This window comes from Littorina saxatilis, linkage group LG3, assembly GCF_037325665.1.
Source record: "Littorina saxatilis isolate snail1 linkage group LG3, US_GU_Lsax_2.0, whole genome shotgun sequence".
NCBI lineage: Eukaryota > Metazoa > Mollusca > Gastropoda > Littorinimorpha > Littorinidae > Littorina > Littorina saxatilis.
Window position 1 is genome coordinate 54,531,593 of NC_090247.1, and position 56,307 is coordinate 54,587,899.

At 41.9% G+C, this 56,307-nt stretch overlaps 1 protein-coding gene across 4 annotated transcripts; it reads left to right on the top strand.

The window, feature by feature from the left end:
• Positions 1-8,413: 8,413 nt before the first annotated feature.
• Positions 8,414-35,937, top strand: LOC138962690 (ciliary microtubule associated protein 1A-like). 4 transcript variants are annotated; one of them, XM_070334612.1, is made up of 5 exons: positions 8,414-8,645; positions 14,587-15,776; positions 26,051-26,155; positions 29,014-29,130; positions 34,088-35,937. In XM_070334612.1, the coding sequence occupies exons 2-5, from the start codon at positions 15,752-15,754 to the stop codon at positions 34,591-34,593; spliced, it is 753 nt and encodes a 250-aa protein (XP_070190713.1). In that variant the 5' UTR covers positions 8,414-8,645; positions 14,587-15,751; the 3' UTR covers positions 34,594-35,937. The 4 variants fall into 4 exon arrangements, with proteins under 4 accessions (XP_070190713.1, XP_070190716.1, XP_070190714.1 ...); XM_070334613.1 differs by lacking the exon at positions 8,414-8,645 and adding an exon at positions 8,737-8,811; XM_070334614.1 differs by lacking the exon at positions 8,414-8,645 and adding an exon at positions 10,386-10,505.
• Positions 35,938-56,307: the final 20,370 nt, after the last annotated feature.

Consider the following 56,307-nt stretch of genomic DNA (forward strand, 5'->3'; position numbering starts at 1 on the left):
TCTCCGTTCTGTTCTTCACAGTTATGATAAAGACATCGTTCTTAGGTCAAAACAAGTCGACATTTTGGGACTGCTGCCGGAAGGAGACCGTAATATATGGTTGCATCACTGTCACTGGTTACAGAAAAAATCGTCTGCTCCCGCGAGCGCCGAAACCAAACGGTTGATTATCACGTGACACTTTTGCCATATTTAGAGTTGTTTGCACAGTAAATACAGCCGCGAAAAATAGCTCGCTTGAAACTGTCTTACATATCAATTCCTTTGTAATTTAAAAATTACACAACACCATGAAAAATCATTATCGACGATCGCGAATCTGCTTATATCCATAACACATTACGAAAAGATCTAAATATGTAAACAATCGATTTCCTCGCCAGACAAGGAAAACCAAGGCATCCTGTCAGGGATAGAATGAGCCGAACTCATTTTGACCTGAGGTCAGGATGAGTCAATCCCTGAATCCAAAAATGTTGTGTTCGGATTGAAATCAAGCTCAAAAATTTAAAAAAAACTCCGCTACAAAATAAGGTTGGGCCGAGACAACTGACACGTCGCAGTGCTTTCTCGGCCGCGGGGTTTGGGCTGGCCAACCTATTGTTTACTAGTCTTGGGGGGAAAAAAAGCTCACCTCCCGTCCCCAACATTTAGTACTGGACAATATTATGCGTTGCTAGACCGGGTAACTACCTCATCTGAAGTAACTAGGAGCAACATAACTGTATCGTCAATTCAGTACCGTAATCATACAACAACAGTCCGAGTCACGCGCGTTTCAATACAGTGGGCTGACCACCATTGGAGGTTTCAGGGCAGCAATAAGCGACCACGCGGTGTTGAAAATGGACAAACCGTGTGCCACTTGATCGCCTTGATGACACCTTGCGATAAAACCATATCGTCATGGAACCACGGTGTGGGAGACGTTCCATGCGTAAAAAGCTCTGAGGGGTGACTGTTCAAGCGGGGCCCCGGTAGCTCAGTTGATAGAGCTCTGGACTTTTCAGTGATTGGAATGTCGCAGGTTCGAATTCGGGCCGGGACGGACACGAGTTCGGCCCGGGACGGACACGGGTCAACTTTATGTGAAGACCCAGAGACGGAAGCCATATCCCACCCCTGTGTCACCACAATGGCACGTAAAAGACCTCGGTCATTCTGCCATAAGTGCAGATGGCTGATACCACCTAAACACGCATAAACTTGTGTATCAGTCTCATCGAAACCCGTGAGGGCGTTTAAACTCAAACTATCATATAATGTCCTTAAGAGGCGAAATATTTAGCCTGTAGGACCGTGAGCGTTCTCTCTTTCCTGTTCAAGCTCAGAGGAAGCAAGTTTACACGGTTGTCTAAGATTAGTCACAACGCTAGCCGGAACCACACGAAACAGGAACAGCAAAATAGTATGGCCGAATGAATTAAAGGCACCCCGTGCTCATGTGAACTGTTTGACTCACCATCTGGCAATGTTGAACTTTTGCGTCGTAAATTCACAGCTCAGAATTTTGATACCAGTCCCTTTAATCAATCCAAAGAAATTGATTGACGGATTGAGCTCCTAACTTAAGCATAATTAAATGATTTGATCGACGAAAATAACGAATAAATGCATACGTAATATCGACCGAGTAGGCTCTTGTCCTTCGAAAACATGGCTGTGCCCATGTATTTCTTCTAAGTCCCATGTAAATAAAAGGCATCTGTACAGGTTTTGTGTGTGTGTGTGTGTGCATCTGTACAGTTCATTCCGTGACTTTAAAGATATCTAAAATAAGTTGTTATGCTTACAAGTGCTGGTTCTGCAAAATTTGAGGCTAACATTTGCAGTGAATTCTGAGTTATGAATTTACGAAGCTAAAGTTCAACATTACCTACTCTTAGATCACATGCCGAACCATCCTGAACTCAGGTCAAAATGAGTTCGGCTCATTCTCTCCCTGACAGGATGCCTTGAGTTTCCTTGTCTGGCAAGGAAACCGATTTTAATTATTTTTTTTTTAACATATCTAGAGCTTTTTGTAATGCATTATTGATATAAGCAGATTCGCGGTCGTCGATAATGATTTTTCACGGTGTTTTGTAATTTTTAAATTACAAAGGAATTGATATGTAAGACAGTTTCAAGTGAGCTATTTTTCGCGGCTGTATTTACTGTGCAAATAACTCTAAATATGGCATAAGTGTCACGTGATAATCAAACGTTTGGTTTCGGCGCTCACTGGAGCAGACGATTTTTTCTGTAACCAGTTGACAGTGATGAAACCATATAGGCTATTACGGTCTCCTTCCGGCAGCAGTCCCAAAATGTCGACTTGTTTTGACCTAAGAACGATGTCTTTATCATAACTGTGAAGAACAGAACGGAGATCACTGTCGAAGTCGGCCAATCTGCAATCATTTTCGTCTCGCGAACACTGATCTCAAATTTAGATCATGCTCGCGAAAAACATGTGGGAGATAACTCTGTATTTTTGTATTGATAGATTCGCGTAGGACTGTAGCGTCCTGTCAGAGAGACAACTGGCAATAGCCGTGCAGCGATGCTTATCAGAATGATGCTGAACATGAACAGCCGGGGATGACTCTGTGTACAATGGAACTATTTTGTAATGAATTCATTTCGTGAAAACCACCAGCGCCTTTTAAAGAAAATATTTCACAAAAATACCCCTAGTGTGACACTAATCATTGTTCTAACAGGCTACTAATCTTTATTATGTGCACTTAACCCATCTAAAACCAGTCAAAGTAAAAACCCCTTCCCTTGAATATAGTTCCCATCACGATTTCAGATCTGGCCAGGCTTTTACTTTTGACAAGAACCTCCCTCCACTTGGTGACATACCTAAACTGAACAGCCTGGGTTATGTCTGCGCACCATGTGCATTTTTGATGAATTAATTGCGTAAAAGCCAATGGCGGCATTTTAAGAAATGATTATATGCACACACAAAATCAAATACCCGCAGCAAGCATTTAGGTTTTTTTATATTTTTTTTTATAGTTTTTTGTTTAAATCTGCGCAAATGGAGCGATCACATCTGAGAACTAAGGTGAGCTGAACTGTTTTCACGATGTCAATGACCAGAGGCTTGGAGATACTGTGAAAAGATTAACTGCAACTTTCTTCTTTTTTGTGTGTGGACGAGTTTCACAAAATACAGGAAACAATATGATAAAAGTGAAAATTGTAGTCAAACAATTTTTTTGTAAAAAGACAATAAATATTACAAGAGTTAAAATGAATTGAATGTTAAAAAAAAGAAAAGAACAAAAACGAACTGCGCCGTGTATTTTTCTTTTGGCACGAGCAACATCATACCACACTTGCTTTTCTTCTTCTTCCAAGTTCCCGACAACAAATCTCAGTGCGTTTGGGTTTTCTTTGCCGTCTAATAGCTGATTATTTGCATTACACGGATGCTGCGAATATTTTGTTTTCACGAACCTGCATGAGAATGGATGCGAGCAAAGTTTAGCGCCTAACTCTCTTCTGGTTACGCATCAATGTTCAATATCCCGTCTCGGTAAACACAGACCCTGGCGCGAGAATATCAGCGAGGGTTAAAATAGACAGGGGAGAGAATCGCGAGTCGCGTGTTGTTTTGCTGTGTTTGCTGGGAAGTTCGAGTGTAAAAGGTGTATAGGCTGGTGTAGGTGGGCCAGTTGGGTTGCACTCACAGAAATATTTAAAGTAGAACGAAAAAACCCAACTCGAAAGAAAACTAAATACACACCACAAAATAAAACCACCAATAAAAAAATAAAAAAATAAAAATACCCAGACAAACAAACAAACTACGAAAAGAGCGAAGAACGAAAAGCACAATCAATCTCCCCCCCCCCCCCCAAAAAAAAAAAAAAATCAAGAAGAAGAATTAAAATCGACAGCGACGACTAAAACTAGACGAAGAAAGCCGGGATTCCATAGACGCGAATTTCGCATGCAAACTTCGCAACGCTAGTAAAAAATTCGTGCGCCATACACAAGACAGAAGTCGCAGCACAGGCTTCATGTCTCACCCAGTCACATTATTCTGACACCGGACCAACCAGTCCTAGTACTAACCCCATAATGCCAGACGCCAGGCCGCGGAGCAGCCACTAGATTGCCAATTTTAAAGTCTTAGGTATGACCCGGCTGGGGTTCGAACCCACGACCTCCCGATCACGGGACGGACGCCTTACCACTAGGCCAACCGTGCCGGTGACCGTCTATTGGTCTGCATCATTTTTAGTAAAATAGGAAAACATCGTATCTATAGACGTATGCTCTTTTTCTACGCATGCGAAATTTGCGTACCGAAATTCGGTATGCGAAATTCGCATGTGAAATTCGCGTCTATGGAATCCCGGCTGAAGCCTTGGAACAAAAAAACAAAGAACGACAACAGACTTAAGGCCTTTGAAAAGAGAAAATATTACCCAATATTGACGGACTGTGTGATGATATTTTCTGCTATGGTCTGTTGAGACAGTGATATCAAAATCGAGACCGGAGGTCGAGATTTTGATATCACTGTCGAAACAGACCAATAACAGAAGATATCATCACACAGTCAGTCAATGTTAGATATATTGCTAATTCTCTGGACATTTTGTATTTACTGTAAAGAAATTACAAAAGTATTTGTCTCAGTTTTGGCTGTTCCATATCCCTCCCTCTGATTATTATTTCTTTTTGTTCACTCTTTTCTTGTACTTTTCAGTATTTCAAAATGTCTTTTCTTTCAAAAAGTCTTTAGTCACTTGCTCAACTAAATTCTGGGATCATTACATTTTCATATATATTTGTTTGCTTTTAAATTTAGGTGTTTTTGTTTTTGAAGTGGGGAAGCTTCTTCTTCTTCTTCTGCGTTCGGTGTTGGTGGCCGTGCTAGATCCTCAGACCAGTGGCTGCCAGGAAGTCCGCAGTCTTGCGCAGTTCGTCGGCAGGACCCCAGAGTTTGGCTCCAACACTGGTCTCTTCTTGCCAGAACTTCTGGCGTATTGTCTCTAGATGGGGGCAGTTCTGGAGAATGTGCTCCGGAGTTTGCTCTTCCGAGCCACATTCACAGTGTGCGTCATCCGCAAGGCCCAGTCTCTTGAGGTGTTTCTTCAGCCCATAGTAAAGAGGTCGTCGATATCAAAACTGATATCGACGGAAATGTCGTCGATATCACTTTTGCACTGAGCTCAGTTTTGCCCAATTGACCAATGGAAATCCACGTAACATATGAAATAGCAATATTAACAGCTATTGTGTTTTCAGCGTAGCAATAGGGTCCGATATTTAGACGAGACAAGTATAATGCCGACGAGTCGAAGACGAGTCGCATTATACTTGTTCGAGTCTAAATATCGGACCCTATTGCTACGCTGAAAATACAATAGCGATTATATAGCTGTTCTGACCTTTATTTGTTGTTCCAAACTTACAAAATGACAGTTTTTGCGTCGATGCGTTGATCTCAGGTTTTGATAGCAGACGCCGTTTCTTATGCGCATTAGTTTTGCGCAGGCGCCACACTGACTTTGGAAAAAAACTCGATTTGACAACACAGCTGTTAAACAGCTTTTTATTAGTTCATTCGTATACAACAAAAAGAAGTTTGAGTTTTTTTAATTTTGAACAAGACTACTTATGAAGAAGACCAAAACACAACATCAACGGAAAACTAGAAACAACTGAAGAACTAGGATGCAACAAGGGGAGGAAAAGAGAACAGCTAATCGGCAAAGCGAGCAGACGGCAGCGACGTTTCCAGTTTGGGTGAATGGCATTTATACTTGTCTCGTCATGAAGCGAATTTTTCAACCTCAGTTATAAACGACTACATGAATGTTAGTGCCATGGGTTGTACATCAATACTTCAGAGGGGAAGTGGGGTATTAATTTTAGTGTGGAGTTACGAGATAAGAAAAGCCGAATGCGAAAATTTGTGTCAGTCGGCAACTGTGAACTAAGCTCACAGGCACACAAAAACAGCTCTTCCGTTGTACTCACCTGTTTGTACAACATCTTTCGACTTTGGGCATTTTGTGGTGTTTAGGGACAGAAAATAATAGGTTTAGTCCTGTTTCATCGGGAAGTTAGCAGAAAAGGGTATGCTATCGACATTTGTAAAGCTGAAAAACATTCCCGAGAAGAATTTCAAGTTGTCAGTGTATGCTGTTGTCGATCAGTGAAACATCGTGTGGTACAGGTGGGTAAACCGGAACCATGCGTCTTTGTTATTGACAATATGCTTTTGGATATTGAGAAAAATGGCCGACTTCCGTAGCATTATGCGTTGATGATCGGAAGAGACCATCCAATCACAGCCCCCGAATTCCCCCACGTGTTCATCAGAATAGCTATATATAGAAATGTTTGTGTGTTGACACCAGTGTGTGTACGTGTGCGTGTGTGTGTGTGTGTGTGCGTGTGTGCGTGCGTGCGTGCGTACGTGAGTGTGTAAGTGTGTGTATGTGTGTGTGTGTGTGTGTGTGTGTGTGTGTGTGTGTGTGTACGTGAGTGTGTATGTGTGCTTAAGTATTTGTGTGAGTGTATGCGTGTATGTGTGTGAGTGTGTGTGTGTGCGTACGCGCGTGCGTGCGTGCGTGCGTGCGTACGTACGTGAGTGTGTATTTGTTTGTTTGTGCGTGCGTGCGTGCGCGCATATGTCTGTGTGTCTGCGTGTTTGTGTTAGCCAAGAAAGCAAAAGCTCTGCCCCGTGACGGAAAGTAGGGCAGGGTCGCGTCCTTACCTGCCGTGCCAGGTAATGTCCCCTGAATAATTAAATGGCCAGGTGCCAAGGCCGCTAATTAATTAGATGCTGTCTTAATTGGAATCGTCAGACAGCAGACACCTGTAGAACCCCAGGAAGCTGTCGTAGATAAAACATGTACGATCTTATTTTGGAAAAAAACCAGTAAACAAACCCCAGCGTTATCAGATCAGTGACAGATCAAGTTGTAAATTCTTGTTATCGTAAACATCTAAAATTGATTGTGCCTCATGGCTTTTTCTTGTCTTGCGTTCTAGTATGCCAAGATCTGTGTAATTGTGTGTGTTGTTCGATGATTTTGACGGTTTCCTAAAGAAATGCCAGCAAAAAAAATGAACAGTTCTCACGACAGACATTATCGACAAAACCTTATGACAAAATAAAAAACAAATAATGCCATAGTGTAAGTAGCTAATGCTATGACTTATTCCCCTCAGCAAGCAGCAGACCAAGTGCGCACGGAAAAGATCCTGTAACTCATGTCAGAGTTCGGTGGGTTATAGACACATGAAAATACCAAGCATGCAACCCCCGAAAGTGGCGTGTGACTGCCTAAATGGCAGGGTAAAAACGGTATGTTTATGCACGTACAAACTCACCCGTGCAAAAAACACGAGTGTACGTGGGAGTTTCAGCCCATGAACGCAGAAGAAGAAGAAGAAGAAGAAGAAGAAGAAGAAGAAGAAGAAGAAGAAGAAGAAGAAGAAGAAGAAGTAAGTAGCTGACTTGCACCAAGTTTTGAATTGATCAATCCGCATGTTTGCACCAAAGTTGAAAAAAAATCGACACATAAAACTACTATCATAGCTATTCACAGGTGATTACAAGTTCCAAAACTCAATTCAGTCCCGCAAATGACCCTGGCAGGTCTTCAAGTACCCAAGTATTAAACCCATGATGAAAACTCACACCCGCAAATTTGAAGTAAACCCGTCAAATTTTCACAGGTAATAACTAAAGCCAGGACTAAAAATCAATACAAAACAGCCCCCGCTAAATTTAAACTCTCCTGAAAACTGACGACAGGCAATTACTGTGAGACTACCCCCCCCCCCTCCCCCCTCCCAATTCCCCCAAAGTCAGAGCAAAACCCCTATTACATCCCCGAGTCACACCCCTTTTTGAATTCACATTTTCTTCTAAATAGACCACAGGTAATTACTAAAAGCCCCCCCCCCCCCACCTCCCCCCACCCCTGTCCCAAAATGATTAGAGCACGACCCCCTATTAAATCTGCCGAAACACACCCTTTCCTGTATCGATCCGAATTCAAGCGGGCAGTTGCCCAAATGTTCCTTTGTTCACTCGGTCTTAAAGTTATGCTGAGCCCTGAAATAGTTCCAGCCCTATCACCAGACGAGTTTTCAATGAACAAGAGGGAATCACACTCCAGTGAGAGTCAATTGATCGTGGTAGAGGTTAAAATCGAACATACTGCCAAACAGTGTACCATTTTTTCTCTCTCCTACGAGTCACAGTTTACGAGCCACTAGCTCGTGCTTGCTTATAATAGGGTCGATAATTTGGAAAAGAGATTTTCTATTAGGGAGGGGTGGAGTTGGGCTGGGCTTGGGTGGGGAGGGAAGGGGAGGGACGGGGTGGGGGAGGGGGGGTGGAGGGTTGGGAGAAGTGGTTGGTATATCGGGGGCAAACCTGCCATTGAAAGTCTGAGAGTGTAGGAGCAGTGTTTATAAGGTATCGAAGGGTAGTTCAAGTGGTCGTGTGCGGTTTCTATACCTGTGTTTTTGTGTGTCTACCCGTGTTTCCTTGTACTTACCTGGTACCTTGTAGACCTTGGTAGACCTATACATACCCCGGGTTTTAACACACCTGAGGAGGAACAAAAGCCTTACGTATTTCAGTCAGTTGCAGGGGGACGTCAAACCGTAAGGTAAGGAGTGCACTCGCTGTTACATATATGCAGGCATTCAAGTTTCTGTCTTGCAATGTAAACATTTGTAGTTAACAGTGCGCGTTTTGTGTTGGTTCTCTTTGACAAGTTGTGACCGAGTGTGTAGCTTCGCAAAGGGGTCTTTCTTGAGAATGCCAGTATCACTGTAAGCTAACCCACTATTTTCTTTTAAATTTCTCTTCTTATGTTCTGCTAACTTTGTGTTTCTGTGTGTTGAAATATAATAATGTACTTCCTAATCATTCAACGTTGAACAGCGATTTGATTTAGGCTAACTAAGACAGAGAGAGAGAGTCATCAGTCGGGAGATTTGGTTCGCCTACCTTTGTTTGGGTAGCCGGTTGCTATATCAGTGGTGTCAGTTGCAGTAGTTACAGCTTCTTGTTTCACAGACCCAACAGATTAATTGATTCATCAATAGCTTCATCGATAACACATTAGGATTTCCCGCAGAAGAGCGTATCCATGATGCACAAAAATGTAGAGAAACGATCATCTGAGAAGACGAATAACGCAGTAAGCTGGGCTATCTGACGTTAGGTTTCCATAAAAAAGATCACTAACAGTATGCATATGAGTTACAACAGACAGACAAACAAACAGAGAGAGAGAGAGAGAGAGAGAGAGAGAGAGAGAGAGAGAGAGACAGACAGACAGACAGACAGACAGACAGACAGAGACAGAGACAGAGAGAGACAGAGACAGAGACAGAGAGACGGGAGAGACAGAGAGACAGAGCGAGACAGACAGAGAGAGACAGAGAGAGAGACAGACAGAGAGAGAGACAGAGAGAGAGACAGAGACAGAGAGAGGCAGAGACAGAGACAGAGAGAGTGACAGAGACAGAGAGAGTGACAGACAGACAGACAGAGAGACAGACAGAGAGACAGACAGACAGACAGACAGACAGACAGACAGACAGACAGACAGACAGACAGACAGACAAGAAAACAGACAGACAGGAAACTAAGTCGTACTGAGTAGATAGTACCATATGTAACGCTGGCGTGTGCACTATGTTTTGCAGTATCAATTAAAAACAGGCATTCTGACAGACAGACAGATTGAGAAATGTCCAACACTGGCGTTGGACATCTCAACAGTATCCAGTTAACCCCACAAAGTGCTAAGCACGTAATCTTGTTTGCTCGTAGATAATTATGTTCTCACTTCAACCATTTAGTGATGTCGTCGACCTGCAAAAGCGTATTCTTGTGTGACCATAACACGGGTACCTTAGTGCAGAATATTCAAATGATCAAATACTGATTGCTGATAGTTTTACAGTTTTTTGGTGCATGAATTATATCCCTTTTCATTCTTCCTCAAGATTGAAAGCACGTTTCCAAAACTCATATTTAAATTATAAGTAAGCGGTTAAAAGGTATAATGCGTAGGTTAGTTTTAAATTCAAACAAATTGTTTTTATTTCACGTTAAGACTCCGCACCGGATTATACCGCTTTAAAGTTAAAGTGTTTCCCGTATTTGCAAACCAGATAACATTTCCACACTACCATCAATCAAACTGATAATACACGCTGAGCCGACTGCGCTGTATTTCATTCTTCAAACGTAAGTCTAACAGTTTTGAAAGCTGAGAAAAAGACACTGGAGACTCCTAAACGTGTGTACTGTAATCGACCATACTTCACAGTCTGACTTTATTTGACAGGGTGAAGTGGGTCTGATAACACTTTAAAGGTCAACGGTAACATTTGCGACAACCGTTTGAGAGCTATCACAGAGGGAGTTGCAATTTGCAAAGCAATAAAAGAAACTCAGTCGAAGAATCGTGTTGGTGACTCATAGAATCTTCCAACAGTTTTGCAGTTTGCAGGTACGTAAAAGTCTTCTCAGATGATCGTTTTTATACGCTTTTGTGCATCATAGATACGCTATTCTGTGGGGTCACGGTGAAAACCAATGCGCTATTGATGAAGCTATGGATGAATCAATAAAAGCAACTCACCACCAAATATCAGTTGAAGTATCGTTTTGGTGACCCAATAACATCTTCCAACAAGCTTGCAGTTTGCAGGTACGTAAAAGTCTTCTCAGATGATCGTTTTATACGTTTTTGTGCATCACAGACACGCTCTTCTGTGGGGAGAAAACCAATGCGCTATCGATGAAGCTATTGATGAATCAATAAAAGCTACTGAGAGCGAAATCTCTGTCGAAGAATCATTTTGGTGACCCATAAAATCTGCCTACAAGCTTGCAATGAGCAGGTACCTCAAAGTCTACGCATGACCGTCTTTATACGTTTATGTGCTTAATAGATAAGCTATTCTGTGTGTGTGTGTGTGTGTGTGTGTGGGGGGGGGGGGGGGGGTGAGGAGGACCAATGCGCTATCGATGAAGCAATTGATGAATCAATAAAACAAACTCAGGTCGAAAATTAATCTCAGTTAAATAACCGTTTCAGTGACCCATAAAGTAGGATCTTGAACAAATGAGGCAGCGCGCTGTTTAGAGATCTGATCTTCTTCTTCTGCTTCTTCGTTCGTGGGCTGAAACTCCCACGTGCACTCGTGTTTTTTGCACGAGTGGAATTTTACGTGTATGACCGTTTTTTACCCCGCCATTTAGGCAGCCATACGCCGTTTTCGGAGGAAGCATGCTGGGTATTTTCGTGTTTCTATAACCCACCGAACTCTGACATGGATTACAGGATCTTTTTCGTGCGCACTTGGTCTTGTGCTTGCGTGTACACACGGGGGTGTTCGGACACCGAGGAGAGTCTGCACACAAAGTTGACTCTGAGAAATAAATCTCTCGCCGAACGTGGGGACGAACTCACGCTGACAGCGGCCAACTGGATACAAATCCAGCGCGCTACCGACTGAGCTACATCCCCGCCCAAGAGATCTGATAAACAAAGGGAAGTAGTTAAGTTTGAGTATGAAAGTCGCTTGTTCATCAGTTTCAATGCTTATTATTCTCTCAGGTGCCAGGAGAATGGTTCCGGATAACTCTCACTACCTCTATTACACATGTCGAATGCATTTAGAGCCGCTTACTTCCCTTTGTTTATCAGACCCATAACATATTCACACAAGCTTCAGCAGCGCCGTGCAGGTATGTGAAAGTCACGACTGACAATTGTCTGAAAGTCTTGCGAGTTTTCAAACAATTTATACAGGGCGGGGATGTAGCTCAGTCGGTATCGCGCTGGATTTGTATCCAGTTGGCCGCTGTCAGCGTGAGTTCGTCCCCACGTTCGGCGAGAGATTTATTTCTCAGAGTCAACTTTGTGTGCAGACTCTCCTCGGTGTCCGAACACCCCCGTGTGTACACGCAAGCACAAGACCAAGTGCGCACGAAAAAGATCCTGTAATCCATGTCAGAGTTCGATGGGTTATAGAAACACGAAAATACCCAGCATGCTTCCTCCGAAAGCGGCGTATGGCTGCCTAAATGGCGGGGTAAAAACGGTCATACACGTAAAAGCCGTGGGAGTTTCAGCCCATGAACGAACGAACAAACAAACAAACAATTTATATTGTTTTAAACGGAATGGTACCTACGTTTATTCAGTTGTCCAGATATGATTTCATGCGTGCGATCATGAGTAGTTGATGAAAGTTAAATTGTGTGTGGTTTTGTAGTTTCGATGTTAACTTTTATTTCTTTGTTGACTTTGTAGAGCATTGCACGGTCATAGAGAAGAAGGCAGTAAGAGTTCTTATTAGGCTACCTACACCTTTCTAGACATCGCACTACATATATTTGACGGTTGTACTTCTAACCTTCTTACTTTGTGTAAAATGAAATACTTCTGCGATGTTTGGCTCTGTTTATTCATTCACGGTAACAATTACTTTTTCTATTAAAGCGGCATTATTGCTAAAACTAAAAACAAATTAAAACAAGTCGCGTAAGGCGAAATTACTGCATTTAGTCAAGCTGTGGAACTCACAGAATGAAACTGAACGCATTGCATTTTTTCACAATGACCGTAGTCCGCCGCTTGTGCAAAACGGAGTGAAACTGACGAGCCTGTTCAGCGCGGTAGTGGTTTCGCTGTGCTGCATAGCACGCTTTTCTGTACCTCTCTTCGTTTTAACTTTCTGAGCGTGTTTTTAATCCAAACATATCATATCTATATGTTTTTTTGAATCAGGAACCGACAAGAAATAAGATGAAATTGTTTTTAAATCGATTTCGAAAATTTAATTTTGATCATAATTTTTATATTTTTAATTTTCAGAGCTAGTTTTTAATCCAAATATAACATATTTATATGTTTTTGGAATCAGGAAATGATGTAGAATAAGATGAACGTAAATTCGGATCGTTTTATATAAAACAAAAATTATTACAATTTTCAGATATTTAATGACCAAAGTCATTAATTAATTTTTAAGCCACCAAGCTGAAATGCAATACCGAAGTCCGGCCTTCGTCGAAGATTGCTTTACAAAAATTTCAATCAATTTGATTGAAAAATGAGGGTGTGACAGTGCCGCTTCAACTTTTACAAAAAGCCGGATATGACGTCATTAAAAGTATTTATCGAAAAAAAAATGTCCGGGGATATCATTCCCAGGAACTCTCATGTCAAATTTAATAAAGATCGGTCCAGTAGTTTGGTCTGAATCGCACTACACACACACACACGCACAGACAGACACTGAGACAGACACACACACATACACCACGACCCTCGTCTCGATTCCCCCTCTATGTTAAAACATTTAGTCAAAACTTGACTAAATGTAAAAACCAAAAACAAAAATCCACACGAACAGAGGCACATTGTTCAAACTGGGTTTTTTAGTTTTTAGTTATCTGCATGAAAAATTATGCAAGTGCAAATTCATGGGTCATTCGTTTGTTCTGTCAGGTGCGGAGCATAATCTAATAGCCACCGAACTGTTCAACTAAAAACAGATTTTCACAGGTATATCTGATAATAACAGTCGCAAGAAAACCAAAGTCTCAGACCACTGCAGCTCAAAAACAAAATTGCATGTCTGTAAAAAAAAGATATGTATTCATAACAACCCGGGTCATTATGCTGTTATGCTCTGCAGAATTGATAATGTAGGCAATATCGAGCCAGACAAGCGCATTAAGCTTTTGTTACAGCTCTGCTTTTTTCCAGTTCGAGTTTCAAGCCTCGCTTTGTGGGTGAAGGATTAGTGAAATGTTTTTCCCGTTAGAGCATGAAGATTGATACTCTGTAGCGTAGATAATGTCTGTCATTTGCAATTCCGAACGAGCTCAGTTTCTTTACAAGAATGAACGTCTGATAAATAAAGACATACGAACACAGATTGGCGGCTATATTTTATGCACACAGACATCCAGACACACGCACAGAGAAACACGCACAGACATAGACAGACAGCCATACAATAAGAACACATAGGTATACATAAGACGCAGAAGCACTCAAGACAGAGAGGCAGATAAGCAGACAGACAGACAGACAGACAGACAGACAGACAGACATACAGACAGACAGACAGGTAGACAATCAGACAGACAGACAGACAGACAGACTTACGGACAGACAGAACGGACAAGATGAGAAATTATACACAGACTTGAATCCCTTTCTGTACTTTTTATTAAATTTTCCTTTTCTATCGTTTTGTGATACAGTATTGTCCTTACGGTTGCATTTGGAATAGGGCCGGGGTGGGATGGATGTGGTGGTGGGGTGGATGTGGTGGTGGGGATGGGGGGTATCGAAGAAAAGAAAAGAAGAAAGAAAAGAGAGTAGAAAAGAACTTGATACGAATACGGCGCAGTCACCAGCTCCTTGCTCCCATCTAACACCACCCCACCCCCTCCCCCACCGTCACCCATACTCCTCCCCCCCCCTCCGGCTGGCGGCCTCCCACCACATCCCAGAGCAATTTGCAGGAAGCGAGTACCTGATACTATATTTTGTTCCTTCCTTTCAGGTTGGCTGACCGGGCAGATCATACACGGGGGCTTACGTTGGTTGCCACTCGCAACCAGGTGGATGAGAGGACATTAAAAATGATGACCGCAGTCGTCCGGCAGCGAGCGGACCACAATATCAACACGAATACCTTGGCAGCAGAGTGCTAGAGATTTCCAGCCAGTGATATATATCGCTCGGTGCCTCCAGAGTGCTAAGCTGTCGATGGGATTTCTCTAAAACAATGGACTTAGCTTTTCAGTGGAATTTTGTTCAACAAACTACTCTTTCAACAAGGGAACTTCTCCCTTCTTAGCAGCAGCAGGGTGCTGAAGCTTTGGAGTATATCCTTCCGTGCTACCAGAGAGTACTAGCATTTCAGTGGAATTACTTTAAACAAACCCCACTATCAACAAGAGAACTTCTCACCTCTTAGCAGCAGAGTGCCAAAGCTTTCCAGCCAGTGAGATACACAAGTATATCCCTTGGTGCTACCAGAGAGTACTATACTAGCTTTTCAGTGGAATTACTTTAAACAAACCACTCTATCAACAAGGAAACTTCTCCCCTCTTAGAAGCTGAGGTCCAAAGTTTTCCGGCGACCAGTGAGATATATGTCGGTGCCACCCGAGTGCAAAGTTTTAAGTGGAATTTCTCTTAGAGGCCCCGGACAATGGACTTCGCTGGTACGGAGGGCAGTCTCAAGTGCTTCAAAGAACTTTGCCTGATTTTGAGGTCATGATTGTGCGAACTTCGTCACAATATAAGTTGCGAAAGGGCTCATTGATATGATCAGAACAACAGCTCAATTACAGAAGTAAATCGACTCGCTTATAAAAACGCTATGGCATATAAGTAAAAAGGTTCAAACACACACACACACACACACACACACACACACAATAAGGAAAGCGACTCAATTACAGTCCAATTAAGTGGGCTCACAAAGCTTTCCTATACCTGGACAATGACAACGCTTCTTGGAGAGTAAATCTGTCAGCTCATTTACCTGAGCCAACTTGGGAGTTCTAAGTTCTGGAGACATCACTGGGAACGCCGGTTAAACGTCATTTTTTTTTCCCTCTCCTGAATATGTGTTCCAGTCACTGAAAGGGAAACGGTTTTTTCCTCTTTGAATTGTGACCGACAGGAAATTGGTTTCTGCAGTCCCCTGAACTTAAAAAATGACGAAGACATCGAGCTGGAAAAGTGAGTGGTTTTTTTGGCGCCTTTTTAGCTTAATCATTCTTGATTTGTTTGCTAGGAAAGTTTATGTTTCTCACTTACTGCAGTTTATTGGTCTAGATTGTGTTTATACAAATAAACGTAGAAGTAAGTAACCTTTCAGTGCGCTCGACTGGTAAGCCATGGCATTTTTCGAAGCTTAATTGTTCATGATTTGTTTGACCAGAAAGTTTGCTTTCCATGAATCATGCATTGTGTTAGTGTAAGTATGTTTAACAAAACGTCGTTACGTAAATAACCTTTGAATGCGCTCGACTGGTAAGCCATGGTATTTTTCGAAGCTTAATTTTTCATGATTTGTTTGACCAGACCATAAAGTTTGTTTTCCATCAATTATGCATTGTGTTAGTGTTAGCATGTTTAAAAAAAACCCTGTCGTTACGTTAATATATAGCTTTCAGTGTACTCGGGAAGTCAGACAGTTTTTTGTTTTTTTCTCTGAAAGTAGGTATTATATAAGTGCGGATATGCGTGATTAAACAAAAAGTAGTGTCAGCTTTCTGTGTACTTCGCTGGGCAGCATGTAATGTCGTTTTTCGAAACTTCATTTTTCTTTATTTGCATGTGATCAGTAAGTGTGTATTTCTCACTTAGGAGCAGCTAGTGTTTTACTGAGGATAATTATATTTAATCATAAAGTAGTCGCTCCAAGTAAGCTATCAATGTGCTTTGCTGGTCAGCAGGGAGGTGGGGTTTTTTTCGAAATAAATTTTGTTGTTGTTGATAATTTGTATTACAAGAAAGTTTGTTTTTCGCTTAGCAAGCATCGTGGAGGGTCACCATGGGGGGGGTGTCTGTGCACGTGCACGTTGAGACCAACAGTGCCATGCACGGTGATCCACGGTGCACGTTACGAAAAAGCTCCATGCACGGTGCACGCCGGACCTCTGTGCACGGTGCACGCTACGAGAATTTCCCCATTCCCATGCACGTTAGGCCTACGTCCAAAAAGCCCATTCCCGGTGCACGTGGTAAAGCATCGCCCCCCTCATCGTGTTCGTAAATTCATGATTAAAGGCACACTCTTTCCCTTGAAACAGCATCTAAATTCTGGCCAGCCTTTTATAGGAGATAAGACCATCCCTCAACTTGGACACGTACCCAAAATGACCACCCTGACTGCTTCCTGTGATGAGTTGACATTTTTTGTTGAATTAATGTCTTGAATAATTAATACAAAATTAACTCACGATAAAAAAAAAGTGTGCATGTGCACATGGAGCCCACAGGCTGTTAATTTTTGGTATGTGTTCAAGTAAAGGCATGGTCTTATCTCGTGTAAATGTATGACCAGATCAGAGATGGTGAGTTGAGCTGTGTACACGGAAAGGAGTGTGCCTTTAAACAAAAAGTAGCGGCTGTTATAGTGAGCTTTCAGTGTGCTGACTTGTTTCGCATAGTCTGTTTGAAAACTGAAATGTTCTTGATTTGTTGTAAACTTATTAAATAGTGTAAAGTAGTGGCTGTTATAGTGAGCATTCAGTGTGCTTGCTTGGTTAGCATAGTCTGTTTGAAAACATAAATCTTCTTGAATTGTTGTTAACTTATTAGGTATCGTAAAGTATAGTGGCAGTGTGTGAGTTAACTGTTGCTATATATAGTCAGAACCGCGTTTTCCAAGCATGATTTGTGCAAGTGTAAAAAAAAAAAAAAAAAAAAAAAAAAAAAAAATTAGTTTGAACATTATTATTTTCTTTGATCAATCTCTGTCTTCGTAAATCAAGTTTATGTTGCTTCTCCACTTCTTTAGCACAGTGGTACCTCTCCTTTAGACCCTATTAATAAAAAACCCACAAATAAACAAACAAACAAACAATCAATCAATCAATCAATCAAACAAACAAATTCAATTCTTGATTGTTATAACGAAAAAAAATAAAAAAATTACTGACGCTTTAAAAGAGTCTAATTTAGGTCTAGAAGTAGACGGAGAATTCAAATGGAGGGGCCTATAAGAGAGGTCTTACTCTTTCTGTGCACGTGCAAAAAAAAGAAGTTTTGTTCTTACACCTCTTTCCTTGGTCAATCACGGTTTTAACCTGATGAGCTTTAATTGGTTGTCACGTTAAGATTTGGGTTACTCTCCAGAGCTGCGTACCATTTTGTGACATGGGTTTTCAGTCCTTTAAATGATTATATCGTATATTAAAGCCATATGTACTCGATGACTATACACGCTAATTGCTTTACCAACAGCTGGAGACAGACTAAATTAAGTTCCCTGCAAAATATTGTGGTCTAGGACCCCTTAAATGTTGAGATATTTGAATTTTCATTTTGATCTGGATCGTCCTATTTATAGATTTGGCAACACATGTAACGTTGATGCAAGGGAGAGAACACCGCGGCTTTGTTGACATCCTCACTTTTTCAGAGGCTAGAACAAGCTGTAATGCATGTATTATGGTCCGCGCATGGTGACGTATCGTCATTATATGGTCTTATGGTGCGTTTGACATCGATTGTGGGCAAACTACACTTTGTAAACACGGGAGTGCGTTAGTATGCCTTTAAGTGGGTGTAAGTGAGTGTGTGTATGCAGCCGCGGTTCTGTTAGCACTCTGTTTGGTTGTTGTGTTTGAATGTACTATGTATTGAATGAACTCAAACCAAGATATATTCCTGTGTAATGCACGTGGTTGAAATAAAATCTTATGTTATCTAATCTTATCTTAAATGGAAACAAGAATGTATTCTCTGTACATTTTGTCAGTAATACTCCAGTCAGATAATGATATAGACATGCAACAAAAAACATAGTATATATATATATTTGTCTTTAAAAAAAATGTGGTAGTATTCAAATCCATTTTACAACCTTTGGTATCAATGTTACGAAGGTGATGTACTTTGAAACCCTTGTCATTTACTGAACGTAGACAAACACAATGTGCAAGTATTTTTTTAATTCTTTCTCTACAGGCGAAGGATCTTTCTTTCTTTATTTGGTGTTTAACGTCGTTTTCAACCACGAAGGTTATATCGCGACGGGGAAAGGGGGGAGATGGGATAGAGCCACTTGTCAATTGTTTCTTGTTCACAAAAGCACTAATCAAAAAATTGCTCCAGGGGCTTGCAACGTACAGCAGTCCCTCTCATGAACGGACACCCTTGGGCCATAGCAAAACTGTCCGTACATTGCAGGTGTCCGGTCACGGGAGGGGTGACCACACCACCCCCTCCCCCATACACTGACTCACACAAACAACAGGATTGAGTCTATGCTAATCACTTCTTGTGGCTACTAAACAATAAACTCCTAATACTTCTTTAAACGTTCTGTAAAAATGATTTGTATGAAAAGTGTTGAAAAGAAGAGATAAAATAAATCCTCAAGGCAGTGAACACACTCACCATGCACTGACATACGAAAGCAGCCACACAAACACAGCACAGAGGAGCGTGTGCAGATGCTTTGCAAGAATAAGCTTGAAACCCAGTTTGAATAAATAGCAGCAGATAGAGCTGCATGTCATAATCATGTAATTTATTTTCATCTTGTCTGGCTTTATTGACTGCATGCCGATCATGTGGCATGGCAGTGACTTTTCACTCTTCAGTCGGAAATACACTGTACATAACACAGCTCCCACTCTCCCTCACTGATGCCTACCCCAAGCCGTGACAACTGATGCTTGGAAATTGTGTGGAAGAGTACACCTCTCTATTTCTCTCCAATGCTCTTCCTGCTGACATGCAGTGACACCGGACACCCCACAGAGTTTAGCCAGCTACTCCTCCACCCCCCCCCACCCCCCCCCCCACCCCCGCCTCCCTCTCTCTCTCACTCCCTCCAGCCATGTACTGTTGGGCTGTGGCCAGAGAGGTCAGCTCCAACTGTTCACTCAGAGCAAAACCAGTTGACTGTGTCGTAACTTTTGACACAGCAAGACAACTGAAGGGTTCACAGATTAGGCAACCGACTCACTGGTCAAGGCTGAGAGGAAACAAGAGTATCTTGTCAATGAAAGAGGTTACACACAGACACACGATGCTGACAACTGTGGCCGATTTTTCACTCTCTTTCGCTCAGGACCTTCATCGACTGTGGTTTCTGTTGTTTACGTCCAACAGACAAGAATAAAGAGCACAGTGCTGTTTCATGTTGGCATCTTCGCATGTACTCCACTCCTGACCAAAACTACCCCCCCCCTCCTGATGGGTACAGGTGCACTCAAGTTACCAGTGACTGTCGTCACGCCATTGCGGCTGTGATCTTTGCACCAAGAGCCGGACTGCTCTGTTATCGATTTTGTTGTGGTGAAAATTTGACGATGGTCTGTCCGTACATTGGAGGTATGACCTGCTGTTGGGACCGAAAATGAGTGTCCGTGTCCACGTTTTGCAGGTGTCCGTTTAAGGGGGGGCAAATATAGAAGGAAAACACTCCGTGCCGAGCAAATGTGTCCGTACATGTCAGGTGTCCGCTCACGCCGGGGGCCGTACATTGCAGGGACTGCTGTAGTACAATATATGACCTTACTGGGAGAATGCAAGTTTCCAGTACAAAGGACTTAACATTTCTTACATACTGCTTGACTAAAATCTTTACAAACATTGACCATATTCTATACAAGAAACACTTAACAAGGGTACAAGGGTAAAAGGAGAAACAGAATCCGTTAGTCGCCTCTTACGACATGCTGGGGAGCATCGGGTAAATTCTTTCCCCTAACCCGCGGGGGGGGAGGCGAAGGATACATACAGACATACGCCACAAACTCACACACGCGCACAGACAGACAGACAGACAGACACACACACACAGACAGACAGACAGACAGACAGGCAGACAGACAGACAGACACACACACACAAACACACACACACACAAGCACACACACACACACACACACACACAAACACACACACACACACACACACACACACACACACACACAAGCACACACACACACAAACACACACACGCACACCAAGCAACAGTAAAATGTTAGAACAAAAACAACTGTCGGCGCACTGAAGCAAAACGGAGTGTATATAACAAATGCTGCATGATTCGATGCAGGGTGATGATAAAGAGCACTCAACTTTCCTCCTACCTAATATTTCCTGGTTGCATTGACACCGGAGACGTAGAACTGTACACCACCCACATTGCCCACATGAATCTTTATCTCATTCATCACAAAACTTTTCCTCGCAATTCAGTGACGACATGTTTTTACCAGGAAAGGAAAATTGATAAAAAGAAAAAGAAGACAGAGCTAGTTACTTTAAAGCCTGACCACAGGCACCGGAAAAAAGAGAAAAGAAAGAAATTAGATTATTGTTCGATTTGTAAAACTCAGTAATATCAGTGCTAATAAGCAGTACCATGAACAAGCACATTACGACACGTGCTGGCATGCAATCGCGTTGCTTCCACATCTACGAGCAGAATAGATCTATACTTTGATCATGTAGATCTTCAACCTCACTTTGCATGTTCCCTTAAAGGCCCGGGGCTCACCTATGTAACTTCAGCAGGACAGACGACGCACTGCAGATTATCCCAGCCCGCTACACGTTTGTGTGAAAGGAAAACAGGCCAAGTACTCGTCATAATCCCTATCAGCAGCATCAATAATATGCAGTGCGTCGTCTGTGCCGCTGAAACTGCGCAGGCATATTCTGCCCTTAAAGGTACATTCTCTCTCCACACGTGTAAACGATCATGTTGATCACTTCACATCAGTCCGTCTCCCTCAGTGTACAGTAGCCGATTTCCGAAAATAACTCTTGTCGGGTTTGGATGGGTTGTGCAAGAGTGAATGCCCTTGCTTTTACTCGGAAAAACATTGGCGGGGTCAATCACTAGGGAAGGGTGTGTTTCTGGGAAACACGTGGGAAAATTAGGAAAGAGAGATCGAATGCCTTATGTCCTACAGGCTAACTTTTCGAGTTTTTACGCCCTCACGGCTTTTGCTGAGATACACAAGTGTATACGTGTTTAGGTGGTATAGACCATCTGCACTTATGGCAGAATGACCGAGGTCTTTTACACTTCCACAATGACACGGGAATGGGATATGGCTTCCGTCTTTAGGTCAGTCTTCACATAAAGTTGACCTGTGTCCGTCCCGGCCCGAATTCCAACCTGCGACCTTCCGATCACAAGTACAGTGCTCTACCAACTGAGCAACCGGTGTAAGACGAAATTTTTACTCCACGAAAAATTTACTCCGGAGTAAATATTTCGTACGAAATTCTTACTCCGAGTACACTTTTCGTACGAGAAAAGAACTCCCCAAGGCACGAAAAAATTACTCCCTCCACGGAATTTTTACTCCCCATTTTTTTTTACTTCCAGTAAAAATCTCGTACGCAAAAATGTGATGCGGGCGAAGGGATAATGCCAATAAGTGATCTCGCGCACACGAATGTCGCGCTACCCTCCTTAATTCCACCCCTTCCATCACCAAGACTAACAGGGGACAAGGGAGTAAAAATTTCGTACACCTGGCATGGGAAGTTAAATTGCTTGTGTTTGGGTGAAGTAATTTATTCGTTATTTGTTCGCCAGAGGAGTAACATTTTTGTACGAAATGTTTACTCGGAACTCACCTGTCTTGGGGAGTAATTTTCTCGTGAAATGGGGGAGTGCTTTTTTCGTAAAGGGAGTAACTTTTTTGTACGAAATGTTTACTCCGGAGTAAAAATCTCGTGGGAGTAATTTTCTCGTGTTACACCGGGCCCCCAGAAACACGGGGACAGGAGCACGCGTGAATTTATTTGTCAGAGAAAAAGCAAGGGTATTCACTCGTTCACAACCCATACAAATCCGACAGAGTTATTTCCCCGTATCGTCCATTCTTTCCTTGGCCCCCATGTGTTCTCTCTCTCGCCTTCACTCTCTTTGATGGTCTTTATTCTTTCAGTATTGTAACGGCTTTTGACGTAATGAGTTCGATCATTAGTTATATTTAGAGTATTCCCTCATAAGCGAGGGCTGGTTTCAAAAAGCAACAATTACTCACATAGATAACTCTCGATCTAAAATTATCTTATCTTATCTTATCTTATCTTATCTTATTACCTTATCTTACCTTATTGTATCACTGATCTGATCTGGTCTGATCTGATCTTATCTTATCTGATCTTATTTTATCTTAGCCTATTTATCGTATCATATATTATTTAATCTTATTTGTCTTATATTATCTTATATTATCTTTATTTCATTGTATCTGTCTTTCTCTCTCTGTTCTCTTTGTCTCTGTCTGTTTGTCTGTCTGTCTATATCTCTGTGTCTCTCTCCCTCTTTGTCTGTCGGTCTGTCTGTCTCTCCCCCCTCCCCCGGCACACACACACACACACACACACACACACACACACACACCACACACGCACACACACACACACAAACGCACACACACATTCGAACTCACACACACACACACACAAACACACACACATTCACACACGCACACGCACACACACACACACACACACACACACACACACACACACACACACACAATCACACACACACTATCACTAACCCTTTCTCCACCGTTTGGTACGACCAATTTATGTACGTCCGCAGCGATCAAAGCAGTCACGAACATACTGGCCAGCCGTTGCAAGCAGTCAACTGACAGTTATGGAATAACCAATAACTACTTATGATCACAATCTTCAAAGGGTTAGTTTCACAAGGACCCAACCCGACCCGTTAGACTGCCGGAGGGAAAAATGGGTAGGGAGATAATATAATTGATACAGTCAACCGTGTGGGTAATATCAAAGGTCACATCAAGGTCAGGGGAGAGTTAAGGGAAAGCTGACCTTGGATCAAAAGGTCAAACGTGTTTGTGTGTGTGTGTGTGTGTGTGTGTGTGTGTGTGTGTGTTTGTGTGTCACTGTGTGTGTATTTCACTACCTTGAAGTTCTTCAACCGCTTCCTTTTCTCCCCACTCTTTCGCTAATCTGAAGCGTATCGATTTTGTCAAATTGTTAGTGAGTGAGTGCGAATTACAATTCCTGATTTTGGGATATCTCAATGTGATTGTACTTCTTTTATTGTAACACAGGTATATAAAATAAAAATTATATTGTAATGTTCTGATCGGTGTGTGTGTGTGTGTGGGGGGGGGGGGGGCACGGGGGCGGGTAAGGGGTTGAGGTGTGTTAGTTGGGACACACATCTGGACATCAGGGGGCACAATCCAGGCTAGTCAAAGATAGATTCGGGTTCTATGGTGTGCACTTCTTCGTTCAAACGTCAGTTCAGTACTCTTCAGCTTTAAGCAGCATACAGATCAAAAGTTGCGACTTGCTTAATTTGAAGCATATAATCACACAATACATGTGTTTGAAGTGTTCCCAGCTGCCACCGAGGATGTTTTATTAAGATTAATTAACAGGCACAGTTCTTCCCGTCTAAACAATGCGAATGCCCATTTCAACTGGTCACTTGTGTCAATCAGCAAAATTAATTTAAAAGAAAATCCCACTGTTCACTTGATGCAGCCAGGCGGTTGATTTTCGTATGTGTTTAAGTGGAGGGATAGTCTTCTCCCATGTAGAAACTTCCACAGATGTGAGTTTTAGCAGAACGAATACACACAACCACGCACTCACACAAACATACAAACAAACAAACAGACATGCAGACAGACAGACAGACAGACTCACACATACTCTCCCACAGTCCACACACACACACACACACACACACACACACACACACACACACACACACACACACACACACTACACACACACACACACGCACACATACACACACACACATACATATTATTATTATTATGAAGAGCTTATATAGCGCGAACCACAATTAACTGTGCTCTCCGCGCTTTACATATTAATTTCTGCCGTTTGAAATGGAATTTTTTACAGACAGACAGACAAACAGACATTTTCTACACACAATATATAACGCATTCACATCGACCAGCAAACCTCAAGCCTGTTAGGCGAGCCTTCACCTTTCACGGCCTATTATTCCAAGTCAAACGGGTATTTGGTGGACATTTTTATCTATGCCTATACAATTTTGCCAGGAAAGACCCTTTTGTCAATCGTGGGATCTTTAACGTGCACACCCCAATGTAGTGTACACGAAGGGACCTCGGTTTTTCGTCTCATCCGAAAGACTAGCACTTGAACCCACCACCTAGGTTAGGAAAGGGGGGAGAAAATTGCGGCCTGACCCAGGGTCGAACACGCAACCTCTCGCTTCCGAGCGCAAGTGCGTTACCACTCGTTACCACATACACACACACACACACACACACACACACACACACACACACACACACACACACACACACATACACACACACACACACACACACACACACACACACACACACACACACACACACACACACACATCCCACGTGCCCCTGGATTACCTTGTCCTGGCGTCAGAAGCGCAGATGATGAATGTTTAATACAGTGTAGGTGTGGGTAGGCGCAGGGCAGTGATTAACAGAGTGTGTACGGTATACAACATGCGCTGAGGGATTTTGATACTATTGTGCAAGTGAAGGTGACTTTAAAAAATGTGTATGTCTACAAAAGTTTTCCGATTAAATCGCACACACACACACACACTCACACACTCACACACACACACACACACACACAAACACACACACACAACCACATATACACACACACACACCCACACACACACATACACACACAAACACATACACACCCACCCACACACACACACACACACACACACACACACACGCACACACATATCCCACGTGCCCCTGGATTACCTTGTCCTTGTGCCAAAACTGAACGCAGATGATGAATGTTTAATACAGTGTAGGTGTGGGAAGGTAATTCACAGAGTGTGACAGGTATACACTATGCGCTGAGGGATTTTCCTGGCTTTACTCTTGCTCTCCAATGCAAACTTTAGTTTAGTTGATGAATTGCAGTTTTCTGAATTGTTCTCATTCGTAGTTGGCTTCATTCTGCTTCTTTCCTTTTCGCTTTATATGTTGCGTCATACTGATTTAACGGTGGGCTTTGTATGTTGTGTTTGAGCTTAACACGACATGTTCAATGGTGGTTAAAAGCTAAGTCTAACACGCAGGCTGTATGTGTTTCTGTAGATATTTAACTCAGCCTTTTTAATTGATGTTACTCAGTACTACTACTCATTGTAGGGTTGACGGAATATCATTTGTAATCTAAAGACAAGAACATTTTGATACTATTGTGCTAGTTAAGATGAATCTAATTTTTGTCAGTCGGGTCAACTTACGGATACGCTATACCGACTACTGTGGGTATTGTCAACCACGACCCTACCCGTCAGCGGGCACCCGGCTACTCGTTTGGGGCACGCTTCAAAGGTAAGCAGTGCATATAGTCTGCACCAAGTAAATATACAGTTTAGAAAAAGAGAAGTACCAAACGAATAGTATGCACAACATGTATATAAAATAATTGGAAGCACTAGCTGCATGAATAGTATAGAAATCCCCGTGCAGCTTACAATCACAAAATAATCATCATAATCCAACTCAAACAAAGCGAAACTTGCTTATTCGGAGCAATGGCCGTCATGTTTCTCCACAGCCACGTGTTCCGCCATTGACAAAAACAATCGAACGGATTCGGACGAAGGGTATCGGCATGTACAGTTGACGGGCGCAGTGGCCAAGTGGATAAGACATGGGCCTCCTATATGGAAGGTCGCGGGTTCGAATCCCGGCCGCGCCTGGTGGGTTACGGATGGAGATTTTTCTGGTCTCCCTGGTCAACTTATGGGCCGACCTGCTAGTGCCTTATCTCCCTTCGTGTGTACACGCAAGTACAACTTGAGACCAACTGAGCACGGAAAAGATCCTGTAATCTATGTCAGAGTTCGGTGGGTTATAGATACACTAAAATACCCAGCATGCTTCCCCCGAAAGCGGCGTATGGCTGCCTGAATGGCGGGGTAAAAACGGCCATACACGTAAACTCACTCGTGGAAACTACATGAGTGAACGAGGGAGAAGAAGAAGAAGAAGAAGAAGAAGATATTTACAGCTTTACTCAATGCGTATACGTTTTCCACGAAGTGTATCATGTACCGAGCTAAATTCGGTGGTGAGCGGTCAATTTCGGGCATTACGTTCTCTCTTTCTGTCCGTCTCTGTCTCTCTGTCTGTCTTTCTGTCAAAGAAGAAGAAGAAGAAGAACATTATCAAGAAGAACAAGAACAACGAGAACAAGAACAGGAAGAAGAAACAAACGATAAGAAAAATAGACAGCGGTCTGGAAATGATAATCTGTCAGTTTATATGTCATCGAGAGACCTACAAATTGAAAAAAACATAACATAAAATAAAATAAAATAAAATAAAGTGGACACATTTAAAACCGTTGTAGTTGTGTGTAGAAGGGCAGGAAAGACTGGCCGATTTCAAAATGTGTTGCGTCTCAATAACGGTACCGTGACATTGACTCGCACTCACTTGCTTGCACTCCTTGTCTAACGCTAACCATTGCCCTAATACTAATCTATATCGTCTGTCTTAATCAACCCCATCTTAATTAAAAGGCACATTCCTTTCCCGTGTTCGGCCAACCGTCTCAGATCACACACACACACACACACACACACACACACACACACACACACACACACACACACACACACATACACACACACACCACCCCTCCACTTGGTCACATACCTATAGTGAACAGCCTTGGTGCTATCAGTGCACAGCCTTGTGAATTTGCTCATGAATTAATTTTGTGAAAGCCACAAGTGGCATTTTAAGAAAGTATTTCATTAAAAAAAATGTCAAGCTCACCCGAGTGAGTAGACAGGGTGTTGATTTCTGGTATGAGTCCAAGTGGATGGATGTTCATATCCATTGTAAACGCCTGGCGGGATCTGAGACGGCGGGCCGAACTGTTGACACGAGACAGTCTGTGCTTTTAAAGAAGGAATATTGTATTGGCTATTGGACACTTGATAACATCTTTTAACTAATTTTTCGGTAACGATGTGGTTAATCTAACAAAGAAAAGGAGGCGTTTTCCTTTGGATCATGTCATATGTTCTGGCTACGTACTCTTTGGACACTTTTTTTCATTTCCTTGTTATACTTTTGCTAAGAAATTCGGGTCGCTTCCTTCCAGTCGAAAACTAGCAGTACATAACAATCCGGGTGTGTACGTTCTGAGGTGTTATCACCTGCGTTTGTGGCAGAATGACCGAGGTCTTTTACGTGTTACAGCGGTTACACCAGACACTAACATTACTTTAACTTGTACTTTGCCCGCTACAGCAGAACCTGCCCTGGCGGCCGGCCACCTCTTGATAACGACCCCCTGCCCGGTTTTACGACCATCCCAAAGCAACCTCGACGAGGTTCTTTCCTACAGTCATAATTCACCTTTCCGTGACGAACACTTGTCTGTAAGGACCCATTTAAATCGTCGTTATAGACATGTACAGGTTCGATGAACCAACTGCACACTGACCATGTACTACAGAGGGCCCCAAAGGGCGGGTATCATCACGATCACGGGAAGGGAAATTTTAGCTTTCACGATCACAGTTACCTTGATTTTGTTTTCACGATCACAAACACCTTGACGAATAGAGGATCATAGAGTGATACAGCTGTGAAAAATGTACGTTGAAAATAAAATGCTTTGCAATAATGCCCATCACGATCACGAAAACAAATGACGATCACGATCACGAGACTTGATTTTTTTGTCATCACAGATCACGGGCAAAGTCCCATCACGATCACAGAAATGGAAATTTCGGCAATCACGGTCACAGAAAGGTCAAAAAACGCCAATCACGATCACGATTTTAAACCCTTTGGGGCCCTCTACTACAATCGAACCTGTCTGTAATGGCTCGATCCCTAGGGACCAACTAGAACTGGTCCGTCAAGAGAGGGGGTCGTTATGGAAAGGAGAATTATATCTATATGAAAGAAGCTCGTCGGGTTTTCTTTGCGACGGTCGTAATGAGGAGGGGGTCGTTATCAAGAGGTGGCCGCCGGGTGGGTCGTTATCAAGAGGTGGCCGTCGGGGTCGTTATCAAGAGGTGACCGCCGGGTGGGTCGTTATCAAGAGGTGCCCGCCGGGGTCGTTATCAAGAGGTGGCCGCCGGGTGGGCCGTTATCAAGAGGTGGCTCTACTTCAAATGTCATTGCAAAGTGACTGTGTTCGTGTTGTGTGTGTTTTGCAGAAAAGTCCCAGTCGTTCCCCGGCCCCCAGTACAGCGTGAATGGGGGTCAAACCCCCCGGGGGACTGGCTACAGCCCGAGCTACTCCATCACCGGAAGACCTCGTCGCTCTGTATGGGGTAGGTATTGATGAGTGTTTTCCTTCTCATTTGAGACACATTGCATGAGTTGTATATATCGTGTTGTGTTTTCAATTGAACTTGTAATAAGCGCTTCGAGCTGTGAAGAAGCGCTATATAAATGTTCCATTATCCCAGCGAAGCTGGTGGTATCACACGAACGCATTTTCATACCGATAATACATGATAAATAGAGAATACTACATGGCTTGCTGTGTCGTACCAGATTTACACGAGTTGTTTTTTTAAATATTGAACTGCGAGCGAAAGCGAGCTGTTCACTATTTGAAAAAGCAACGAGTGTAAATCTGGTACGACACAGCAAGCCATGTAGTATTCTGTTTATCCTACACACTGTACTTACGTGTATTTTACTGAAAATGTCCTGCAGTCGAGGCAGCTAAATTGAAGACGCTTGTTTTGGAACCTCGATCTCTTCTAAAGCCTCATGCAATCTATTACGTCAAAGCAAAGAAACGTCACTCTGAAAGTGTGGCGTGACGTGTTAGTTCTAAAAATTCATCGAGGGTAATTAGCGAGCGCAATTTTTTTTTCTATAATGACGTTTGTCTCGGTGACTTTGGCATCATAAGCAGTGGAAAAACAGGTCCCTGCCAGACTTGCTTGACATGACCTCATTTACATGATATACACACGTGTGATTTGAACGATTATTATCTCACGGGTGTCTCTCTCACGTATGTAGGATAAAGAAGGATTCTTTGTGCCCGGCTACGTGCTATAGTTGGAGATGGAAGTTCACCAAAAGTTGGGACCATACTAACAAAAATACGGTGGGTGCAATAGTCGCCCCCATTTTTTCAGCAAACGCCACCCAAGGCCGCTTTGGACGGGTAGAAATTCTGTACTTTCCAAGTCTATTTGTGTGTGGTTGTTCAAGACTATGGATAAAGCTCGCGTGAGAAGATTGGCGTCACGGTCAAAAGTCTTTGACGTCAATTAATGCATCATGACGTCATGCCTCCCTGTAGTCTTTTTCTCTCGCGCGGTGTGTGTGTGTGTGTGTGTGTGTGTTCATTTTGTGCACGTGTTAGTGTTAGTGTGTGTGTGTGCGCGCGTGCATGAGTCTGTACTCGTGTGTGTGTGTGTGTGTGTGTGTGTGTGTGTGTGTGTGTGTGTGTGTGTGTGTGTGTGTGTAAGAAAGACTGAGAGAGACTGAGGGAGAAAGAGTGTGTGTGTGTGTGAATGTGTGTGTGCATGAGTTTGTGTGTATGTTTGTGTGTGTATGAGTGTGTATATGTGTCTGTTTGTAAAGGTGTGTGTGTCCGTCTGTCTATGTGCGTATTTGTTTGTTTGTTTGCTTAACGCCCAGCCGACCACGAAGGGCCATAATTATCAGGTCGGTGCTGCTTTGAGACTATAACGTGCGCCACACACAAGGCAGAAGTCACAGCACAGGTTTCATGTCTCACCCAGTCACATTATTCTGACACCGGACCAACCAGTCCTAGCATGCACTAACCCCATAATGCCAGACGCCAGGCGGAGCAGCCACTAGATTGCCAATTTTAAAGTCTTAGGTATGACCCGGCCTGGGTTCTTACGGGGCGGACGCCTTACCACAAGGCCAACCGTGTATGTGCGTATAAGTGTGTGTTTTGTGTGTATGAGATTTGTGTGAGTCAATGTGTGTGTGTATGTGTGTGTGTGTGTGTGTGTGTGAGTGTCTGTTTGTATAAGAGAGAGAGAGAGAAAGAGAGAGAGTGGGTGGGTGGGAGTGTGTTTGTGCGTGTGCGTAAGTGTATGTGTGTGTGTATGTGTGTTTGTTTGTAAAGGTGTGTATGTCCGTCTGTCTATATGTGCGTATGGGTGTGTGTGTGAGAGAGTGAGTGAGTGAGTGAGTGTGCATTTTTGTACGTGTGTAACTTGAGGTATGTGTGTGTGTGTGTGTGTGTGTGTGTGTGTTCGTGTGTGTGTTTGAGAGAGAGAGAGAGAGAGAGAGGTTTGTCTTTCGTTGGGGTATGCAGTGCCTTGGCGTTGCACATCTACTTAATTATTATTAACATTATTATTTAAGTTATTGAGACATCCCAGTGCACTAAGGGATTTATAGACTGAGCAAATCGAGAAAATTCATTATTGAACGAAGCGCATAGCGCTGAGTTCAATAATTATTTTCGAGATTTGCTCTATAAATCCCTTAGTGCACTGGGATTGTTTCAATAACGATATTGTCAGTACCGCCAGAGAAAAAAGAAGATTCAAAACGCACATTTTGCAACGCGCATTTGGATAGGCGTAACTGTGTGGTCAGGTTTGTGTCACTGGATCTACTTTTGTGTGGGCTGTCTCAAGTGTGTCGTGCTTTCGTCACACGCAAACTCTTGTTTTAATTTCTGTTGGTAAATTCCAGTGTAGCGTTAAGCTAAAAAGTGATGATCTTTCATAGAGACCTCATTTAAACTCGGAGAAAGGACTGTGCTCATAGTTATTTGCGATTCGAAACCTTCATCGAGCTTCGACAGATTGACTGTGCAGAGTTTTGCCCCTTGCCACGGTCGACGGAAAGTACATTTTCAAAATAAATGTGGCATGTTTCTCGTGTGGTATCTTCACTCATCGGGGAGTCTGGTACTAAATATGAACGGTAAGAATGCTCTGAACCCTACACGTATTATATCCCCATCGTTTTTTCGTTCACATTTGCCCAACAAGTTAATTTGCTGAGCGGGGTTAATGTCGTCTGCTACTGCTAGGCTACCTGGGCAATCGAACTACTGCAGTCTGCACTGACTGACTGAGTCTGCACGCATGACGCAGGCTGGTAATAAGTCTTATTTATGGTAAGAACGTTCTGAACCTTACACGTTTTCGATTACGATTGTTCTTGCCTTGAAATAATAATTCGGAAACCATTCATTTACTGAACTGATGTAGTCGTATTTCTGTGTAGTCTGCTACAGAGTCGATCGAGTCAGTCTTCCAAACTCAAACTGGTCTAGCTGGTACGTTATCGGAATAACACTTGTGTTTTCTGTTAGCCGCTGGGAATTGTATACTAACTCATCATTTGGTAATGTGGATGATAAGCTACATGCCACTAACACGGCATATGAGAAGAATCTATGCAAGTCGGCGAAAATTAGATGAAACACAGCGGCTTCTATTTTTAGATCACTGGCACTGGCACAGGCACATGCAATCTGTCAGAAAAAACCCACTTCTGCTTTAATTGAGAAGCAGGGAATTTATGGTCATTTGGTATTGTGGAGAATATAAGCAACATGTCATTAATTAATTCTGAGGGTGAGAGCACAGTCTCGCTTAGGCAAAGGGCGGAAGAATATGCTCTGTGGAAAAGTTAGCGCACTCCAAGAGTGCGCTAAAACTCGCCATTAGCCAATCAACTGGTTCACATCAGTCATGTGACACCAGTACTTACTGACAATTATTATTATTATTATTATTATTGCCTGGCGAAATATGTGAATTCTTACAATACGTTGCATGGCTGGACCTATCAGTAGTGTATGCGCGGGAGGGACTTCCAAAATGAAGAAGGGGCACGGGGACAGGCCAAGTTCCCCCAGTGGCTGTTCAAATTTAGCATTTGGAAGAGGTAATTTTGTGTCTCCCCTTGAGAAAAAAGTCACATTTGCCGGGATATAAGAGGGGGGGTGGGAGGGGGGGAGGGGGGGGTGTGGGTGTGGGCTTCCAGGACCCAGGACCCCCCCTGCCCCCGTGCATCCAACACTACGCTGCTTTTAAGTCACGTTAGAAAATATATACTCAGCGGCAACAGAATTCGCTCAATTTGAAATTGTGTGTCACAGACCAAAGGCAATGGATTTTAACTTAGAATGCAGTTTAAAAAAAAGCCATTTTGCTGCGGACTGCACGTGAGTTTGTAGTAATCTGAGCATTGGAGTGTGCCTCAGACGGACAGAGGCCTTTTTAATAAAAAAAAGATGATTAGACGAGGACTGACGGAAGGAAAAACTCACAAGGAAAAACACAAGCTTTGTCCGCTTCGTGTTTCTGGATGACTTTGTAGGAAAATACATTTAAACTAAATTTGTAATTCGCACAAAGTCATGTTCCTTTCAATGAAAAGCTAGAGTTTCCTCACTTGCTGTTTGTGTAACTATTCAGTCAGCAGGAAATACAGAGTAGAAAAACAAATTGTTTTGAGGAAAATAACTCAACCCTAAACTTTGCAAAACAAATGTATAGTTGTGACGGAACTACACAAATCTATGCCGGATGTTCAACTCAAAGGCCAACTACACACATCGGTATTTTCGAAAATATATTTTTTAGCTGACGAAAAATACTTGAAGTCACTTACCTATAGTGAATCCATTATTGTGATATCAGCGATGCCACTTGGTACAAGGGAGGCTACTGCTTTATAAAAGATAATTCGGTTGTAGTTGAATTATTTCCCTTAGACAATATAACGCTTTTGCTGCTGCTACGCACTTACAATTAAGACTTTTTCATATTATTGACCCCCCCCCTACACACACACACACACACACACACACACAGGCACGCACGCTAGAGCACGAACACGCGCGCACACACAACACACACACACACACACACACACACACACACACACACACACACTGCACTCTCACACACACACTCACATACACACACACACACACACACACACAAATAGGCAGTCACCTCAATACAAGAGATGGGAGAGGGAGCGCAACTCTATTGCTGACCCCTGCTAGGCCTTGCCCAAACGCAAATGCCTGGTATAATAATAATAATAATAATAATAATAATAATAATAAATGAGCATTTATATAGCTCAACATCATAACTTTACAATTATGCTCTTTGCGCTTGACACATTTAAAATCAAAACATGTAAGGACAGACAATAACATATGTATTCTTGTTGTTCTTGTTCTTGTGCACAACGGTGTAATATCACCCCTATTTCATTGACCTTCCTCTCCTCTGTTCTAAACAACAGACAGCATGATGTCGGGCGGGAGGTCGGCCCCAGCGCCCAACTGCTATCACATCTCGGACAACAGCTCGGCCTGGGAGCACAAGGCGCCTGTCTACAGCATCGGGGCTCCCTTCCACTCAGACAAGCGGCGCTCGGGACCCGCCCCCAACTCATACCAGCTCCCCCCGACCATGGGCTCTCGCCTGCCCAACATCAGGGCTGCCCCAGCTTCGACCCTTCGTGGCAAGGGTTCCAGCAACAAGGGGTTCGCCTACGACAACGCCCGCACGCCTGGGCCTGCAGCCTACAGCGCCGTGGATCAAGCTTTCACCATGAAGCGGTCGCCTGGCTTCAGCATGAAGGGCAGGACCAAGCTGCCTGCCATCAAGGACGCCAGTCCCGGGCCCGGCTACTACGACCCTGGCAGCATGGAGAACGTCACCAAGACCAGCCCACGGTTCTCCATCGGCGTGCGTCATCATGACAGCATCAGACCGCTCTTCACCCTGGCTGACGTCAGTGATTGAGTTGTTTTCGAGCGGGACTTGTATGGGGTAAAAACGGTCATACACGTAAAAAACCCACTTGTACAAAAACATAAGTGGACGTGGGAGTTTCAGCCCATGAACGAAGAAGAAGAAAAGAACAGTGACTGAGGACCGACGTCATTGAGGGAGTTGGATTTTGGGTTGACGTCATTACTTTTCGGGCTGGTTTCATGAAGTTTTTAGATGACGTCAGACAATGTGTAAGGATGTGCCCTGACGTAAGTCCCTTATTAGTAGGTGACTAACTTAGGGTTAGGGCTGACTTAATTACGGTTATGAAGACTAACGCCATTGGTTGTTATGTTTAGGTAACTTAGTTTGGTTTTGAGATGACAAAGTTTAGGTTTAAGCACACGTCATGCAGTTTTAGATTGACGTCAGACAGTGGCCGGCCAGCTTTTGCTGTGCCGTCAGCAGGTTTCAGATAGGTGTCTTACTTGGGTTTAGGCTGACTTAGTTAAGGTGTAGACTAACGTCATAAGTGATTTTTTTTTCGATCGGGACTGACAACAGCGGCTGAGTTATAGTTTTGTTTGACGTCAGCTAATGTTTCGGTCTTACGTCAGTGTATAACTGAGGTTTTGAGCTGACGTTAGTGGCTGAACTAGATTCAATGATAACGTGAGTGTGTTCGCTCGAGGTTTCTATCAGTGACTGAGTTAGTTATTTTTCATTTTTACGTCATCAATTGAAACAGACGTCAAGGAACGAATTAGATTTTGCTTTTGCCTCAGCGATCTTGCTGAGTTTTGTGCTGACGTCAGTAAGCCTCTTGCTGACATCAGTGATTGAATAAGATTGCAAAGTCTGTGATCTGACTTCAACTCTTGTGTTTAAGAAAGCTCACAACAAATGAACGAGAAAATTGAGGATTTGATAACAGCAGTGTATATCTACTGTCCAGTTTCACGGGACTTTGTCGGTATTTCGCCAGTGACAATATTAAATGCATGTTTTCATATGAAGCATACAAAAGTAAGTCATCCTCTACCACGTACACATTAACGACTCCTTTTTGAAGGCTGAATTCCCGTTAAAACTTGTCTTAAGGCTGTTGATCTGAAGTTGCTTGTTTTATGTGTATCCATGTTTGTTTGCGTGTTTGTCTGTTTAAAATCATCGTTTGTATTGAACAGTATCAGAAACGCACGCCTCAGCTACGCAATCTTATACCAGTGTAAATCTTCTGATGGCCTTTTTTTTCTTCTCAATAAGTGGTTTATTGTTTTGTTTAAAAAAAACATTGGCTTGAAAATGTTCTTCTTTTTCTGAAGGTGCCATTCTCTTTTAATCCCTTCTGTATTAAAGATTACCTTTTCGTTCTTTGACGGTGTTGTTATCTAAATTACTGATTATTGTTGATCGTTTCTGGAGTCAGTGTGATGCATTATAAAACAAGTCCGTCTTTGTCTGATACGCTGAGGCTGACGACTCTCGCTTCCAAGTTAGGTCATAGTTTTCATGCACGCAGGCACGCACGCACGCCAACAGGCACACGCACACACGTCCGCATACACGCACCTACACGCATGCAAGCACGCACGCACGCACTCTTAGACACACATACACACGCGCGCGCACACACACACACGCACACGCACGCACACACACGCACACACGCACATACACACATACACACACACACAAACACACACACACACACACACACACACATACATACCCGCCATCATACCAGAGACTATAGAGTATACAGAGACGCGTCATCCTTCTTTGCGCTGCGGTGCGAAATTGAGACCGGCCAGCTCAGCGCGGGAAAAGAGCCACTCCCTGCCGCACAAGGAAGTTCGCGTATAGCGGCTGCTGTCGGCTGTGTTTATATCACGTTTATTCCAGCGTCGCGGACGACGCTGGTATCTGCGGTCGGGAAAGACTTTCCACGAATTTGCCACAGGGCGCCGCCATGTTTTCTGTGCTCGACTGCGAGCAGACCACAGGCACATTACACCCAAAATTCTTGTAGGCATACACAGACGCAACATAGCATATACAGACAATAACACCAACAACACTTCAACTGCATATGAAAGGAATAAAAATAAATCCGCAAATCAGTCGCGCACAATACACCAGTTAGAAAAACAAGGAGTACCAAAGCGGCGTGCAGAAACTAAACTGACTCGGAGACTGAGAAGAAACATTTATCACACGATGTGGATAGCAAACATTAAAATAAAACAGATAAGTCAAGCAAAAAATAAACACAAATATCGAAAACACAATAAACAAAGGTAAAGAAAACAAAAAGAGATGCTTGCCGACAGTCAGTGTGTGTGTGCGTGGTTTGCCGTGTGCGTCAGCGGGGTGTGTGTGTGTGTGTGCGTGCGCGTGCATGCGTGCGTAGGCTACGTTCTTGCGTGTGTGCGTTCGAATGAGAAAGAAGAGAGAGAGAGGATTGAACAATGAGGTCACGTTCTCTGTCACATGAATACATATACACACACTGAAGGCTACTTCGGACACGAACACTTGCCAACAACTGTGGTTGGACATGCTTTTGAAATGTAATATTTTTTCGACATGATTTCTGGACATACGAATCCCGCTGTGTTGCCTACTGATGTTGCGAATGATGAAGGTTTTGAGTTGACTGACCTTGAGGAGGGATTGCATCAGGCGTTTATCGTCTCAAATTATATCCTTGCTACTTTTCAGGAGTCAACTATTGCCATTCATGGTAACTTGGATAGTCAATGTTTTTATTTGTTTGATTCCCATCAAAGAAACAGAAATGGTAACCATTCTTCAAATGGCGCTGCAGTTTTGATGTCATCAAGTTAATTCCTTTGCAGAATTGATTGATTTTCCCAAAAGCCATTATCAATGTGTTTATCAATTAACACCTGTTCATTTCTGTCCAACTGCAATGCAAACTCAATGTGGAGGAAACAAGGATTCATTACAAACAAGTCATCCCTGTACATCAACAGATTTATGTACCTCAATCAATACTGCTAGTATGAGTGACAGGAATCTAAAAGAAAAAACAACCAAACGCAAATGTACTACTACTTCTACGACTCGTTTGAATGTAAAACAGAAATGTAACACTATCTGTGACAATGACGGTTCTACGACTCGTTTGAAGGACAGTATAGATCGAACCTTAACCCACAACTACGACAATTTGTGTCAGACTTTTTTGAACAGGAAAATATGCCTCTGTTCAACAGTAACCAAAACATGGAAGATGTTTTTGAAACTTTACAGAAATGTAACACTAGCCTATCTGTGACAATGTTGCTTTTGAATTGAACCCATTTGTTGAACAGGAGAGAATGTTCCTGTTCAACAGTGCCCAAAACACTGAATCTGACGTTTTTGAATCTTTTCTGTCATCTAACTGAATCTGACGTTTTTGAATCTTTTCTGTCATCTAACCCAATTGCTCATGACTTCATCGATCTTGAACATGCCTACTTTTCAAAGAAAGACAGACAAAAGCGAAATCTGCATGTTAGCCATCTGCCTGAAATGGTCAATGCACTTTTGTAAAATTGTCACAGCTCTTATGCACTTTTGTGAAATGGTCAGTGCTGTTGTGCACTTATGCAAAACTTGGTGCTGTGCTGTTAACATTTGAACAAAATGCATTTTGTTCAAATGTTTAGTGCAACTTGCTACTATATAATCGCTGTATGCGCTTTGTGGTAATAATGCACTGTTGTGAAAAGTTTGCGCTAAATGTTGGCACTATGCATCATTGTTGGAGCACCCTCCTGTAGATGCACCATGCTGAAAAATGTACTTATGAATCAAGCATTGACTGAAATAAACAATTTATATATCCAGCACAACATGCAATTCATTAACTTTTGACCCTAACCTTTAACACTTCCCAAAATAAATCTTTGGTGGACATTGCATCGACGCTGTTCATTTTGAATGAACATTTTTCTTGTATTAACATACTGTCTGTTCTGTCCGGCGGCTGACAGTGCTGCAAAAAGTAACTGGATGAAAAAATATGTTTGTTTGTGAACATCCTTTTTAAATGACCATAAAAACACCGCAGAAAATGGTATAGATTAAAATTAAATCAAATTTTCTTAGTCTTCTTAGGCAATATTCGCTGCATCGCTGTAGTTATGCAAACATGATTCAAGACATTCAAGTCAGTCTCTTTTCACGAACTAACCGTCGTTATTTTTGTGTGTTTTAATCAAATACAAATACATACTGAATACATGGTCAGTAAAGCCTGAGAAAATATGTCAGGAATAAATCGTTTAACGAAATAGTTCCCGGTTAAATAGGTAACTAAGGCATTTAGTCAATTTGGTGTCGTCCCAGCACCTCGAAACTGAAATGTGTTGTCAATTACACGGAGCTAAGAAGTTATCATGTAAGGAAAACTGTAAAATACAGCAACTTAAACCAGATTCTTGTGACCAAGCTGACTTTAAAGAATCTTGATCGATCGATGATTTTCTTATTTCTTTTCAGTTGCTTCTTTCTTATTCAGAAAGCTCTCTCTCTCTCTCTCTCTCTCTCTCTCTCTGTGTGTCTCTCTCTCTCTCTCTCTCTCTCTCTCTCTCTCTCTCTCTCTCTCTCTCTCTCTCTCTCTCCCCCCCTTATTACGGCAAGATTCCGAGGTGGAATAACAGAACTACGTTAATCGATATAAGAGATACGATGCGGATAATGATGTTGTTATGCCCATTGTGCAGGGAAAGTAAGGAAGATGAGTTTTATTTTGTGCTTTGTTGCCCCGCACTTCGTGATTTGCGATGCCAGTTTATTCCTGCTAAGTTTTATAGAAACCCAAGTTTACACAAGTTTTCTATGCTTATGGTGCCTGTGAATGAAGGTATTGTTCGAAAGTTGTCAGCTTATGTGTACAAAGCATTTCGGCTACGTAGTGTTGTTATGTCTTAGTTCATGCAAGCCTACGGTATATTTTATTATGTAATGTAATGTAATGTCTTAGTTCGTGTATGACTTATTTCATTTGATTTGTGTGCAAATGTCATTATGTCATTGTATGTCCCCCCCCCCCCCCCCCCCCCCCCCCCGTCATAAGGGGCTATGGCCTAAATGAGTAAACAATCCAATCCAATCCTCTCTCTCTCTCTCTCTCTCTCTCTCTCTCTCTTTTTCTGTCTACCCTCTTTGACCTTTACTCATTCAAAATGGTGTACAAGAACAACAACAATAGCCATCATCATCATCATCATCATAATCATCAAAACGTTTACAATCAAAATATTAATCATGATACTATAACGTTCGAAGCTGCAACCTGTTATCCGTTGTAGATCTACTCTATAACCCCGCGACGGCCGTGTCAATCAAACGAGATTGTTATGTCGTACCCTAATCGATCACTGACCGTATTTGCCACTATCAGTTCCAGACTTGGCATGCCGAAATGAGATAAACTAGAGGAGAAATAAATCGTATACATGTGAAACTAGTACCAACATGCACAGCTTGGACTGGTTTGAGTGTGTGTTTTCACTGTTCCAGTAGAATAGACTCGGATCTACACGCAGTTCGACGCTACAACTTTTACTGATTTTCCAACATTTAACGAGAGAAAAATCCTCACCTGCTCTCTTCCTTGGGAAATTTGAACATTCTGAAGCCTTTGGCATGTGCGTTTGAGCAATTGATGGCCGAACACTGCGTTTTCGCGTTGGCGCTGCCATGCTTGTGCAGCACGATATCACTACTGCTGTGAAAAGAGAAAGTAGATTGTTCCATGTTTCCGCGTGGTGGCGCCACTGGGCTTCCGGTCTCACTTTTCAGCACCGTATGGAGCGTCTCTGTATACTCTATAGTCTCTGATCATACACATACACACGTATGCTTCTTTAGTGTCCTGTTTAGAAAGTGTATGATGATGATGGCACTTTATTTTGCAACGATAGAGATTTAAGGCTACGCATTTTCTTACACCCTGTCCTTAAATAAATACGTGAACACGTGTATACGATGAAGCAACCCTTTATTGGGTGCATGGTTTTCATTCCTTCCTCTGTGCCATCTTTTAAGTTTGACTTCTTCGTGTAATTTTGACTTGTGTATGTGTATTATTTTGCATCGCTGGTTTTTGAGAAAAAAAAAGCACACAATTGTATATCGTGTTTTTTCATTCACACAGCTTGTAATTCTTCGTTCATTATGGTTGTTTTTTGTCCAAAACCGTCATTTACAAGACAAAGGCCGGTTCCTAGGGGAGGTCGGGGGCATGCACCCCCGGAAAAATTGGATAAAAATAAGGAAAATAGAGAGCAATCTTGTGCAATCTGAGCCATTATTTCTTCTTATTTTTAAAATGTATTTCTTTATTTTGTTATCTTTATTTTTTCCCTTCATTTTTTTTTTAGGCGGAGGGGGGGAGGGGGGGGGGGTGTCCGGAAACCCCGAAACCCCCCCTCCCCTGAATCCGTCCCTGATTGGCTAAACACAAAATATCATAAGCTTTACTGTTATAGTTCCGTCACTGTGAACTTCTAAGTTTATGCACATTTGACCACATCGGTATTTCTTCACCGCTTAGTGCCGTACTGTACTGTCTTGGTGGTTTTTTGACCATGTGTCAGTGTTGGTGGTCATGTTTTAAATTTCATTAGAATTCATATCATGTGACTTTCATTCATGGGCTGTGTGTTTTCTTAAATTGATTTTCAGCTCTGCGCAATTTTGCTGCTGGTATCTGCAATATAAATGTGACTGGGTTTTTTTTCTCTTCATTTTTGTGTGTGAATCCTTTTGACACCAAATTTTCCAATGAAGAACGAGAAATTGAAGATTTAATTTACAGAGTAGTCTTTTTCGACGATCGATGAAATAGGGTGGGGAGGCTGGAAGGTTGGCGTTTGGGGGGAGATAATGGGTGGGGAATGTGTTTTGATGATTTTGAGGCGGTGTGAGAGCATGTTGAAAGTTTTGCATCGTTTGTTTTAGATGAGCAAGAATACTTTACAGTGAAAAAGGAATAATACAAATATAGATACAATTTTGTTATTATCAGTATTACTGTTAAGAGTATTAATAAATACGATTTCTATTCTCCACACTGGTGTTTTAAGGCGTGTATGTGTGTGTGTGTGTGTGTGTGTGTGTGTGTGTGTGTGTGTGTGTGTGTGTGTGTGTGTATGCGTACGTTTGCGCGTGCAAGTATTCGTGCGCGCATGTAATTATGCATGCGTGTGTGTGTGTGCGCGCATGCGTGAATGTCTTTGTGTGTGTGTGTGTGTGTGTGTGTGTGTGTGTGTGTGTGCATGTATGCCTGTATCCTCATCGGATGCCCAAAGCCGGATTTTCAAGCTCACCATGAGTGACGGAATCCGCCGAAATTTGTTCTGCCAAGAGGACAAACCAACTTTGCAGCATCCAAAAGTAACATCCTGGTGTACTTAGCTGTAGGACTACATGAAATGACATTAACATTCCATTTACATGAGACAATCATCACAACATTGTAAATTATTAGCTTTAACAGTTGCGAAATGGTTTTGTTTAATTATTGGTACGGGCATCTAAAACACCAATCGAGGAAAAAATAAAACTTGAGTCTCTCAACATGTCTGTCCACTCTTCTGTTAAGCTGTTTGCCGCTGTCTGTCGGTCTGTTTGGTTGCTTTTCTGCCTCTGTCTGCCTGCACGTCTGTGTCTGTTTGTGTGCGCCAGTTTCCGTAATGGCCGTTGTGTGTATTGTTCAAGGGGGGTGCGACTTGTTAAACATAAACAAATAAAAACATTAGCCATGAATTTCTAGCATTGTACAATTGGACTTTAACATCCTTGTGAAAATCCATTGTTGAATGACATACCGGATCAAACGTCACTTGACAAATGATTCTTTGAAAATGTACGCTAACGGATTTACATTGTGCGTTTCATTGGTTTATGACTGCTTGGCGTGCCCACGTGGCAGCTTCCTAAGCCAGGATCTGTCCTTATGAAGATGATAGGGTAACTAGCCTAAGAGGACGTAAATCCCTAATAGTGTGTGTATGTGTGTGTATTTGTGTGTATGTGTGTGTGTGTGTGTGTGTGTGTATGTGTGTGTGTGTATATATATGTGTGTGTGTGTATGTGTGTGTGAGTGTGTGTGAGTGTGTGTGTGTGTGTGTGTGGTGTGTGTGTGTATATATGTGTGTGTGTGTGTGTGTTTGTGTGTGTGTGGTGTGTGTGTGTGTGTGTGTGTGAGTATGTGTGTGTTTGTGTGTGTGTGTGTGTGTGAGTGTGTGTGTGTGTGTGTGTGTGTGTGTGTGTGTGTGTGTTTTGCGATGGTGTTCGTCCTCATCCTTCTTTACACAATGCCTGACATTCCCTTAGATATCAGGACATTGGTTTCGCATAACTCTCACTTACTCTTTCACATTCCGTTGCGACGATAACCTAAGGTTCCTGCAATATATCGATCCTGATCCTGACTTGCCGATGCATTTAGGGCTCTTACCTACCTTTGTTTCTCAGATCTTATCAACGCGCTCTATCTTATTTAATTAAAATATGACAAATACAACTATTGGTCACAGACACGTAAGCTGTCGTAGCAAGGACATAGACAAGAAAAGATAACTCGCAAAAACACGGGATCTGTTGAATACCGTTTTAGTGGGGTTGGGTAAATGCTGATACAAACGTTCTGTCACGCTAGATAAAGAAACTGGTCTGTTACAATCATGCTCACTAAGTTGCATAGGCCAGCACTGTTCTCCGCGGAATCATGTTTCGGGCGCCGTGGCGTAGTGGATAAGACATCGGCCACCTAATCGGAAGGTCGTGAGTTCAAATCCCTGCCGCGGCCGTCTAATGGGTTAAAGGTGGAGATTTTTCCGATCTCCTAGGTCAACTTCTGTGCAGACCTGCTAGTGCCTTATCCCCCTTCGTGTGTACACGCAAGCACAAAAACATGTGCGCACGTAAAAGATCCTGTTGTCCACGTCTGAGTTCGGTGGGTTATAGACACAAGCAAGTACCCAGCATACTTTCCCCGAAATCGGCGTATGCTGCCTGAATGGCGGTGTAAAACCGGTCATACACGTAAACATCCACTCGTGCAAAAACATGAGTGAACGTGGGAGTTTCAGCCCATGATTGAAGACAAAGAAGAAGTAGAAGAAGATTTACGATGTTGTAAAACGGTTAACAGCAAGTCATGGTGCTCGCAGTGCTACACGTGATGTGTCAATACACGATTTTCGGAAATAGCTCCGTCGGGTTTGTATTGGTTGTGGAAGAGTGACCTGTTCTTGGAAAACCTCGTACAAACATTCGACGGGCCAGTCACTAGCGAGAAGCGTGTCGGACCCGACGGAGTTTATTTCAGAATTCGTCTATTACAGACACACACACACAAACACACACACACACACACACACACATACACACACACACACACACGAACACACACACACACACACACACACACACACACACACACACACACACACAACCCACCAATCACGCCCTCTGTCACAGTGTTCCCCAAAGTGCTCGTCCCTGCGTCCTGCACACACTAGAAGCAGGAATCACGTACTAGAAATTCATGAAGGGGGTCCCGGGACGCACTAAACCTGTAAAGAGCGGGTCCCGGGACGCATTAAATTGTCGTTGTCGTGCGTCCCGCAGGTAGATCTACTCTTTTCAGACTGTATTCGTCAGCTAACATTACAAAAAAAACAAGTCGCGTAAGGCGAAAATACAACATTTAGTCAAGTAGCTGTCGAACTCACAGAATGAAACTGAACTCAATGCAACGCAGCAAGACCGTATACTCGTAGCATCGTCAGTCCACCGCTCACAGCATAGGCAGTGAAATTGACAAGAAGAGCGAGGTAGTAGTTGCGCTGGGAAGGATAGCACGCTTTTCTGTACCTCTCTTCGTTTTAACTTTCTGAGCGTGTTTTTAATCCAAACATATCATATCTATATGTTTTTGGAATCAGGAACCGACAAGAAATAAGATGAAAGTGTTTTTAAATTGATTTGGAAAATTTAATTTTGATAATAATTTTTATATATTTAATTTTCAGAGCTTGTTTTTAATCCGAATATAACATATTTATATGTTTTTGGAATCAGCAAATGATGGAGAATAAGATAAACGTAAATTTGGATCGTTTTATAAAAAACATATTTTTTTTTACAATTTTCAGATTTTTAATGACCAAAGTCATTAATCAATTTTTAAGCCACCACGCTGAAATGCAATACCGAAGTCCGAATTTCGTCGAACATTACCCGACCAAAATTTCAACCAATTTGGTTGAAAAATGAGGGCGTGACAGTGCCGCCTCAACTTTCACGAAAAGCCGGATATGACGTCATCAAAGACATTTATAAAAAAAAATGAAAAAAACGTTCGGGGATTTCATACCCAGGAACTCTCATGTCAAATTTCATAAAGATCGGTCCAGTAGTTTAGTCTGAATCGCTCTACACACACACACAGACACACGCACATACACCACGACCCTCGTCTCGATTCCCCCCTCTACGTTAAAACATTTAGTCAAAACTTGACTAAATGTAAAAAGACTAGAAGTCAAGTTGAAAGTATGCGTGTGTGTTGCATTTAACAAGGTGTAGTTAAAGTGTCCTCCTCAAATAGTCTAGTGATAATAAACCCACTTCATATCACATTATTATTCCTATGACATTATTCGTCCACAGGGAGTTTGGGGATCCGGGACTCTTTGGACCCTCTAAAACCCCGCTTAGGGGGTCCATTGACCCTTTCAACATTCAAAACGGGGGTCCCGGGACCCTCTAGGACGGGCGTCCGTGGGGAGTCCTACCCTAGGCCCTGCGTCATTACTATTTTTAAGAGCTCGATTTGTGGATTTTACAGTGCGCAAAAGAACAGCTTTTCACATCTATTTCACTTCAACAAGTGGCTCTATCCCATCTCCCCCCTTTCCCCTATCCCATCTCCCTCCTTTCCCCGTCGCGATATAACCTTGAATGGTTGAAAACGACGTTAAACGCCAAATAAATAAAGAAAGAGAGAATCTATTTCACTTCCTTCTTGATCAGCACAACGCACTAGTGTTGGTGACTGTGAAAGAGGCGGCCGTCTTTTTCATTTCTCTCTTCATTCCCACGTCAGAAAACTATTTGGTGAGTTATATTTCTGGTTCATTTTAGTGAACAAAAGCTGGCGAGCAAACTTACGTGCTGTTGTTAGCCTTGTGTTAACCAGACAAGAGATCCATTGAAGGATCTTCAACAGATCTGCAAGATGTCTTTGTTTCTCTGTTTTGTTTTGTTTTGTTTTGTTTTGTTTGTTTGTTTGTTTGTTTGTTTGTTTGTTTGCTTGTTTGTTTGTTTGTGTTGTTGATGTTTGTTTTTATATTTTTTAAAGTTTTTTTTTGTCGTCGTCTTGGTTGTTGTTGTTGTTGTTGTTGTTGTTGTTGTTGTTGTTGTTGTTGTTGTTGTTGTTGTTGATGGATGTTTTGTACGTGCACTTGCTGTTTTTTCAAAGTTAAACTGAAATAATTATAGAAGGATAGTTTTAATGAATTTTTAAAGATTCTCTCTGTCAGCTTCTTGTTTCATTGTTTGTTTATGCTGTATTTTTTTTTTATCTTCAAGATGCGTTTGTGTCTTTGTTTGTTTTGTTTGTAAATGAATTTGCTGGGTTTTGAAAGTTAAAGTAAAATCTGAAATACTATTTTTGGGGATCAGCACAGCAATTTTTGAACGCATTTCAGGGTCCCATCACGAAATGACAGGTTAGTTTTTATCGTTATATGAAACACTTCAAACGGATGCACTTAACATTTCATTGAGCTAGAACGGTTTATTCTTTTGACTGAAGGCCCATTATTCGTTGGTAAGAATTTTTCAAACGCTCATATATAGCATATATTAGCCATGATCGTTTCATATAAAGAAAAAAAAAGAAGAATGGCCGAGCCAATCAAATCAAAGCGGACGTTAAAATGGTACTTTTCATCTGACCGCGATAGAGGAGTAGGCTGGGCAGATTAAATTCGCTGTGTAAAAAAATCCTTTAACATGTTTTTGTGTCTTATTTGTATGTTTTTTGTTTGAATACAACATCCAATTAATTTGTTCAGAAAAAACCACGCAAAGCTGGAAAAAACATTGTTCTAAAAATGATACGTATTACGCTGAGGGGCGTTCAGTTCCGCCGACGATTTGCCCCTTTTACAAATTGATATAAGTGCCTATTAAACTTGTTTTGTTCATTAACTATTATTTCAAGGACAAGATATAGGCCTAACAAATACACATAACATCAATTTCTATCTGTGACACTGGTCCTGAACACAGAAAATTGAAATATTACTGATGTCCCGTTGTTGGACACAACCACTCCAAAGTGTTCAAAGTTTAAGCAAAAAAAAAAACCTGGGCCAACCAAAGATAATCACTGTGAACCACAAACGATAACGATTGTCGTGGTTGTCGCAGAACGAGAGAAAAAGAGAACCTAACTACTGCACAGAGGATAAATGTCCCATCATGATCTGGAAACAGCGTTTCAAGGCACACGGGATAACATTTTTATTTGAGCTGGCAAAATCGTTAATAAAGAAAACACACATATGGGGAGGGATGTCACAGAACAGGTCATTCAGTTCAAGCACTTGCCTTCCCGAGAGATAAGCATCACTGTGCAAAGCACATGCTAAACAATTCAAGCTCTCTCCGTGTACATTTGGAAACGCTGTTTGAGAGATGATTAACAAAATGTACAAAAGCAGATGCATTCTCTCTCAGGGACTGATTAAATTTGCCCAATAAGCATCTCTGACTTAGATGCAACTACAAGCGAACGACAAGAAGAAGAATATGCAACTACTTTTCTTCTTCGAGCTTGACCGACAGATTGGTTTGAGACTCACTGACGCATAAGAACGAGACACAAAAAAAAAAACCACACCAATACAGCTTTAGCTGATTTTGCTCTTCCACAAATGATATCCAAGCCATCTTCGAAACAGGCAGAAACATACGAAAACCGATTGAATGTCTTGGACTAAAATATGATCCTTTGTGAGTTAGAACGCTGTCAAATACAACAAACAGGCTGTATTTCATGACTGGCTGTGTTTATTGAAGCCACTCGCCCGGTCGGCGAGTAATTTTTATTTTAATTTTTTTTAAATTTTTTTTTTTAAAGATTTGGCCATTCCTGTGAAGTAAGTGACAGGGCATTTTCAAACTACCGTCATTTCGCATTTTGTCACTCATTTTTTCAGCAGCGAAAAAACATAGTAAGCATGATACTATTTTGGACATTATTATGTGATTTGCCAGACGGGTGTCTGCAGAACACGAAAAAAGGTATAATGTATTTACAATTTTAACGTTTTTCTCCTTTTCTCCTTTTTTTTTTTTTTTTTTTACACAGGAGGTAACTTTCGATGAAATCTTCCTAGCCTGGAGTGTCTGACGAATTTGACTTTTTCGAAGAAACCAATGAATTCACTTTTACTTAATCTAGACGCACATGGCCCGGTTTGCTCGTAAACACCCTACAAGTATGGTCATTAATTAAAATCAAAGTGAGTGAATGAGCTTCCAAGCGATGCTTCTCTCCGGTGCTGGAAACAAAACTAACACAGAGGTGCCGCCTGGCGGCAAGACGGAAGAGGCGGTCTTTGTAACCAGCAGCACGTATACAAACGCCATCTTGCATCAAGGGAGCTAACCGAACCCAACCCTCAAAAGGAGTGCCCCTTCTTTGCCCCTTTATTCTCGAACGAAATGCAACTTCTGATATTTTGAACCGATCCAAGGAACCTTTTTTTTTTTTTTAAAGAATTTATTCTTTCTATGACAATATTGCCTTTCAATTGAAACGGGTTAACGTGACGGGAAGACAGATCACGTGCAAAGTTTCCTTCCGTCGGAAAGAAGACAATGCTTCATTCAGTGTCCTGCGTATTCTTAAAGTGCGGAGAGCTGCCAAACAGGCACATACCGTTGGTATGAAGACAACGTAAAATACAGTGTCTTTTTTCTCTCCAGAAGATACAAGAAACACTAGTAAAATAACTATTGCAGGGATGGATGTTTGTTTCTGATTTATTTCATAAAGCATTGAGCGACAAAGCGAGGTCGTTGACGACGCTAACCATCCAAGTCTCCTGGGAAGCCTTTCATGCGTTAATATTGAAGTAGGAGGGGGCCCGGTTAGCTCAGTGGGTAAAGCACTGGACTTGTGATCCCAGGGTCGCATGTTCGACTCCGGGCCGGGACGGACACAGGTTAACTTTATGTGCAGACCCAGAGACGGTAGCCATGTACCCTCCTGTGTCACCACAGTGGCACGTAAAAGACCTCGGTCATTCTGCGTGAGGGCGTGAAACTCAAATTATCATATAACCCATATATAGTCCTTAAGAGGCGAAATATTTAGTCTGTAGGACATGAAGCATTCTCTATTTTTAATATGTAGTTTTGTTAACCTAATCGTCCCGGTCGCTAGTTATACGCTTATGGAGGATTCTATTGAACCTGTCCTTTTAATTGGTGGAACAATATGAAATAAGAAAATCAATGAAAAAACATAATATATTAGATATAACAATTAGACCACATTGGAGAAACTAATCTCCAAACCGAGAAGACGAAAATCTTGCTGCAATTCAAAAGGCAATGCACAGCAGTTGTTTCCCTTGTGTGAGTATTGATTTACCATCATAAGATGGTAAAGTATGTACATGATGCGTATAAGGGCAGTCAACCGGTTTTATCAATTGTGTTTTAATGGTTTAAATTAACACTGGGAGAAGAACTATCTTTCTGCCGAATACATTGCGTATGGCGAATATAAAAAAAACAATATCAAAAGGATTTAAATTTGATATTTCTGTCTGCAGAGTCCAGGACAGAAGATGAGGCTTACATCTCTTGTTCTGTTGCTACACTGCTGCACGTCACTGAGCCAAGGCGCTGGTGTGTGTCATCGAGACGGTCCAGGGAATTGTACGTTCGAGATTATAAAAGAGGATAAGATCCAAAGTACTCTTTGTGAATGGAAACATGGTGAAAAGTCGGGTCGTTACAGTTACCGATCAAACTATTTTCGCGGACTCCTTGACCAAGAAATGACTCTTGCGAGCAGGACAATTTGTTCTACAGGAGGAAAGCAGCATTGTATGCGGTTTCGTTACTCATTTGAATACATTAACAACGTCGCTGATTTGAGTGTGAGCGTCCAGTATGAGGGGGCCAACGAAGCAGAATCGCCGATGTGGAGCATGTCTTCAGCTGAAGGGCTTTGGGATTATGCTGAAATCCCTATCAGAACAGTCAGAAACTTTACTGTGGTTATTAAGGCTAAGGTACGCCCAGGGCAAAGTTCGAGTTCAGCCAAGGTGTTTGTAGATGACGTTTCGTACGGGGTTTCCCCCTGCTCTTTAGACACGCAGCCAACGAAAGAAGCACCAACACAAGGTACCACCGAATCAACGCTTCCAACGAGTAATGTTTTTTACACAAACACGTCTACTCCTACAACGTCGAAAGAAACAGAAACAGCAACTGAAGCAACCAAACCCCCACAAGATGAGTCTGAAGTATCACTGAATGCAGCTGGAGTGATCGTTGGTATGGCAGTAGTCATAGTTGTCCTCGTCATCATTTTTATCGTCATTGCTGCGGTGTTCATACACAAACGACGCAAACCTCAAACCGTTTGCCACGAAATGGAACGACAGGGAGATCAGTTTGAGTTAGAAGACGGTGTTTATGAGGTCCCTGACGCACTGAGTGGTGCAGCGTTAGAACCACCGTCAGCAAACCAGGACCCCCGTTTGTTCATACACAAACGACGCGAACCTCAAACCGTTCGCCACAAAATAAAACGACAGGGAGATCGGTTTGAGTTAGAAGACGGTGTTTACGAGGTCCCTGACGCACTGAGTGATGCAGCGTTAGAACCACCGTCAGCAAACTACGACAGCTGTTATTACCCTGGCTCGCAGGGAGAGCAATACACGTACACTGATTTACACCTGTACGCAAATACAGTGATCTAGATGAGCGAACGTGTAGCCAAGACCTGTACGCGAGATATGACGACACCTGTACACGTCATGGAGATTTGGTCTAGATGATGCTCACCTTTCTCTAATGTTCCAAATGCAGTCATCCATTTTCCTAAACGTTGTTTGCCTCCCAGCAAGACGGGTAGATCTTGGCAAAGGCGTGACGTCAAAACTAGATTTGATGACGTTACCCGTACACGTTCCCGTACATCTTGATATGTCTAATTAGCTACCAAGCTACGCCGGAAAGAGAACTGCATGAAACGCCAACACAGGGAGAGCAATGGACGTTCACTGGTTTACACCTGTACGCAAATAGCTGCCAAGCTACGCCAGAAAGAGAACTATATGAACCACTAGCTTCGGTGCAATGCTCCGGGGAGTGAATTAACGCTTGTAACTAGCCCCCCATTGTTTACATTTAGTCAAGTTTTGACTAAAATGTTTAAACATAGACTGGAAATCGAGACGAGGGTGGTGGTGTATGTATGTATGTATGTATGAACGTACGTAGGTACGTGTGTGTGTGTGTGTGTGTGTGTGTGTGGTGTGTGTGTGTGTGTGTGTGTGTGCGTGTGTATGTGTGTGTGTATGTGTATGTGGGTGCGTCTCAGAAACTGAACCTTTTGTGTGTGCCATAATCAAATTAGCCCACAATTGAAACATACTGAATTTTAAATCATGATATTGGTATTTTTGAGAAGTAAAATGAATAAAGAAATAGTACAAACAAAACTGAGTATTTTGCATGATTATTATGAAGGTTGTTTTGCGAAAGAAATGATTGGATGCGTGAAAAATGGAGGTCTGATCTGTGACATGAACCATCAACTAGTTTTGCACCTCACTACAAGAATCGTTTAGAATGTCCAAGGACTGCTATTCTTGTTATGTGTGTTTGGTTTAAGTGTACTTGACAGTTGAAATGTTATTTTGTCCACAGAATTGTTTTTTTAAACGAAATTAATCGCTTGAAAGTTTGCCATCACTGTCGTAACATAGGTTTCCACACGCGTGCAACAGCAACAAGTCCTAAATTTGAACTTTAGAATTTGCATATTCATCTTCAACACGATCTTGACATGAAAGGGCATAGAAAATCGCTAAGCTAAATGTTATTTAAGTATTATTTTCTCAAAATTGCATCTGCAAACTAAGTTGAAAGTTGCGCAATATGACATGCTTCTTCAAAATTCAGTTACGATGGTGAACGGTTTTGCAAATAATGTTCAGAGTTTTGAAGAAAGATTAGAACTATTTTGCGCGTAGTGACTTAGAGGTGCGGGTGACTACGCATGCGCAGTTACAGAGAGAAATAGTTCAGCTTCCAGCAGCGAAGAAAGATTTCGAGAATGTTTCCGAAGTCTGTGATTTTGTTACGACAGTGATCAACACCCAAGGTTCTTGAGAAAAGGTGAGTTTTTGCTGCTATGATATTCTATGAAGTGAAAAATTAGGCTAAACATTTGTTAATAATAGTTTTTCTTTCGATTTCACCTAGTCAAAACTTGACTAAATGTTTTAACATAGAGGGGGAATCGAAACGAGGGTCGTGGTGTATGTGTGTGTGTGTGTGTCTGTCTGTGCGTGTGTGTGTGTAGAGCGATTCAGACTAAACTACTTGACCGATCTTTATGAAATTTGACATGAGAGTTCCTGGGTATGATATCCCCGGACGTTTTTTTCTTTTTTTTCGACAAATACTTTTGATGACGTCATATCCGGCTTTTTGTAAAAGTTGAGGCGGCACTGTCACACCCTCATTTTTCAATTAAATTGATTGAGATTTTTGTAAAGCAATCTTCGTCAAAGGCCGGACTTCAGTATTGTATTTCAGCTTGGTGGCTTAAAAATTAATTAATGACTTTGGACATTAAAAATCTGAAAATTGTAATACATTTTTTTCTTTTTTATATATAAAACGATCCACATTTACGTTCATCTTATTTTACATCATTTCCTGATTCCAAAAACATATAAATATGTTATATTTGGATTAAAAACAAGCTCTGAAAATTAAAAATATAAAAATTATGATCAAAATTAAATTTCCGAAATCCATTTAAAAGAACGGTAAGTGTCAATGTTTTCTTTAATTGTAAAAGTTGTATGTTCAATGGAATGGTAAGTCTGAACAAAATAATTACTTTATTTTGTTTTTAGCCAGTGAATGTGGATGCATCAAAATCTTGATAGACATTAAACAAATTCATGTTAGTGAAACTAGTACACATATTGCATCAATCTTTAGTTGAAATCGCAGGTACTTGCATGTTTCAGGTGCAAGAGATTCGACCTGATGAACTGGTGGTAACGTTCCTTCGAAGGAAATCGGAGGGGAACTATTGCTTTCCAGGGATCGATGATATTTCCTTAGTCCCTACATCTGATGCAACCATGATTCGTGACCCCACCTTCAATGCCAGGGGGCATTATTTCTTTTAAAATAAATTAATTAACTGCAAGTGGCAACTGTTCTATATGTAACCAATGCCTTTGGTTTATTGTCAATTGAATGAACCACTTTTGAACATTTGCATTCTTCATGTCAAACCTTATAATACATGTCTGGTTGTTCGTTTCCGAGTTACGTCGGTGATGAACTTTTCATTAATGTTTCTCTTTTTTGGGGCAAAGTTTGCTTGATTTTGTCCAGCTTTTTTTCTTTCTGTTCCTGTTTTAGTGTTTGGCATTTTACCTAAGAAGAATCTGGTTGCAAAATCAGCTTCATTTAGTAAAGTTTGTGGGAAAAAGCATAACCGTTTCTTTGTTACAAAAGTGATGTTTCCATGTTACATCGGTGACCATTTTGCATTCTTTTGGGATAACTTTCTAACATTTTGTCTTAGAGCAACAAATCTTTGTATATATGCTATTGTGAAGGTTAAATGTCAATAAGACTGAATGAATGCCATGTATCAACATGTTCTGATCAGGATATCATTAATTAATTTTCATTTTTGTATTGAAATTTTGACGAATGCATGGAACTTTGAAAAAAACATTATTTTGTTGTTTGCATGTAGTCATTTCATATTGAACTCTATAATGGCTTGTGATTCAACAATAATAACTGAATAAAAGTCGTTTTCAGCCTTATAAATGCAGTTTTTTTGTCTTTTATTGTTTCCATGTTACACGGGTGATTTTGCACACATGGTCCAAATAATGCTCAATATATGGCAAACTAAAGGCAATGTTATATTTTTTCTTGTTTAAACTGAAAAGGTACACCCTGAGAAGTGTGTAAATAGTATTATCAAAGTTTTCTGGGAAGATTTTACTTTTGGTGATAATGTCACAAACAGAGGACGAGATTCTGAGACGCACCCATGTACAAGTATGTGTGTGTGTGTGTGTGTGTGCAGAGCCATTCCAAGAAAACTACTGAACCTATCTTCATGAAACTTCACAGGAAAGTTCCTCGGTATTATATTTCCAGAAGTTGTTTTTCATTTGTTCGATAAATGTCTTTGATGACGTCATATCCGGCTTTAAGTGACAGTTGCGGCGGTACTGTCACGCTATCTTTTTCAATCAAATTGACTGTCATTTTTGTCAAGCAATATTCGACGAAGCCCGGACTATGGTATTGCATTTAATTAGTTGACGAGTTCGGTAATTAAAAATCTAAAATTTTAGCAATCGATCCAAATAGGATTTTTATCTTATTTTGTTTCTTTTTGTGATTCCAAAAACACATAGATATATTATGTTAGCATGGAAAAAAAGCTCGGAAAGTTTAAAAGAATACAGAGAAGTGTGCTTTCCTATAAAGGGCTATACGCTACTGCGCTGTACTGGCTTGTCACTTCAAGCAAATGCGGGCCGCTACGTTTTTCACGAGAATGTCAGCACTTTCAGTCTGGGTCGCAGATTATCTTCTTTTTCATGCAATCCAGTGCGATCATCATCATTTTATTTCCGGTGTATGTGTACATTATCTTGCTGAATGATCATGAGTTTGGAAACTCTTTATCTCCTTTGTAAGTGTACATTTTGTGCAAAAAGGTCACGAGTTTGGAAATACTTTGCCTCCATTGCAAGTGTACATTTTGTGCAGGAAGGGCGAGAGTTTAGTAATACGTTTTCGTTTTCTTTGAAGAAAGGTCACGAGTTTCGAAAGAATATGATTTTATGGCATTGATTGTGAGAGTGCCGATGCAAAGGAGAGAGAGAAACATACGAATAATTGAAACAAACCAGTGATTGTTTTAAGATTGCTGCTCTTGGCCACTTTGGTGACATTTATTTTGATCTACGTACATGATTTTTCATTTATGTTATCAATTTACACATATATATTCATATATATATATATATATATAACACATATAAATATACAGTGGAGGTAACAATGAGCGGTTTTGCTGCTTGCATTGGTCACCTCCCTTGGCCCAAGGGAGAGAAGCGTCTTACCTCCCTGGCGCGAGCGCTAGAGGACACGGGTGAAAAATCGCTTCTCAGTTTGCGATGTGTAAATCAGTACTTTTCTATTTAATTTCTGCAGCTTAGGTAACTGCGCCATGTGTAAAAGATGGGTAGCATATGATTCGGACATATCTCGACACTACAAATTTAAAAAACAATGAAGACTATGCGCAGTTACCTAAGCTGCAGAATAAAATAGAAAAGTACCGATTTACACATCGCAAAGAAGCGATTTTTCACCCGTGTCCTCTAGCGCTCGCGCCAGGGGAGGTAAGCAGGGCTAGCAACAAAAGCGCTCGTTACAATGTTGATTGTCTACCTTGAAGTTACTGAATTAGAGAATAACAAGAGGCGAAGTCTTCAAGGCTCACGTAAGAAATCGACAAACAGTAACACAAACTCAATCACTCCGTCACACACACACACACACACACACACACACACACACACACACACACACACACACACACACACACACACACACACACACACACATACACACACACACACACACACACACACACACACACACACACACACACACACACACAGAAAGAGCATAATTTAGGTGAAACTGTGCAAGAAAGCGAGACACTAGATCTAGATCTGTCTGTCTGCATGTAGCCTACTTACAGGGACACGACTGTCAACTAGTCTCGGCCCGCTCAAAATAACAATCACCGAGACTTTCAGTCATTCCTTCGCGTGACGTCTAACCCTCTTACGTCATAATGTGACGTCAAGGTAATATGACGTCTTCAAATGTTAAAATTTCTACCACATACATACATACGCACGCACGCACGCACAGACAGACAAAGTTTACCAACGCATAGGCTACACTTACGTGAGCCAAAAAGATGAGTAAAGCTGAATCGTGAAAAAAGGGTACTTTTGGGGTCCTCGCCGCCACAGCGCAGGCATTTGGCTCTGTATGGGAGGAATTGTCTGGGTGTTTTTTCATAAATGTTGTGCATGAAGGTCCGCAGTTAAAACATTCTATGTTTTTTTTTATGCATGTGCACATTTTACGCAGAAGGGTCACGAGTTTCGAAAATAATCTTTCGTCGTTGTTGGTGTACATTTTTCCCTTTGATATAAAGACTGTTTACCATGTGAGGTTTGCTTTCCTTTAGAACCTTTTGATTGTTGCTAACATCAGAGTGATCCAAAAAATGTTGGAAACCCTACATATCTTGACTTTTTGCCTTGGTATAAATATTGTTAAATGCGTGAGTTAATAAAAAGTACTGAGGCC

Coding starts and splice junctions, on each gene's coding strand:
- LOC138962690 (XM_070334612.1), top strand. CDS start 15,752: ATGACGAAGACATCGAGCTGGAAAA. Junction 26,156..29,013: donor GTTTGGGGCACGCTTCAAAG/GTAAGCAGTGCA, acceptor TGTGTTTTGCAG/AAAAGTCCCAGTCGTTCCCC. Junction 29,131..34,087: donor ACCTCGTCGCTCTGTATGGG/GTAGGTATTGAT, acceptor TCTAAACAACAG/ACAGCATGATGTCGGGCGGG.